Source organism: Lethenteron reissneri, chromosome 2 (assembly GCF_015708825.2).
Source record: "Lethenteron reissneri isolate LAM-NWPU_2019-01 chromosome 2, ASM1570882v1, whole genome shotgun sequence".
Lineage (NCBI taxonomy): Eukaryota > Metazoa > Chordata > Hyperoartia > Petromyzontiformes > Petromyzontidae > Lethenteron > Lethenteron reissneri.
Window position 1 is genome coordinate 4,365,468 of NC_083780.1, and position 72,089 is coordinate 4,437,556.

The 72,089-nt window shown below is 48.8% G+C and overlaps 2 protein-coding genes across 2 annotated transcripts in view; both read right to left on the bottom strand.

The window, feature by feature from the left end:
• Positions 1–5,536: 5,536 nt before the first annotated feature.
• On the bottom strand, positions 5,537–34,334 carry LOC133341549 (carboxypeptidase N subunit 2-like). The gene is made up of 7 exons (XM_061550218.1): positions 34,240–34,334; positions 32,925–33,033; positions 30,389–30,391; positions 23,929–24,103; positions 15,073–15,093; positions 11,359–11,453; positions 5,537–5,815 (listed from the first exon to the last, which is right to left on the bottom strand). Exons 1-7 carry the CDS (start codon positions 34,332–34,334, stop codon positions 5,537–5,539), a joined length of 777 nt encoding a protein of 258 aa, XP_061406202.1.
• A 4,370-nt stretch (positions 34,335–38,704) lies between these two features.
• The window catches only part of LOC133341565 (platelet glycoprotein V-like), a 44,170-nt gene continuing 10,785 nt past the window's right edge, over positions 38,705–72,089 (bottom strand). The window contains exons 2-4 of the mRNA XM_061550219.1: positions 65,668–65,950; positions 62,205–62,368; positions 38,705–38,910 (exon numbers count right to left, since the gene is read on the bottom strand). Coding sequence (XP_061406203.1) covers positions 38,705–38,910; positions 62,205–62,368; positions 65,668–65,950 — 653 coding nt within the window. The remainder of the gene's footprint in view (positions 38,911–62,204; positions 62,369–65,667; positions 65,951–72,089) is intronic.

Consider the following 72,089-nt stretch of genomic DNA (forward strand, 5'->3'; position numbering starts at 1 on the left):
ACTGAACATTACACACTACGGCTTCTATGGATTATAAAATAGAAAGACCAGGTGCTACAAGAAATAGAACAGGTTGTGATAATTAAGAACGCAGGTGGCCAGATGTCAAACATCTGGAGAGCAAGGCATTGTAGCAAGAGACGGCATTGTAGCAAGAGACGACATTGTAGCAAGAGACGACATTGTCGCAAGAGACGACATTGTCCCAAGAGACGACACTATAGAAAGAGACGACACTGTAGCAACAGACGACATTGTAGCAAGAGACGAAATTGTAGCAAGAGACGACACGTAGGAGCTATTGAAGGGCGGAGAGAGAGATAGAATAAGTATAACCCGTAAAAACAAAGTTTTTCACTCTAAATCCTTTATATGCGTGGCGGCTAGAGTTCTCTCGTCCTCTGGCTTGAGATGGCTGCCACCTATGGGTCAGATTATTGTCTGCCAGTATTAAGCAATTGGTAATTAAATATTTAATTTGCTTTCCCTAAACAGTGTAAAATTTAGGAAAAAAAATTTCACGAACATTAATTGTCTCGCACAACGAGTCTGTGTGCAAAATGTCAGCTCGATTGGATCACGGGAAGTGGGTTAAAAAACGACCGAAAGATTTGCACGGTCGTAAGCAAGCAAGCAAGCACGCAAGCACGCAAGCAAGCAAGCGAACTTAATATAAAGGATTTAATAATAAGTATAACCCGTAAAAACAAAGTTTTTCACTTTAAATCCTTTATATGCGTGGCAGCGAACTTAATATAAAGGATTTAAAAATATATTCGCCTGTGGAGGACGCGGGGATCGATCCCGCTACCTTTGGCATGGGAAGCGAGGGCGCTACCAACTGCGCTACTCCGCCACGGCCTGTGGAGGGGTTACGCTCTGGTCTCTTATACTGTGATGTTCAGCCAAAGCCATGAATGAGTTCTATTTGAATATATGTAAAATAATTTTTTTTTGCCTAAAAAGTGTAAAATTTTGGGAATTTTTTTTCACGAACATTAATTGTCTCGCACAACGAGTCTGTGTGGAAAATGTCATCTCGATTGGATCACGGGGAGTGGGTTAAAAAACGACCGAAAGATTTGCACGGTCGTAAGCAAGCAAGCAAGCACGCAAGCAAGCACGCAAGCAAGCAAGCACGCAAGCAAGCAAGCGAACTTAATATAAAGGATTTAAAAAGGGGAGCGTCGCCGACAGTTGCTGCTCTTGCCTGGGACGAAGACGAGTTGGTGGATACGCTAGAGCAGTACTCGACGGAGAGATGTGAACATCTACACATACGAAAATAAAGATCGTGCCTCAATCTTCATGAACATCTCGTCGGAGCTTTTTTACAAATGTACAGAAACAGAATAGACATAAACTGAAGATTCTGAATATTGTATGGTACCTGCATGTTGATCAAATACTTGGGGATACCTGCATATTGAAAACTAAATTTAAAATAATCTTGAAAAAATAACAATGCAAGTAATAACCCATGATCGTAATTCGCACACAAATAACCGCTAAATAAAATTTATCTAATTTGCTTGGCGATTTAAGTGTTGGAGCAGGCGAAGGCTGTGCAGGAGCCGCGTGGAGCCACACGTCCTACGCAGTCTTGGTGCTACGTGGGTTCTGGATTCCAAATAACGGACTGTGACGCCAACGGACTGAGTTCAGTTCCCTCTGGGATCACTGACAACACCCAGATCCTGAATTTGAAAAACAATCGCATAGAGAGACTCCCCGAGGGGGTGTTTGGCCCAGTGTGGTATCATCCCATCACTTCATTGAGAACTTGATCCCCGTGTTGCATGTTGCGGATAAATGAAGGACGCTTTATTGCTAAAAGAAATTGCTTGATGTTTCCGATAGCCTTGTGATATCGTTTGCACGTGAACTCGACTGATGTTTTATATAAACAGAGATTGTGCCTTCACAATGAATAATGAGGCAGGACTTGCTTTAATGTGGTAAATCATTATGAAGATTGGATGGACGTCGAAGACTAAATTCGCGATCCGATTCATAAATGCCGTCGCTCACGATATACGCTTGGATGTGCGTGTAACGAATCTGTTGTCGCGGTCGATAAAATACAAACTATTTTGTGGGGAAGTCAGCAGTGGTTGTCCTTTGGAGAGACTCGCCCCCGGTATAGGAACGTGGAATTTCCATCACTCACTCTGGGCTCTACGCATGGCTGTACAAATGAGCACCAACGCCTCAATGCTCATTTGAGCAGGAGATCACTTTGACTCAAAATGCAACGCATTTGTCTCGAACAATAACAAATGGTGGCGGTGCATACTGACGGTACCGCCATATTTACGTCTCGCCTGTGCCGACATCCGCACGACAAAGTCTACCCATGTGAGCAGTGGAAACACATCAGCCTTTCTCATTCAACTGCTAGATGAAGACCTCTCCACACCTTTTCGTAATGGGGCATTCATGAGCATACTTCATCCTGTTGGCACTGCATGTTTCTGAATGCGAGTGGGGAGCGCATCTCCATCGGAGCGGAGCAGTGCAGTACGAAGGGGGTGGTGGGTGGGTTTGGGGGTTCTGCTGCACTGCGCTCTGCTGCGAAACGCGGTGTCATTGCACAATGTGAGTCGCATCGCCTGTTTCGAGTGATCTGCCTATCGGGCACGCAGTATCGTGTCACTGTTACATCTCTGTACACGTTTTAATATAATCAGCAGCAGCAGTAGCCATAATCCACTGTTAGATGAAGCCCTCCACCAGCGGTCAGTATCCGTATATTGCACATGTCTATATGGGCATGTCTACATTCATATGAACTTGTCTATATTTTCATGACAGAGCTGCTTCTGATCGCTAACAGAAACTGCTACGTCCCTCTCGGACATTAGATTTTCTCTACCGATATCTCACTGCTCAGGGGAGTTTGTTTGCTAAACATTGGGAGACTGGGTTCATGCGGCAACTTCACATTCTCCACGAGTTTCAAGGCGGCCTACTGTGGGTCACGGGCTTCAATCATACATCAGTCAAACTGCCCTCTCTTTCTCCTCTGAAGAAGGGCCATTGCACGAAACGTTCGCATATCATATCTCACATATTGCACCGAATTAAACCAACCATCGTAGACACATTATGTTTATAGACATTTGCTGAAGACACGGTGACCATGTATATTTACTTTAAACACGCCATGGAAGACCCGAAGCATCACAAACTCGTGCTTTGACGGTGAGCGAGTGATGAGCGGTGTCGTGTTTTAAAATTAAATTTCATACGCAAGCATAAAATATAAAATAGTCTCAAGGTGATGTATGTGTCTATGACATAGGTTTCATTATCAGTCGCTGTTGCGCGGCCTCTGTGATTAGCCGACCCCAGCCATCTATCTGTACAACAACCCCTGGGACTGCGCCTGTTCACACGGCCTGCGTCTCAGCCGGCAAGTGGGTCGTGCCGAACTCGGGCAGTACCGCGACGAGTTTGTGATGTTCGTGAGACCCAAAAGAACCAATAGTTATTGTGTTTGTGTTTCCGGGCATGTAAAGATTAATAGATTGTAATTAATTCCTATATATCAGAATAAACTAATCTAAGAATGTGTATTAGAAACAGTCGTATTTTATTTCCTACTTATTTTCAAAAATGGTTATTTCGAGTAATGACGGGACAATATGAACAAGGAATACATAACTGTGTTATCTTGGATTGAATCGCGACAATTTGTTGAATTGCTGGAGGATGTTTGTGTGAATGTGCCTGCCCTGCATAAATGTACTTAGGCTGAGTCCCATGCTGACCAACACAAGTGTAAAGCTGTATGATTGAGTAAAAATACCTTAACATAACGGTAATGCTCTCTTCTCTTACATACATGAGTGAAGTTACTGCATAGACATTTCATTAAAACACATGCAAGTTTTGGTTAAGCGCCTAATAAAAATGAGCTAGACCAGGGGTCGGCAACCAAAATAACAAGAAGAGCCATTTCTTTCCAATTCGGGACAAAATTCAGTATTTCAAGAGCCGCAATGCATCTGAGTACATACTGTACATACGTACATATCGTCAAGAAGCAGCCCGTAAAGAGCCGCATGCGGCTCCGGAGCCGTAGGTTGCCGACCCCTGAGCTAGACCATAACTCAGCGGCTTTTGGATAATCATCGAACAAAAACGGTCACTGCATCGCGCGCTTTCAGATTCACGTGTGCGGTCGTCTGGAGCGTTCTTCCTTCCAATATGAGGAAGGTACTGTGTGCTATGCATTTGCAAATCCCCATTGAAAAGTCACTTCAAAAGAAGTGCTTTTTGTTGTAAGTTTGCTGTCCTTCCCCCACATATCCGATTAGCACGGTTGGCTACATACAGTGTGAAAGAAGTTCAACACTACATTGTAGTGTCAGCCATTCAGAGACAAGGCACCTTCTTTATTCTAACATTCACGGTCTCGTCCACCCACTCTCCACAGTCGCTTAGCCGAGCCTGTATACAACACTAGCCATCTATCACTGACGTCGCTGACTGAGACAGCCAACAACTATCCTGCAGCGCAATATCTATCGAAGACGGCAGCGACGACGGCGACGAGACGACAGCATTGACGAGACGAGTCCACTCCCAGAACCGGCAGCCTCGAGCTCCTGCTCTCAGCTCCTTTTATTCTACCAGCGTGGCCTGGCCCCGCCCTGACCGTGCCTCCCTTCTCGAACCTCCTAGCAGGTGACCTTTGCCCCAGTTCCTCCAGTCTTCCAACACACCCGTGCACACACTCACCAGAATGTGTACTGGCTGTCCACCACAGTTGCCTCTTCTGTTCACCAACCAGCGCTATTACAATACATCACCCTACCCCCTACCTTGTAAAAAATATACAGCAACGCAACTGGATGGACAGGCATACCATTCCCACAACCGAGGAACATCAACATTCCCACAAAAAATACAACAAACAAACAAAAAAACATAGTCGTGACACTTCCCGCGAATCGACAATCAGAACAGCTGCTCTACCCAATCATGCTCGGCGCACGGCACAGGCAAAAAAAACATTCCTCCGATATTGGCCCACAAAGTCGAAGCTTCATCATTACCCTGATTGCAATATTTCACCACTTTCCTTGGCACATAATTGCCAACTGGAGGAATTGACCTGAGTAAATATTGACTGAAGATGTACCGCAACTGAGTTATGTTGACTGATAACACTTCACTCTGTCATACAACAACAAACAACAAGAAGCAACAACAACCACCAATAACCAACCACTTACCGGACACCTGAACTGGAACCCACAAAGTGGCAGAGCCGGGGGCACCTGCTAATGACTGAAAGTTTTGTGCAGTAGCTAATCGTTAGCGACTGCACTGCACGTGCCGTGATCTGTGCAAGGTGGTAGCTCCAACACACAAGCTCCACTAATTCAAGCGTTACACAGTTTAAAGGAACAGGTTTCAGATGTTCTTAGGTTTTTTCGGTAAAGTCACGTAGGTAAAACATTAAAATTAATAAAAGTAAAATAACATAAAAATCACGACGTTTCGGAGGCAACACAAGCTTCCGTCTTCAGGTGGAACCGATGGGCATTGTCCATCCAGCTCTAGACACACACACGCCCAGCAAACTTCCCCTGGGAATACTCTTCAGTTGATTGTCGTGCAGACTCAGACCAGTGAGCAGGGTCAGTTTGTCAAACACCCCAGCGGGTAGAGCCGTCAGTTTGTTTTCATACAAACTCAGAATAGTTAGTTGAGTCAGTTTATCAAAAATTCCGACAGGCAGAGCCGACAGTTGGTTTGTATATAAATACAGCTTCTGTAGATTCACCAGGTGGTCAAACACCCCCTCGGGAACGACCATCAACCGATTCTCAGACAAATACAAGATGTGGAAATTCGACAATATGTGCTTGGATTAGAGTTCACTACACCAAGGCTGTCTGTTATATTCCACGAGCATTTGTTTTCTTAACTAAATATTCGAGCCGTTATGAATAAATTAAGATAATGCGTAATATATAAATAGGTTTTTACTTATATGTTGCTGTTTCCTCCACTTTATTGCAATTGTAATACCAACGCCAGTTCATGATATGAAGGAACAACTGGTAACTTTCAACCATCCCAATGGGTAGAGCCGTCGCTGGTTCCCAAAAAAATATCTACTTGGTACAAATGGAATCATACGATGAAACATACACGTTCGTTAGATTTCGGGTGAAATTGCTTTACAGCAATGACTTTTAGTGAGTTCATACTCAGTGTAGCAAAGCAACTCACTTTCGTCAATAAAACTACATTTTATATGGATTTCGAAGTATTGCATCTATATACATTAAAATCTACAGGTGCATCAATATGCTTCCATTTCCCCATGCAGGTGCGATATCGGTTTGCTATGTTTAAGTCTTCGTAACTTGTCTAGTGACTTCATGATGACATCAGACGGAATATGTTGCCACACTTAGCCATTCTAAGTTATTTCTTTGGCGATGTTCCATGTTCAGCGGTTGGCCACAATGGACGAAACACGGGGAGCCGATGGCAAGGGCTGGAATTGCTGAGCTGGTGGCAAGTTCCTGAAATTCCTGCATTACGTAGAGTGTGATTATCAAAGAGTCTGTGTGTGAGGACACTCACGGACATAGACAAAGGTTCACTATGACCAATTGATCCATGATCCACCACAACCCTCTATGACCATGCATCGTGTACACGGACTGCAGTGATTGTGGGTAAAACCTGGACCTGTGGAATGGTCTACAGTTGTGATTGTGCAGCTCTACTCGGGTCATTTGGTTCAGTTTGAGAAGGACACCCATGGGCAGAGCTGTCAACCGGTTCGGCATACAACTTTAGTTCCTTTAAACTGAACAGGAGATCGAATCCGCCATGGAGTAAAGACTGGTTCTCACACAGGCTCAGGTCGATCAGATGCATCACACTGTCAACCACCTTTGCAAACAGCTATGGGAATTTCACATTCCTATGCCGGGAAGTAGTATATTCAAGTTATATTCTTGACCGTGTCTAGTATAATTCTCGAATATCTTAACCGGAAATTGGCATCACCTCAGTCGACTCACCCATAACTGAGCACTGTACCTGCTATCGTGTGTAGGCATTGGCACTGGGGAAACAACGCTTGTGTGAGAAGGAGAGGCTGACACTCCTCTGTCGGGAGCTGGACCGGTACCGCCTGGATCTCTGTGGTATTCAGGAGGTCCGGTGGACCGACTCTGGCTCCTGCAGGGAGGGTTTCCACACATCTGTCATTTTTATTTTATTTTTCTACCTACGTGACTTTACCGAAAGAACCAAAGAGTATGGATTCCTCCAGTCACGAAAGCTTCAAATCAATATTGAACAGCCTCTACCGGGAGGGTTTACACACATTTGTCATTTTTATTTAATTTTTCTATCTACGTGACTTTACAGAAATAACCAAAGAGTATGGATTCCTGTAGTCACGAAAGCGACAAATCAAGATTGAACAGCCTCTATGGGGATGGTTTCCACATGTCTGCTATTTTTATTTTATTTTTCTGCCTACGTGGCTTTACCGATAGAACCAAAGGGTATGAACACAAATCCGCTCACAAGCTTGATATGTGAATAAAATATAGCCAGTGCTCCTTATAGTCGTATTTACATGCACCCTGTTAAAGTCTCAGAAAACAGAGGAGAGCGAGTGTCTGAGGTTCCTGCGTAGTGAGGAACTCGTGTCTCTCCCTGCTGGGCTGTTTGGCGGCCTGGTGAATCTGAAGCAGCTGTATCTGGGGGCGAACCAGCTGGGGGCTCTACCTGTTGTGGTGTTTGACAAACTGACCTAGCTCACTCATCTGAACGTCAATCAACGGAGAGCGTTCACAGGGGCGTGTTTAAAAAACGTATCTGCCTCTACCAGTCTAAGCAGATCATGGCCTTGAATATAAATGCTGATTACCTTCACTACGCATATGAAATTAATGCACTGTTCACATGTTTGAATTAATAAAGCATATTCTTGAGCTAACAAATTCAAATTATCTTTTATATTGCAATGTAGATTGACTGCCATCGTAAAAAAGTTCTTTATAACGTCTGTTACCTTGTCTGGTAACCCGTAGGTGTTGAGAATCACCTCCCCGTGCATCTGTCAAAAGCCTTTTTTCCCAAAAGTATTTTAAAGGAACAAACCATTCAAGAACACGCAGAGGACAAGTATAGGAATTGACACCAGTAGAGACACAATGCGAAGTACAAAGATTGTTACTGTTTTTTTTTTACCTGTCTATGCAATGTTTCAATAAACTCTACATCCCCAATGTCTACTTCCCTAACTCGGATACCCCTCTAGAGAATGGACAGGGGTGGGGGTGGGGATGGGGGGAGGAGAAATCAAACTGGAGGGGGGGGGGGGGGGCTTGACAACCCTTTTACAAATATAAGTATTTAACCAATATTCGTGTTTCATGCGCAGTGACTCTTTATGGTTGGGGAAAGTCAATCAATCCTTTTTGTCACTTCATATTTCTTATTCATACGTCATGGCGAGCAGTATCCACGGATTGACATTTGTAACTGTGGGAAAGATGGAACGCTAATATTTTCAAACGCACTCCAAATTGACAGACTTCACCTGTAAATATTACCATTTGGATCACGATCTGATCTCAATAATAGCCCTAAGTAGGATAAATTGATGCGGCTTCAAGCGGAATCCCTCCAACAATAATTTTATCGCACTTGTTTGGTGTTTAGTTTATTATATGAGTGCGTATTGTAGCGACTGACTCAGAGACAATAAGAGTAGGAGGCCCTCTGTTTATTAACAGCCTTAACAGTTCACACTTTAGCAACTACGGTTCCCAGTCAAGACAGCTGGCAGACTGCCTGACTGGCGACGCCGAGATGGTGAAGACGGAGACGGTGGTGAAGACTCCTGCAGCACGACGGGATTCCAACTCCAAACGACAGCCCCGAGGTCCCCTCTCAGGGCCCCTCTTATACTGTTAGCGTGACCTGGCTCCGCCCCGGCCACGCCCCCCTTCTGGACCATGCTAGCAGGTTCTCGATGTGGCCCCTGCCGTAACCTTTCCCCTACATCACTCTCTCTCTCTTGTCTATCACGTGACCTGCTGTCAGTCAGGGTTGCTGTAGCTGCAGATCCCCTTCCCTGCCAACAACCAGCGCTATGCTGCTAAGGGGCCGTCCATAAATGACGTCACGCCATTTTAGAGGATTTTTGACCCCCCCCCCTTTGTCACACGACGTCACACGACGTCACAAAGCTCTGCCCCGCCCCCCCCTAAAAAACACATGCTTCAAATCGCGTTAAGCTATTGTCATTGTAGTGCGTAGTTAATTTGGCGCTGCACTGATGTTGTAGGAGAAAACATTTATTAAAAGTTTATTTCATCAAGTAGAACGTGTTGTCTATATTTATTTAAAGTTGCGCATTTTTACGTGATGTCAAATTTCTCAACCCCCCCCCCCCCTTTGTCACACATCGTCACAAATGTCTGGCCCTCCCCCCCTAGGTGCGTGACGTCATTTATGGACGGCCTCTAAGTGAACGATTCTATGTCACTGCACATGTAACAACATTTCGCTTGATTATTAATTATTTTATTACCTGCAATGATGTAGTTTACATTGACAATCTTGAGGCTATTCATAGTATAATTTAAGTTGTAACAATGTGTTATTAGCACAACATCTTTTCCGTATTCAAGGTTTTAGCAACATCTAAAAGGAGACTAAAACAATGCAAATAAAACAATACAAACGAGAGCAGGTTGGAGTGTCTTTGTAAACCTGAACTTCACAATGAAACAATTCATTCCAATGTGCCTACAACAAGACACGTTGATCCGTGTGAACCACCTCCGATAGCAGATGGTTCAGAAGCACAACCGAGAAGTGCGCACAGAAGCACTCCGAGTTACATACTTGGAATGACATTGAGAGACAGAGTAACACGTGGATCAGAGAAAACACTTTAGCAAGTTACATCAAACCGATAAAGGTAAGCAGGCTTGGCCAGGCTATGGCACGAGAAGAGATGATGGATTAATCCACGATGGCCAATGCACATTGACCATGGTCGATAACAATAGCGGGGTGGCATTCAAGGTAGGGAACGCGCCCTGAAGTACGGATACCATGGAGATGGAGTAATGACAGTAAGCTCGTGCGCAGGTGCGAAGTTGTTTAATACATCGCATGGTTGTGACTACGGATTGTAGAGACCTTCATCCAGTAGTGGGATGATCATGGCGAGCATATTGGAATACAGATCTCTATTTTCAAGGGATACATCATGATCTTAATACATCATGAATAAATAATTACACTTATGATCCAAACCAATTACAGTAATTAAAATAAAGAAACAAATAGATTTCACAACAAAACTCCGAAACAATCAATTTATACCATTCATTTATAAATGCACTAAGCACTCAACATGTTTTGTGAACAATCTTTGCAGGGAAGTCTTCAGTAAGAGGCAACTCGAATAAAGGTTGGATCACACGCGACGCCGCTCACGTGTAAGGGGAGGCAGTTATGAGCCGCCTCTAAACTGTCGCCCGTCCCTCGCAGTGTTCGTGCTCAGGGACAACTGTGAACTGTGCAGAGAAAAGACTCGTGTCTGTGCCTGCGGGAATCCCCACCACCACGCGAGATCTGTATTTTTACACAAATCAGATCACGAAGCTCGAGCCCGGCGTGTTTGACAGTCTGACGGCAATGGTGGATGCACGAGACCCTGAGGCTCCTGCTATTGCCACGGCGATAGTGATTCGTTACGAATAATTACAACAAAACAAAGATCTCCCATATAGACTCATCACACTTTTGGGGCAAGTGCTGTGAGCCAGCATCTATGAAGACCAGCACGGTAGACGAGGGGGTGGGTAGCCAGCATCACGCTCCGCCACATTCGCCTCCCGAGTGGCGATGTTTACACACCACACCAGGTAACGCTTTGAGGCTGAGCCATGCAATTGCAGGGCTGCACCTTATTCTGTTAATTTATTACTCCTCGCTGGAGAGATTGACAACTGACGCGGGGCATTGAGCGCCGCCAGTGCAATCTCTTCAACCGGTTTAGGTCCAGACCGACATGAGTCAGTGTCGACAACTTCTCTGCGCATGCGGTAAACTCCGTAAATTTGTTACCACCGAGGAAAAGCTACCGTAGACTCACCAGCGGGGTCAGGTGCTGTATTCATTGGGTCTGAATGTGTTCCTGAAACCACAGCCTAAGTCGACTCCACGACGCCTTGTGTAACTTGACAAATAACTTGCTGATACCGCCTTGACAAACAGTGGTACACAAGCACAGGTAACAAAACAAACTCAACACCGTTCCTGGCAGTGCTGGTTCCGCTTGTAAAACGCGCCCCTGGGAATGCTCTTCAGCTGGTTGGTGTCCAGAACCAGATGAGTGAGCTGGGTCAGTTTGTCAAACACCCCCGCGGGGAAAGACGCGAGTTCTTCACTGAGCAGAAACCATTAACCATAGGCACTCACCTACTTAGTATGAAATGTATATTAATCAATACGTAGATACGTAATTAAAAAGAGGCATGATCAATCCACTGCAAGCCATCGTCACGACCATGCGATGTTTTAATACACCTAGCACCTGCACACGAGCTGCTGTCATTACTCCATCTCCATGGTGGATGTCCTTCAGGGGCGCGTTATCTCCCTTGCCTGATACTCCGCTATAGTCATGGACAATTGTCCATGAGCATTGGGAATCCATTCGCATTGATGCCTCTCACATCCTGATTCGGTTTCACAGAGATGTATTTACTCAAGCAAACTCAATTGCTGTTCACAAAGATCTGTTATCCAGAGAAAACACTTCCCTGTTATTTTATCTGACAGATATTTACAATCATAAACATCTATCAGGTAAAATTTTCTCAATTTAGATTGTCAGAATTATCCTTTTTAAAGGCACATATATTTAAATAAACGATGTCCAAAAAACAATGTAATGTCATCTTACGTGTAAATATTGTAGGGGTGTCAGGGGAAGGATTCCCACCAATAGGAGGGTTAGTGTGACGGTGACAGGAGAAGGGGAAGGGGTATTCAAGGAGACATAAGGGGAGAACGGGTGGGAAGAGGGGAGCTTTGGCGGGAACGAGATTGAGATGGCTGGGGACAGGTGGGGATGGGAGAAGAGGACTAAAGGACAAACCCCCTGCAACCTTGTGTCGGCTCCCCTTTACATCTGGTGGCAGCTGTGGGATTCACATTGGCTACTCGGAAGAATTCCCACGGAAGGGAGCCAACAGAAGAGGAAACAGGGGCCGGGGATCCTCTACGTGCAGGGCTACCAGGAGCAGCAGCAGGGGGCCCGTACCCCATGGAGGACCCCATGCAGGACCGCATGGCCCACGTGGAGAGGGCATTCCAGGAGCTACTGCAGCAGCTCCCTATGGGGGGCCCGCCGGCACCGGGACCCCCACTCCCACACGTACCACGGAGGAGGGGCCCCGGGACCCGGAGGCCGACCAGCCAGCCGGGCGGGAGCCACAACCAGCCTCATCACGCCAGCCACCGCCGCTGCTCCTGCCAAAACCACCAGGGCTAACCACCCAACGCGGGGAGCAGGTGGCAGGACGGGTGCACCGGCTCGGGCCCGTCGAGAAATTCGTGGCCGAAGGAGGGGATTGGGAGGCGTTTGTTCGCCGATTCGAGGCTGCCTTCCACGCTCTCGAGTGGTCAGATGAAGAGGTACTACGAGCGTTGCCATCTGTTCTGGACGACGATGCGCTCGCCTCTTACAACTCCCTTCCCTCACACAGCAAGATCACGCTACAGGCAGCCTACGAGGCGTTGGGGGAGATCTATTGCCCAGATGAGGGCGCCTTAAGACGGTTCCAGGACCGTCAGCGGGGGGCTAGAGAGTCCCCTTTAGCCTACAGGGGTGCACTGCTCGTGTTGGCTAGGAGGGCTTTCCCTCGCCTGGCTGACGAGGCGCTCGAGAACCTCGTGGTCGAGCACCTCATCGCCTACGCTTGCCGTGCCGGCGTTGTATTGCGCGTGGTGACGCCGGAGGAATGCACCTCGCTGTGGGCTGCCTGGATCCTGCAAGCCCATTAACAGGTCATGGGCCGGGCGCTACCCGTAGGCCAGGTGGTTGGCGCGGCGGGGGGGCGCAGCCGAGCCGTTACCGCGGCGCTACTGGGACCAGCGACACCAACCGCCGAACCTGCACCATCGCCGTAGGCTGCCTGGGGAGCAGCTGGGAATGGTCCCCCGACGTCTGAGCCGGAGCCATTGCTGCAGGAGGTCTACGCAGCAATCTGGGGACTGGCGGAGCAAAGAGACCAGGGGCGCGACCAGCCACCGCGCCACTGGCAGCTGCCTCTACAAACCGCGCCGAGCCACCCCGACGAAACACCCCATTCTGCCACTATTGTGGTCGAGAGGGGCATGTGGCGTGGGGGTGCCGCACAGAGCCGGAGGCAGTCAAAACCACCTGGAACCCCCCGCGGCCGAACGCCAACAGTAACCAGGCGAGTGATGCCGTCCTGCCCGGCCTCTCGGTCGGGCGGAAAAAATACACTCCCGACGCCGCGACCTCATCAGGATCCTCCTCGGGGTGGGCGCCGTCAGTGTCGGGCCCCGGGCTCCACTGTCCTGGTCGGTGGAAGGGGACCATGCCGTGGCCAGAGATCGCGTCGCGGCCTGCAATCGCATCGCGACCGGAAGTGGAACTGCGCCGGGGATCGCGCCGAGGCCGGGGACCGCGCCGGGGATCGCGCCGGGGCCGGGGACCGCGCCGGGGCCGGAAGTGGCGTCGCGGACGGACATGACGTCACGGCCGGAAGTGGTGTCGCGAACGGAAGTAGCGTCACGGCCGAAATTGATATCGAGGATGAAAGTGGCATCGCGTACGGAAGTAGCATCATGGCCGGAAGTGACGTCGTGGCCGGGGTTGGCGGTGCGGATGGGCGTGACGTCACAACCAGAAGTAACGTCACTATTTACCTTCGATGCCGGCGAGTCGCAGGTAGCACACACAATTGCCAGTGCGCCATGGAGCAGTTCCACGCAGCGCCTCACCATCGCTTTGTGGCGGAGAGAGACAGGGACCAGGGGGGCCACACCATAAAGGGGGCCAACGCCCCTTGACACAGGACGGAGAGGGGAGAAGGGATGGGCTCACGAAAAGGCCCACCCCCCAATCCCCACCTCCCACTACAAGGGGGGGCCGCCCATCACCACAATGGGGGCCTATCCTACGTCACCAAGGGGGAGCAATTCGCACCACATGGAGAGCCCAGCCTGCACCCAAGGGGGGAGCCCACACCATGTAACAAGGGCGCATTCACCCTGCTGCGACACACTCCAAAGGGGGGAACCCCATCTTCGGCCCGTTCACATCCATCCCCCGTCATCTCACCATGCACTGCAGGATAGTGAGCCGCCTGGTCAGTGGCCGGACTCAGCCACACAATGGAGGAAGCTGGCAAGGCGGGTGGTAGCGGCCACGTCTGGAACCTCGGTCCTGGTTGGTTGATACAGGTGCATTGGCCACAATCATCTCGAGCACCATGCATGAGATGTTGCCGGAGAAAAACCGGCCTTTAGTCCCCATTAATACGATGTTCATTGCAGCAAATGGAGGCAGCATGGGCTTCCTGGGCCAGGTTGAAGCCCCCATACAGATTGGGCAGCTTTCGGTAGCAGGACCCATCCTTGTCTCCACAATGTTGCCCGTATCCTGCCTGAGGCGGATGCCAATGAAAATCGATCTGACCAATGGGCGGGTAGAAGTCCAGGGAACTCATCTCCATTTCCTAAAGGTGGAGGGGGCCGGCCGGGGGGTACCCTACGTTCAGGCTCTGGTCAGTGAGTCTGTCTCCATTCCTGTCTCCATTCCCCCGGCAGCCCAGATGCTGATTCTGCTGCGATATCGGTCCTCCTTCATGACTGCCCGGCCAGACTCACCCATCCTGGTGACTCCGGCGTCAGCTGCCACAGATCGCCACGCAGTGGTGGGGGCCGAAACCATTGTCCAGAGGAACCAGCATCTGTTCATTCAGATGCTGAACACCTCCAACAGACAGCTACGGTGCAGGCGGGAACGGTTCTGGCCCACGTTAGTCCCTTGTCACTAGGAGCCCCCGGGATGGAGCCTGAACTTGTAGGAAGCATCAGCCAGTCTGAGGACAGGGGGGTCGACTCGTGGATGGACCAGCTGGCGGGGCCTGAGCCGGGATTGCCGCCCGACCAGAAACACCAGCTGCACTCGTTATTGCATGAGTCCTTGGACGTGTTCAGCTGGGGACCGTTCGACCTAGGACACACAAATCTGTTGCAGCACCGCATCAACATGGGAGACGCTGCACCCCTGCGCCAAAACACATATAGAATGAGCCCAATGGAAAAAGGGCACATCCAACAAGCAGTGCAGGAGATGCTGCGGTCCGACATAATTTCTCCATCCTCGAGTCCCTGGGGGGCACCAGTGGTCCTAGTCAAGAAGTCAGATGGGTCACTGAGATTCTGCATGGACTTCCGACACCTCAATGCCGTTACACTTGCCGACGCATATCCCCCACGACGTATTGACGACTCACTTGATGCATTGTCCGGGTTCTGGCAGGTCCCACTAGATGCGAACTCCCAGCCTAAAACAGCGTTCCGGACACCACAGGGCCTGTTCGAGTTCAACTGTCTGCCTATGGGCCTCCAGACTGCACCGGCGACGTTCCAATGCTTAATGGAGTTGTCCTTAGCAGGCCTCTAATGGCAAACGTGCCTCATCTACCTGGACGATGTCATTGGCTTCAGCCGATCATTCGAGGAACACATTGACCGATTACGTTAGGTATTCCTGCGGTTCCGGAACACGAACTTGAAGTTTAAGCCGTCGAAGTGCCACCTTATGCAGTCGTCGGTACGCTACTTGGGCCACGTCGTCAGTGAGTCTGGAGTGGCTACAGACCCGGAAAAGACGGCCTGCGTGAGGGCCTGGGCTGTTCCCACAACAGTTCCAGAGGTACGCAGGTTTGTGGGTTTCGTGTCCTACTACCGCCGGTTTGTACCCAACTTCTCAACCATTGCGAAGCCCTTGCACGTGTTGACGGTGAAGTACCAGAGGTTTTATTGGGGCCCTCTGGAGGAAGAGGCATTCCAGCAGCTGCGCTCGCGTCTGACAGATGCACCACCATTGGTCTTTTGGATTTTGGCCTCCCCTTTATCCTGGACAAGGACGCCAACGATGTGGGCATCAGCAGTGTCTTGTCGTAAGTCCAGCAGGGTCGGGAGGTGGTTATCGCCTACGGTAGTTGCGTGTTTTCATCAGCTGAGCAGCGCTGGTAGTCGTGGGATTGTGGGTCGCATAATTGCTACAATAAAAATAGGGGATATACGTATGGATGGCCCTGTGTTGATTTCCACGACTTTGTCCATGCTGTACTTATTGGGTGGGGATTTCTTGCGCAGGTTGCCCCTTAACATTCATCTGGATAAGGGCTGTATTGAGATGCCATCGGGGCAGCGTCTAAAATTATTGACAACACCTACGAAGTATACTGCGATCAATGCTGTTGTGCAGGCTATGGTTAGCCGCACGGTACGTGTTCCACCAGCCACGCAGATGCTTGTGCCATTAAGGCTGCATAAACAATTGCCCTTGGTGAACCCGGCGGAGGGAGTCTTATTGACCCCCTCGAATGCGGTGTCACAGACACCCTCTTTGGTGGAGGCATTGACTGTGGTGTCAGCAAATAGCGACCAATTTATTCAAGTTGTCAGTGTTGATTCGATGCATCACAATCTCTGTGGGACTGTAACGTGTGTAGCCACCACCAGTCGCGCCCCTAGAAACGCTCTGCAGCTGGATCATGTGCAGAGCCAACCACTGCAGATGTTGCCCGTCCAACGCAGTGTCCATGCCCAGGGACACCTGCATGTGGAGAAGCCTCGCGTCTGTGCCTGCCGGAATCTCCACCAACATGCAACCTCTGCGGTTGTACAGCAATCAGATGACAGAGCTCGGGAATCTGCAGCGGTTGGCTTTGAACAGCAATCAGTTGACGTCTCCCCGCTGGAGTGTTTGACAAACTTACCCAGCTCACATATCTCACTCTGCACACCAACCAGCTGAAGAGCATTCCCAGGGGCGTTAGAGAGTCTCACGAGGTTATAATGCAATTAATTAATCCATCATCAGCAAATATCTCAGCGTAGAGAGACAGACGCCAAAAATAAACGATCGTAAATAGCAATCACAAGCTGTTGTGTTTAACAAATGTTACACTGAGAAAATTCTCAAGAATAAAGTGGCAAAGTTGAATAATTTGGAGCCATTCCTGTAATAATAACAATAGTGCTGCTTACATAACGGATGTCAGCAATGATGTCAGTAAAAACTACATTTTTACTGCTTGAACAGAAATTCTACACAATGCATCGATTATCTTCTAAATAAATCAGCTATCATGTACAGCACTTCAGTGATAACAACGCTGGTGATATTGAATCTACATCTCCTATAGATATACAAACTCAAATCTACATTTCACCAGACGAGATACTTTTGAAATCCATTTCTTTTATTGGAGACCTTGTAAGAAAAACATGCAAATGAATAACCATCAATCAATGTATAATGAACGAACCAATATAACCACTTAAACACGTCAACACTAAGCACTGTAAAAAAATGTTGGATAAGAACATTGTTACGAAGAGATTCAGGAAGAGGAAACTCGTGTCAATGTTGGACAACACACGACGCCGCTCGCGTGCAAGGGGAGGCCGTTGTGAGTCGCCTCTAAACCGTCGCCCGTCCCTCGCAGTGTTCGTGCTCAGGGACAACTGTGGACTGCCGGAACAAACGCTTATCGTCTGTGCCTGCGGGAATCCCCACCGAAAGGCAGAACTTGTGGTTGAATGGCAATCAGATCACGAAGCTCGAGCCCGGCGTGTTTGACAGTCTGACGGCACTGGTGGAGGCACGAGACCCTGAGGCTCCTGCTATTGCGACGGCGATAGTGATTCGTTACGAATAATTACAACAAAACAAAGATCCCCCATATAGACTCATCACACTTTTGGGGCAAGTGCTGTGAGCCAGCATCTATGAAGACCAGCACGGTAGACGAGGAGGTGGGTAGCCAGCATCACGCTCCGCCACATTCGCCTCCCGAGTGGCGATGATCTCTCCGTGGTCGCGTCGAGTTTTTTTCTCCAGGTCCTCGGGTTTTTGTCCCTCCACATTTAAAAACACACGTTTAGATTAATTAGTTGCTATACATTTCCACATAAGCAACTTCGTTAAGCTCTTATTTGTGGCCAGGTTGCTTCGGAAAAAAGAGTTACATAGCTCATTGAGTTTTACCTATAAAAAGAATTTGCGTATGAAAAAGATTGAGTAAAAAAACAGAAACATTCGAATTTTACGTCCAACAGGTAAATCTAGTCTGTTATATCTGTTGTGCGGGCCTGAATCCGATGTCTTTGAGTATCACAACGCCGCTACAACTCCACTGTCCAATCTCGACAGCCGTCCCACTCACCACGGTGATTCAGTGCCAGGCACCCGAGCCACTGTCTGTTCGCATGAATCATGTCTGTCCCGTATTTTTATTCCGTGCTGTATGTACCGCCTGTATCATGTGAAAAGACTGTCCTGAACACCGTGCGGGTCGCTGTACTGCACCGCACAGACCATGAGCACGGCATGGAGCGAGGTGCCGAGATGTGAGGTGAACACGACGCCGCTTACGCGACTTAGGGACCCGTGTTGATCTCCACTGCCGTGTGAAGAGCGACGCTTTCTTGTAAAGGCTGCTCTACAGCAAGAAACGGAGGCTGCTGATCTTCGATTCGTGCTCAGTGATCAACTAACAGCTCTCCCCCCTGGAGTGTTTCGCTCAGTGGAATGAATTCCAAAATGCGCTTGTCCAATGCAGCCTCTTCGAGTCCCGAGACTCTGTCTTCAGTAGAATGCTACTACAATGGGATGTGTGGCAAATTTTTGTTTGAGGAGAGTTTTGCGTTTGTGTTATTGCTCTTGTTGTACTGTTCTGTGGTGTTGGATGGTTGTTTTGTTAGGGTGTTGTTTTTTCATGTATTGTGTGGATGTTGTGCTATTTTATGACGTTGTTCTGTTGTTTCTGCACTGACCAAGTCCGCACATCACGCGTGAGTTTCTAAAAACGCTTAATATCACCTCTAATTATTCACACAATTCACTCCATACAATGTTCACTGATGCGCACCTCACTGCTCAGTGACACTGCAGATTAACTCGTAGCACAAGAGGGCACCTTGACGAGGATGATGCTAACGATGACCGTGGAAGTCAATAACGTGGTAGCTTTGGAAACTGAACGCTACTCGTGCTGAGCGTCGTCTCTTTTCCGGTGCCCAGAAATATAGCAGCGACCGTTCATGGCAGCGCTGGCTCCGTTTGTCAAACGCGCCCCTGGGAACGCTCTTCAGCTGGTTGTTGTACAGAACCAAATGAGTGAGTTGGGTCAGTTTGTCAAACACCCCAGCGGGGAGAGACGCGAGTTCCTCATTGCGCAGAAACCTCAGACACTCGCTGTCCACTATTTTATGACTATTGCTGCGTCAATGTAACAACGACTACAAACAGCGTTGGTTGCATTTTACTCACCGATCAAGCTTGTGAACGGCTTGGTGTTGTTCGAAACATCAAATGCATCATTCCAAGCCCTTTGTCTATCCACTGCTGGTCTGATTTCAAATATGGTGGCCGTTATACTGATATTGGTTGGAGCGTCATCATTACTGTTGTTGCAACATTTTGACAATTTCTTCGCAAGGCAGATGTGGAAATTCCACACTCCTATGTCGGGAGCCAGTACATTCAAGATCGATTAATGAACCGACCACGGGCCATCCCTGCCATAAACCATCACTGATTCGACTGATCCCAAGCCGTATCGATGTCCGTTGTGTCTACTCCTCACCTGTTTGATGTCACGCTCTGCCAAGTCAGCGCAGATGCTATCTCACGTCAAGCTGGGCACGCGTGACTTGTATTGCAGTGTTAACAGAATGCAGTGTAAAGTAATCGCTGGGAGGGTTCTCTATGGAATACATTTTATCTTGGTTATGTATGCTTGACTTATTTCGCCTTTGATTCTTCTGGACGACCCTCGGTCCAATACTTCATAATTATTATTTGGTTTATTTTTATCCAAGATTTCATTCTTTGGTTCTTTCGGTCAAGTCGTGTAGATGGAAGGATAATAATAATAATATTTAATGTGAATAACATTAGTATTAAAATAATGAATGAGAAATAATAATAACTAATGTAGATTTTAGCCTGGTTTTAATCGGAGTGAGTGTGTGGGTCTATGGTGTTCACTTATTCTTGTCGCTATGTTTTGAACTTTTCCCTTAACTAAAATAGCCTACAAAAACGTGTCTGTTTGGTTTTCGCTGCCCTGGACAAGCTGGCCGCCTGTTTGGTGGTGGTCATTGAAGTTGTCATGAGATCTCCCCAGAATCTCATTAGAGAACTCCCGACATCTTCTCTTTGGTTCTGTTTTTTTTTAATTACCATTTTATGGTTTACTGTACCTCCGGCTCTCTGGTCCCGAGTGACAAAGGCGGCTGCTCGTGAGGGGGGTGAGGGTGGTTGTTACATTTTTGTTTGTGCCTCATGCTACATCCCGATTGATTATTAAGGAAAAAATATTGGCAGAATTACTCTTAATATTGATAATGGAAAAAGGCCTATATATACAACATGTTATCATAGCAGGTACCACCACAGTCAGTATACACTGCTGTAATCATAGCAGGTACCACCACAGTCAGTATGCACTGCTGTAATCATAGCAGGTACCACCACAGTCAGTATACACTGCTGTAATCATAGCAGGTACCACCACAGTCAGTATGCACTGCTGTAATCACAGCAGGTACCACCACAGTCAGTATGTACTGCTGTAATCATAGCAGGTACCACAACAGTCAGTATACACTGCTGTAATCATAGCAGGTACCACCACAGTCAGTATACACTGCTGTAATCATAGCAGGTACCACCACAGTCAGTATGTACTGCTGTAATCATAGCAGGTACCACCACAGTCAGTATGTACTGCTGTAATCATAGCAGGTACCACCACAGTCAGTATACACTGCTGTAATCATAGCAGGTACCACCACAGTCAGTATACACTGCTGTAATCATACCAGGTACCACCACAGTCAGTATGCACTGCTGTAATCATAGCAGGTACCACCACAGTCAGTATGTACTGCTGTAATCATAGCAGGTACCACCACAGTGTGTACTGCTGTAATCATAGCAGGTACCACCACAGTCAGTATGCACTGCTGTAATCATAGCAGGTACCACCACAGACAGTATGCACTGCTGTAATCATAGCAGGTACCACCACAGTCAGTATGTACTGCTGTAATCATAGCAGGTACCACCACAGTCAGTATGCACTGCTGTAATCACAGCAGGTAACACCACAGTCAGTATGCACTGCTGCTATCATAGCAGGTACTACCACAGTCGCTATGCACTACTCTAGTGATAGCAGCTGCCACCACAGCCGGTATGCACTGCTTTAGTGCTGGCAGGTCCCACCACAGTCGGTATGCCACCACAGATACCACCCTGATGGCGTTCTTTGTTTCGTGCCAAAGTTACCCATTTGCTACCAACCTGCTCCACCATTAAGTTCCCTCTTACTATACATGGACTGCTAAAAAAAATGGAAGAGACGTGCTGCTAACGGTGAATCTGATGCCTTACGAAGACTCTACACAGTTAATTCCAATAAACAGGAGTGCTACTTTCTCCGAATGCTTCTCAGTCTTGTCAAAGGGCCCAAATCTTTCCAAGACCTCAAAACAGTGAAGGGGTTGTCTGTCAAACATACAGAGAAGCTTGCAATTTTCGTAGAATTCTTGATGATGATCAGCATCTTGATTAAGCTATGATAGAAGTGTCTGTTAGTCCCCTTCCCAACTGATATTGCTCTTATGCATACATCTTCAAGTTTGCAGCCCATCTAACCCCATGGGACTCTGCCAAAAATACAAAGAGGCCATGAGTGAGGACATCCTCCACAGAGCTCAACGAGAAAATTCAAACCTCGACGTCAACTTTTCTGATGCCATCTTCAACCAGGCCCTCATTCTCCTTGAGGACAAACTAAACTCCATTGGTGGAAAAGACCTCATGTCTATGGGACTACCAACAGCCTACGGCAGGGTCGGCAACCAAATTAACAAGAAGAGCCATTTCTTTCCAATTCGGTACAAAATTCAGTATTTCAAGAGCCGCAATGCATCTGAGTACATACTGTACATACGTACATATCGTCAAGAAGCAGCCCGTAAAGAGCCGCATGCAGCTCCGGAGCCGTAGGTTGCCGACCCCTGGCCTACGGGGACAACCTGCATGCCCTTGCTCAACAGATCCTACGTGAAATATCATACGATGGATTACAGCTTCTTAAATGTATTGAGAAAATTTTACCACAGCTGATGGATGCACAAAGAGAAGCCTACGCGAAATTTTGGAAGACATTAATACTAAAAAGAGTCATTTCTTTCCTCGAAGCACTTTTGCGGTACTGAAAACACTTTTTTTCTAAATTTAAAGTTATCGTGATTGCAAGGATCTATACTCTTTGGTTCTTTCGGTAAAGTCACGTAGGTATAAAATAAATTAATTAAATAAATCACGACGTTTTGGGCGCAACACAAGCGTCCGTCATCAGGTGGGAACAACCACAGCAAGACTTTCCTGAAAAAACCAAAGAGTATGAACACCTTTGTTCTCAACCTGCTCCTCGCTAAAGTTTGCCAGAGGGAGAAAATTGCTCGAGCTGTGGCATCATCGGGAATTGGTGTCTAAGTCAATGTGTGTGTGAGTCGATGTGTGTGTTTGAGTCCATATGTGTGTGCGTGTAGGTTTACGTGTATGTGGGTCAATATCTGTGTGTGGGTGTAAGTCTATGTGTGTGTGTCTTTTTTGCCCAGGCAACGCCAGGTACTTCCCGCTAGTTAAATATAAAATAGTCTCTGAGTGATACATGTGTCTATGACGCACGCGTGGGGTTCATCATCAGTCACTGTTACGCGGCTTCTGTGATTGGCGCAAGTCGACCCCAGCCATCTTTCTGTACAACAACCCATGGAACTGCGCCTGTTCACGCAGCCTGCGTCTCAGCTGGTGAGTGACTCGAGCCGAACTCGGGCAACGTCGCCTCGATTGGTGACACCCAATGCCCTCACTCGTTCAGTATCGTGAAGAGATGGTGATGATCATGAGGATGATTCATAATAATTATATGTTAAATGCAATACTCCTCAAGTTATCGTCCAACATTCCAAATAAAATTAATCTGAATCTCTTGAACTAAACTTTACTAATGCAGGCAGTGATTAGTAAACTCTGTTTTGATTTCGAATTTGGTGGCCATTACACTGACACTGGTCCCCAGGGTTCTAGCTTCGTCATTACTCTTCTTGCAATGTCCCGGAACTGTCGTCAGCACACAATGGCCAACTCGAACAATTGACCTGAGTAAATATTTAACCAAGCTGTACTGTAAACGGTGCACTTTGACTGATAGTGCTTCACTCTGCCATTAAGAACAGCAACCTACAATAACCAACAACAACAATAAACAATAACCAACCACCAACCCGACACCTGAACTGGAATCGACAAAGTGGCCTGGCGGGTCACACCTGCTGGTGGATACAAGTTTTGTGCAGTAGCCGATCGTTAGCGACTGCACTGCACAAACCGTGGTCCGTGCAAGGGGATAACTCCCACACACATCCTCTACCCATTCATGCGTCAAGCAGTGCAGAAGAAGAGGTTTCAGATAGGCATTATACATCCAGCTCTAGAGACGCACATGCCCAGCAAACTTCCCCTGGGAATGCACTTCAGATGATTGTCTCGCAGACTCAGACCAGTGAGCAGGGTCAGTTTGTCAAACACCCCAGCGGGTAGAGCCGTCAGTTTGTTTTCATACAAACTCAGAATAGTTAGTTGTGTCAGTTTGTCAAACACCCCGGCAGGGAGAGCCGACAGTTGGTTCGCGCTCAAATACAGCTTTTGCAGACTCATGAGGCGGTCAAACACCCCCTGGGGAAAGACCAACAGCCACTTCCCAGACAAATATAAAATGTGGAAATGTACCAGCATATGCCTGGCTTGGGGTTCTATATATCTCAACTTCTGGTGCCATTTCGGCTCCCGCCTTGTTCGAATTTGGCGCCATTTCCCCAACGGGTGCACCACGGGAGTTGGGCGCCAGTTTGGCCACGACGCAGCCATCGAACGCCATTACCACTGCGACTCCGCAAACCGCTGCCATTGACGCTGCGACTCCGCACATCGCCGCCGGTGCCCCTGCGACTTTGCACACTGCTGCTGTTGCCGCCGGGACTTTGCACACTGCCGCTGTTGCCGCCACAACTCCGCACACCGCCGCTGTTGGCGCCGCGACTCCGCAGCCGGGCGCTGGAGCTGATGCAGCTCAGCAACCCGGCGTCGCTGCTGCTTCCATTGTGACGCCGTCGGATGGGCCCATGTTCATGTCGGGCGGCCAGCAGCTACGTCGGTTGCCACCAGTCCGCCCATTCATCGCTGCTTCGATGCGGCATACGCATCAGTGGGTTGGCCAATGGAAGAGGCTCTGCAGGCACTCCCTACATGCCTGGATGACAGGAAACCGCTGGCACTCCGGCGGATAGGGCGTCGCTTCTGGCGGCAACCTAACAGATGGCTGCGGTGTTCGAACCACCGTCGAACGCGCGCCTGAAATTTTTGCTGCGGCAGCGGGAGGAGGGGGAGCCACCATTTGCCTTCTGCTTCTCCCTGCTGGTGCTGGCACAGGCTGCCTACCCCGGCCTGGAAGGCAAGGCACTGGACTCGCTAGCCTTGGAACGATTGCTCTCCCTGGTGTGTGAGCTCGGGATCACTTTGTCCATCGCCGAGGAACGCCAAATTACATCACTAAAGGTGGCACAAAACATGCAGGCTCACCTCGCCTTGCGACAGTCGCCCGGTGTGGTGGCATGAGCGGGGGTCCCAGTGCTTGCGGGGGTGGCCGCACCTCATGGGGAGGACTCCCTCGTGGCCCTGGTGGTGGCCGATAGCCGCGGGAGGGGTGCCGGAGATCGCCGGCCGGAGCAGCAATGGTGGGCAGGACCTCCTCGCCCCTAAGGCTCTGCAAACGTGGCCTCCTTCCGATATGGTAAGCAGGGCCACATCGAGCGGGGCTGCCGCAACGCTCCCGGGTCCTTCAACAAGGCCTCTCCGCCTTTCCTCGGCTCTACGTCAGCATCGGCTACTGAGTCCCAGGCGGGTCGCGACGCATCAATAACACGGCCGCTCCCCTTACCTCACGCATCTAGCAGGGTTGGGGTCCATCATCGCAGGGTCATCGCTGGGGGGTTGGGTTCATCCTCTGCACGCTCGTTGCCATCCGCCGGGTGGCCTAGGCAGATCCGCCAATGGGATGCGCTCGCGTATCGAGTTGTGGCGGCCGCTGCCGGGTCCTCGGCGGTGGTTGGGTACGTGCAGGGGGTCTAAATGCGGGTTTTGGTGGACACAGGGGCGTCCGCCACTATTATATCCGAGTGCATTTTTCAGTTGTTGCTACACAACGTTGGTCTGTTACGGCCGATTCAAGGGGGTTGTGTTGCTGCAAATGGCGACAGTTTTGGTATTTTGGGCACATTGTGGCATCGGTCAGGAATGGCAAAATCTATTTGGTGGGGCCCATTCAAGTTTCCAGGACCTTGGCAGTGCCATTCCTCTTGGGAACTGACTTCTTGGCCAAGATGCCCATTTGCATTCTCGTGGACAAGGGTTGTGTGGAAATGCTGTTGGGGCATCAGTTACACTTCCTCCAGTCTCCCACTATTTTGTCCCCCCTGGCCACCAGTCTACGGGCCTTAAATAAGGCGTCCGTGACCGTTCCACCGGGGTTACAAATCCTGCTACCCCTCAGGCTGTGCAGACCCCTGAAATTGGACTCACCAGAGATGGGCTTCCTTTTGTCTCCCTTTAATTACTTTACAAGAACACCCGGGTTGTTACGAGCCTTAACGGCCGTGTTGGAGGGCCAGGACCTCTTTTTGCAGGTCCTTAATTCGGGGCCCTCGCTGATTGTGGTTCTGGCCGGCGCCATTTTGGCACACGCAACCCCGGGCCCTCCACCGGCTGGAGGGGTTGTGGCGAGCGTGATGCACGAGGGGAAGACTGACGCATCGTGGATCAATGCGCTGTGTAATGAGAAAGTCTGGTTATCCTCCGAGGAGTGCCAGCAGCTCAGCAAACTAATCGAGAAGTTTAGTCAGAGTAAATTCAATTTTGGTCGCACCACTCTTTTGGAACATCACATAGACACCTATTCGGCTAAATTCACACCGCTTCAGCCCGGCAGAAAAAGAGCATGTCCGCTTGGCCGTCGACGAGATGTTGGCAGTGGACATTATCTCCCCATCCACTAGCTCTTGGGGTGCCCCCATTGCGCTAGTCAAGAAACGGGACGGGAGTCTCTGGTTCTGCATCGATTTCTGTAAATTAAGCAAGATCTCGGTGGCTGCTGCATATCCATTGCCTCGCATGGATGATTCCCTGGATGCCCTCTCAGGTGCGCAGTTCTTTTTGACCCTAGACTTGCTCTCAGGCTTCTGGAAATTGCCACTAGACGAGGCCTCTAGACCCAAGACAGCGTTCCACACACGCCAGGGGCTGTTCCAATTCAATCGGTTTTCTATGGGTCTCCATTCGTCCCCAGCCACCTTCCAGCATCTCATGTAGATGGTCTTGGCGGGGCTACAATGGGAGTCTTATTTGATTTACTTGGACGACGTTATTGTTTTCAGCAGTACGTTTGACGAGCACTTGCAACGCCTTGAATCAGTGTTCGTCAAAGTGCGTGCTGCGGGCTTGAAATTGAAGCCCCAGAAATGTAATTTGTTACAACCATTGGTGAAGTATTTGGGACATATTGTGAGTGTGTCAGGTGTCGCCATGGATCCGGAAAAGACAGCTTGTGTCCGGATGTGGCTGACTCCCACATCTGTCGCTGAGGTGCGTAGCTTTGTTGGCTTCACATCGTATTATCGTCGATTTGTGCGCGATTTTGCGATGATAGTGAAGCCACTGCACGCACTCTCTGCCAAATGCCCAAAGTTTTGCTGGGGGCGCAGACAAGGATGCCGCCTTTGTTACGCTTCGCACATCCTTAGCCGATGCGGCGCCCTTGGGGTACCCAGATTTTACAAAACCCGTCCTTTTCGACACCGATGCCAGCGACATGGGCATTGGGGCAGTCCTGGCTCAGGTGGTCGATGGGGTTGAAAGGGTTGTGGCCTATGGCAGCCGTGTTTTTTCCCCAGCTGAACAGCGGAATTTTGTGACCCGGAGGGAGCTGCTGGCCATAGTTTTTTTTGTGCAACTATATTGGCCCTATTTGTATGGTAGATGGTTCACCGTCCGGACTGACCATGCGACCTGCAATATTTGCTGCGGATCGATCAGCCCTTGGGTCAACTGTCCTGCTGGCTCGAGGTGCTGCAGGAATACCCTTTTGACGTCATCCACAGGAAGAGGGCACAGCATGGTAATGCTGATGGGCTGTCCAGGTTGCCTACGGAGGGTGGTTGCGCTTGTGCACTGGGTTCAAGTTGCTGCAGGACCCTAGTGGACGCCGTGGCCCTTGGTTGAAGCGGTCCCCCCTCCAGGTGTGGCGTTGCCCATTGATTTTGGCCTGGAACTCCCCCTAGAGGTATGGTCCAAGTTGCAGGTGGAGGATTCCTCTCTGCTGAGGCTACAATGCCGTGTTGGGCCAAATGACCAAGGCTCAGCTACGTCGGTTGCTCCGGTGATCGCTGTGCATAACAGCCTCCTCATGCGTTGGGATGCCCAATTGGAACGTTATTGTGTTGTTGCACCCACTGCCCTGTGAGGTAAATCGACCCGGGCATTTCACGATAAACTTATGCACCTTGGCTACAATAAGACCTTGTTGACCCTTAAACGGGACTACTACTGACCGGGTGTAGAAGGTGATGTGGCACTAATATTGAAAGGTTGCCACGACTGTGCGTGGAAGAAGGCCCCAGTTGGCCAGGATCGGGCTCCGCTGCAGTCAATCCGGGTTTCTGGTGTCAATGAGCTCATGGCACTCAACATTTTGGGCCCATTTCCAGCATCCAAACGGGGCCATAGGTACCTTATGGTGGGAGTCGAATACCTCACACGTTGGCCTATGTCATGGCCTCTGGTGGACCAATCGGCCTCTTCCATCACCAAGGCATTCGAACAAGGGTACATTCTGGACAAAGGTACCCCTGAACAACTGTTAACGGCCCAAGGGCAGAAGTTTTCTTCCCGGTTGCTCAAGGAGGTCTGCGACCTCCTTGGCACCAAGAAAATCCCCACCTCGCCCTACCACCCTCAGTCCGACGAGATGGTAGAGCGGTTGAACCGCACCCTCACGTCCATGCTGTGCCACCATGTGAATATGTCCCAATCAGACTGGGACCTGTTCATTCCGGGGATTCTGGCCGCATATTGGTTGGCTCCTCATGCCTCAACGAGGTTCTCGCCTTTTTATATAATGTATGGAAGGGAACCAGAGCCCCCGATGCACATCCAAATGGATGTAGGGACTTCCAAAAGGGGTCGTCAGTGCCCGCTACAATGAGGGTCGCACTTGACCGGCTGCATGAGAGACAGCAGGCGGCTGTGAACAATTCGACCAATCGGCAGGTGGCTAACGAGTGCCTGCCCAAACATCAAGCTGCCGGCCTTCCATGAGAAACAGGCCAAAAGGCATAGCTACACTGCCCCTAAGTACCAGTTGACACGTCTCCTAAATTGCATCGCCCTTGGCAGGGCCCTGTTGAGGTCGTGGAAATCCGTCGGCCGCAATGTGTTTGGATTTGGTTCGGTCGCCGGCACTGGATAGTACACCCGTCCCGGCTCAAACGATATGTGCCACCTAGCCTCGTGGATTCATCTCACTTCCTGAGTGGCCGGTGATTGATGCATCCGACAAGCCAGGCCGCACAGATCGTGATGGCAAAAGCGATGTCCGGCCTTTGTGTGCGCCTGCAGAGCCCTCACCAGTAACACCTGCGGCGACGCCTCGTCCATTGGAGGTCCCGGCAAAGGGGCCTGTCACCTGCTGGCGTGCCACCTGTGCCGGCAACCAACGCCGCATGGGGGAGCGGGCCTGCAGCACATATGCGCTCGAGGGGCATGCGGCTCCGGTGAAAGCCAGTGTGGCCGTTTTCATCGGCCTCCAGCCTTCGTCGCCCAGTCCTAAGTTGTCCCGTGTGATGAAGGCCTTCAAACTTTATTCTGTATTTATACCGTGCTGCCATAATGTTGGGTTCATAGTTTGCAGAGGGTCCCGCCTCAACACACACATCACATGGTTTTTATTGGTGTTCTGTTGATGTCTCCCTGTCCGGGTTGCCGGGCTCTGCTTTTGTAGTGGTTACAGCCAGGTCGGCTGATTTTTTTTCACGGGGGGGGTAATGTAGAGGAGTAGTTCGGGGATGTTACATCACGTGCACCTTCCGGTGTGATGACGTCATATGATGTGACAGTATGCGCGCCTTCCGGTACAATGACGTCATGGGAAGTGACGTCATGCATGTGGGGCGGGGCGATGACGTAATGTCTCCTCAGGGTGCTTAAAGTGGAGCTCGTGACGAGAGCGGGGTCATTATAGGAGCCCGGGAAAGTGAATGGTGGAAGAGTTAACCAGGAGTAGGGCTCATGGAGTCTGGAGAGAAATCGGCGACAGTGATAGGAGTGGCTGCTCTCCTCGGTCGATCGGTGTTGGCTGATCCTCCGGCCGATGCAGAGGAGAGAGCCCGGGAGCTAGCTGAGCTACAGAACAGACAGTGTGGGTCCGGGTGAAGGACCGAGCATAGGACCCCTACCCCTGGGGAATAGTTTGTAATCTCTTAATGATACCGGCGTAAGCCCTTAATAAACCACTGGCGTAAGCCCTTACAGAAGATCGCCCTCCGAGTTGTATTTTGCACCTTAACACTAATATACAGTTGGTAGATGCAGGTACCACCACAGTCAGTATGCACTGCGGTAATCATAGCAGGTACCACCACAGTCGGTATGCACTGCTGTAATCATAGCAGGTACCACCGCAGTCAGTATGAACTGCTATAATCATAGCAGGTACCACCACAGTCGGTATGCACTGCTGTAATCATAGCAGGTACCACCTTAGTCAGTATGCACTGCTGTAATCATAGCAGGTACCACCACAGTATGCACTTCTGTAATCATAGCAGGATACCACCACACTCAGTACGCACTGCTGTTAGATTTTTAAGAGTAGTTTTGAAATATTTTTAAGACCCGAGCAATGCCGGGTACTTCCTGCTAGTTTATAAAAAAAAAACAACAACAACGTTCATTACTCGATCACCGTCACAGTCCGAGTTTGCAATGCTTCCGGTCTTCCAATGCGTGTTTACAGGAAATATTAATTAAGTCACTGTTAGGGGCCGTCTATATATGACGTCACGCACATGGGGGGGGGGGGGAGGGGGGTCAAACATTTGTAATGATGTGTGACGAGGGGGGTTTGAGAAATATGACGTCACATCAAAATGCGCAACTTTAAATAAATACTAGCTGTACTACCCGGCTTCGCCCGGGACTTGTATCCACCACGCCCGGCCGCCTTTGTCTCCCCAGTGGCGATGTTAATACGCCACACCAGTTACTCGTTTTTAGGCTGAGTCCCTCCCTCACCACTCTCCCTCCCTCACCGCTCTCCCTCCCTCACCGCTCTCCCTCCCTCACCGCTCTCCCTTCCTCACCACTCTCCCTCCCTCACCGCTCTCCCTCCCTCACCGCTCTCCCTCCCTCACCGCTCTCCCTCCCTCACCACTCTGTAGAGGACGTGAAACTTTGATGAATTTTCCTCAAGAGTCGCGTGGTGGGTGTCGAGGCCTAGCACCGTGCAGAGCCTCCGGCCTCGCCTGATTTTTCCACCCGGCTGATGCTGGGTACGGGTGCCGTTCCCCCCCCCCCCCCCCCGCAGTACAATAATACAGTGTAATCGCTATAATTTAATAATCTACCGACCCTATAATAGTAATTGCACACATTGTGGTGGGGGGGGAGTGAAGAGGACGTGAAACTTTGATGAATTTACCTCAGAGTGGCGTGTTAATGCGTGCGCCTATTTTTAACGGGAATTTAAAATGGCGTCCACCCCGCGACGAAGGCGTCGCTACCCGTTGGCAGGGGCAACCGCCGTCCAATGAAAGCGGCGAAGGCGTCGCTACCCGTTGCCAGGGGCAACCGCCGTCCAATGAAACTGCAGCCCGCGGCGAAGGCGTCGCTACCCGTTGCCAGGGGCAACCGCCGTCCAATGAAAGCGGCGAAGGCGTCGCTACCCGTTGCCAGGGGCAACCGCCGTCCAATGAAACTGCGTATGGTCCGGCGACACACAGACACACACACAGACAGACAGATTCGCGATTTTATATATATAGATAAACATCACGTTCTACTTAATAAAATATAATTATTATAACAACAGTAATTTGTATTAATTTTCATTATTAACTATTTGATTAATTAAATTTACTAAGGTCACCTTTTATTTATTCCATGAAGGAGCATTTTGCTTCCCCATGGGAGAATGGAGAAGCATACATTTTGTAAAAATTTGGAATGATTGTCATTAAGCATTTTGATTTTAATGATTTTACAAGGGCTTTTCATTCTGTGGAATAAATATGTGATTGTTATAATTGTATTCTCCATTTTGCTTCGTTCTACTACAAAGTTTCAAGTATTTTTTATAGTTATAATTATGAGAGAATTTCAATATAATATTCTAAACATCTGCAGTTTTAGTTACACGTTGATTATTTTCAAGTGAATTTTATGCTAAATTTCAGCTTTCCAACGCCTCCTTTCAAATATTTGTTTTCTCCTACAACATCAGAGTGCAGCACCACATTAAATACGCACTACAATGACAATAGTTTAAAGTGATTTGAAGCATGTTTTATTAATCGGCAAAAATCGCATAACGTCATTTATGGACAGCCCCTTACTTCAGCGAGGTCTAAATACATAATGTCTATAAGATGGTCGGTTTAATGCAATGCTGTTTAATGTGTATGATATGCTAACGCTTCGTGCAATGGCCCTTCTTCAGAGCAGAGAGAGAGGGCAGTTTCACTGATGTATGGTTGAACTTCGCGCTTCACAGTTGGGCCCTTTAAACCCTTGGATAATTTGAAGTTGCCGTATTAACCCAGTCACCCATTGGGTAGCAAACAAACTCCCTCGAGCAGTGAGATATCGATATAGAAACCTCTCATGTCCGATAGGGACCCAGCGGCTTCTGTTAGCGATCAAAAGCAGCCCTCTCATGTAAATATAGACACGTACATATGAATGTAAACATGTCCATATAGACATGTGTACTATACGGATACTACCCGCTTGGGCAGGGCTTCATCTAGCAGTGGATTGATCATGGCTACTGCTGATGATGATGATGATTTTAAAACGTGTACAGAGAATTAACAGTGACACTACATCGCGTGCCCGACAGGCAGAACAAACAAGGCAGGCGATGCGACTGACAGTGCGCAATTAAACAAAAAGGGCAGGCGATACAGACTGAGCATATGAGGCGTACAACATACAACACACGCGCCACAGTGGCAACAACGACGACTACAACAACCACAAACGCCACAGCAGCAGCAGTCGTGCGTAGCGGCTGGAGAGTGAAGAGCACGCAGACGTAAGTGTGAAACGTCCCTGCGGATCACTATTGTGCAATTTCACTCAAACCTTTGTTTAACACCATTATTCAACAAAGAGAGCGAGTATTCAACTAAGCAAGGGTCCGAGACCCAACTTGGTCAAACACCCCCACGGGGAGACTCTGTATCCGATTGTTTTGCAATTGCAGGATATGGGTGTCGACAGGGATCTCAGCGGGAACTGAACTCAGTTCTCTAGTGTAACAGTCAAAATAATGGAGCCTATTCACAGGACCCACGTAGCACGAACACTGCAAGGGTCGTGCGGCTCCGCGTGGCACCAGCACAGACTTCGCCTCCTTCAAAACTCAAATCATCAAGGAAATTAGATGATTTTCACTTAGCAGTTATTTGCGTGTGATTTATTATCATGGGTTATTATTTAAACACTTGCATTGTTATTTTTTCAATATATTAATATGCAAGTATCTCCAAGTATTTGATCAACATTCAGGTACCACACAATATTCAGAATATTCAGTTTATGTCTATTCTGTTTCTGTACATATGTGCAGTGACACAGCGCTGTCCAGCAGCAGAAACTGCAGTGGACAGTTAGCGCACACGCTGTTGATTATTTACACGGGTGCGCCAGCAGGGCGGAGGAACTGGGGCAGGGAATCACGAGCGACCTCTTTGAGAAGCCCCTGGAACCTGCTAGTGGTGCCAGGCCAAGCCGAGTAGGATAAAAACAGCAGAGAGCAAGAGTTATGTGCTGTCAGATCTGGGATTGGACTCATCTCGTCGTCGCTGTCAGCTTCGCTGCCTTCATCGCTGATGCCTTCACGCGATTATTGCATGCCTGGATAGTTCTTGGCTGTCCTGGTCGACGCCGTCAGTTTAACGCGGTTAGACTTGTGTTTAGGCTGGGCTGTACGACATCAGGAAACTACGGGGTGAAATTGTCAAGCTGAGAGTGATAAGGTGCCTCCGACAAATACCTCGTCTCTGACTTGTGCTACACTACATCTGGTGTCAGAAGTGGGGTACCCAAGTAACTAAGAAGAGGGACCCACAAATAGTGTCATCAGTACGAGGACGGCAAAACGGCCATCCCTTCGACAATCCCGGGACCCGGGACCCCGTTTATGAAGCCAGCTGGCTGCGGAGCAGCCGGAGAGCCGCCACGGATCAGCGCGACATCCGCTACACATCGACGGGAGGGCGGCTACGCATCTGCGGCAGAAGCGGCCACGCATTGGCGGGAGAGCGGCTAAGCATGTGTGGAGAAAACGGCTGCACATCGAAAGGAGAGCGGCGCAATTTTTCTGCGGTCGCGTGCCAACCACGTGGCATCGTGGAGGTTCGCCGTGGCGGGAGAGGTGAGGGACATCATGGAGGATGCGCCGCGGTAAGTGGCGCAGAGAGGAGGAGCCCAGACCAGAGAGCGGAGGAGCCCAGACCAGAGATCATACATATGATGGGCACCATTTTTCCCCTGGAGAATCTGCCATGGCCAGCAGCCGCCATTTTGAGGTGAGCGTGTGAACGTGCGGAAAGTCGGCGGTGCTGCAAGAGGCCATTTTTAGCATGCCACGGGAGGCCCTCACCAGGTTCCTCCAGAGGGAGCAAAGGGTGCCTGAGATGCCCTTACATGTTCCAGGAGGCGCTACTGGTGCTGGGATGGGAGACATACCCACATTTGGGTGAGAGGGCGCTCGACTTCCAGGTAGCAGAAAGGCTGAGGGCGCTGGCACAGGAGTTGAAGATCGCCCTACCATCTGCCACTGGCGAAGAGATCTTGTCCTTGATGGTTTCCCAAAAAGTTCAAGCCTACGAGGACCACCAGTAGTGGTCAAAGGTGGAGGCTGGACCATGGGGGATTGAGGACGTGATGGCTGCATTGGGTGGTCGGGGGACGTACGGGAGAAGGTCCCCGCGGGCAGAATGGCGGCCGGGGCAGTCCCTTCTGCCCTGGGAACCCATGGCCAAGTGTTTCATGTGTGGTCGGTCGAGCCACATCACGATAGAGTGCCAGGGAGGTGGCAAGGTGCCAGATGTGCCACCAATGCCCTCCCACCCGCCAGCAACATCTTCTCAGGCCCCACCAAATCCAGGTCTCCAAGGCCTACCGAGGATGCCATGTGCGAAGCGCCGGGGACCGGATACGGACAGGTGGGGTAAATATTCAGGCAGGGGCCGCGCCCTTTAGGCCACTGTGTTTGTTTTTTCCCCTTCACCTCTCCATTTATCGGAGTCCCAAAGGTGCAAAAACCTGCTAAGGCGGGAGTGACCTGTGTCACAGACTGGCTCACACAAGCTACGTCCCAATGTAAACGGGAAATCTCCCTTGCACAGTAGAATTCGCATTGTGTGGGGTGTGTTGTCGGTTCACGGGAGGCGCCGAGTTGTATCAGGTGTGCTGTCAGGTTGCAGTGAGCACCACGTTGTGCTGGGGGCTGTGTGTTGTTGGTTCGCGGAATGCACCGCGGTTGTGTTGTGACTGTATGTTATGTTTTTTTTCGGTGTTAGGGGTGTTGCTCGGATTCGGGGATTGCTCTACCTGTCCACCGGTTGCAGCTGTTGTTTTGTCAGCCGCGACAGCTGTTTTTTATTAGAGAGGGGGGAGGGGTGATGTGGTAATACAGCACCAACTGCTGTTCAGCAGCAGCAACTGCGGTGGGCAATTACCGCACACGCCATTGGGAATATACAGGGGTGTGCCTGCAGGGCAGAGGAACTGGGGCATAGGTCATCGAGAAGCTTCTGGAACGTGCTAGTGGGTTTGAGAAGGAAGGCACAGCCAGGGCTGAGCCACGCCACGCTGAGTAGGATATAAGCATCGGAGAGAGAGGTCCACGCTGTCAGTTCTGGGATTGGATTCGTCTCGTCATCACGGTTGTCTTCGCTGCCTTTGTTCGATTATTGCGCGGCCGGAGAATTGTTGGCTTTCCTGGTCAACGCCATCAGTGTAACGCGGTTAGGGTTGTGTTTAGGTTGGGCTGTACGAAATCAGGAAGCTACGAGGCAAACCTGTCGAACTAAGAGTGATAATAAAGAAGGTGCCTCCTGCAACTACCTCGTGCTACACTACATATGTATAGAAGCTCCGATGAGACGTTCATGAAGATTGAGGTACGATCATTGGCATGCTATTTTAATTCAGTAATAACACATTGTACAACAATATAATAATAACGGTGTTTTGTATGTTTTTAGAGTGCATGGAAAAATAAGTAATGTTGCTTTCAAATCCTAAGAACTGGGTTAGTACGGAAGATAATAAACACATAGATTGAGAGGTATTGTTCGATTGAAAACAGACATGATCATGTACCTCTGTGGTAATAACTTTAACCATTTTAAACATTCACACCGAGAGGGGGGATCTATTCAGTCAAAATGTTGGTGTTTATTTTCATCAGCCTGTTATACGGTGGTGACTACGATCGTCCGGTCCTTAACTAGGTGCAAAGAACGCTGACTGGTGATGGCGTTGCTTCTACCGATGCATTGTCGCGTGGGTGCCAATCACGAGAACAGCAAGGGTCAGCGTGTTGTTGTCGACAGCGAGAGACACAAACAACTTGGACTCGTGGTGGAGAAGTAAAAGCAGTCCGGTGTTGACAGTGACACACACATCTACATTTGTCGACGTAGTGGAGAAATGTTTTGCTGTGATTCCCTTTGATGTTAAATACTGTACTGAAAACTGCCATCTCCTTCGGTGTCCAATATGTCATGAATACAAAAATAAGCAACACTGCCTCACTACGGATTATCCCAGTAAACATCACTCCCCGAATGTGACAGTTAAAGAATGGCGGATGTAAGCGGATATCACAGAGCTACCTCTTAGATCCATTTAAGTTCCTTGAAGTCCACACACAGTCGAGAGCATCACTTCCCACTTCCTTTGCATATGAGAGTAATGTCCATCGCATGACAGTCAAATCGATAATTTAGTTGTCAGAGCCGGAATTTAGACAAATAAATGTGTCTATAGTGTATGAACACCTGTGCTCCCCACTGAGCCAACTTGCTGCGTTTTTGACACCGATATACCGTTAACAGATCAGCTCCACGGAAGGTCCTGGTGTCAAGGATAAGAGCCCACATTCAATGTGCCATCACTATGCAGTCCAGCAGATGTTCTTGGTTGGTGCCGGCATGCACCTGTAATAAACCTTCTTGAGACGGCTTCCAGAATCAGTCCTCTTTATTTGCAACTTCCACAGTTACACTTCACACACACTCCCCGTTGCTGACAGACAACGGAGAGAGGGCAGACTTCCCGCCAAGTCCCCACCGTGCACGTGGCACCCAGAGCCCCCGTACGTACGCGCGTGACTCCTGCTCTTCTCATTCCCAAGTCTGCTCACGACTGCTCTCTCTCTTAATCCCTTCGTCACGTGGTACCCCCCAGCCAATCCTCCATAGACAGCGTTGACCGTTCCCGATGGTTCCATGTCAATCCCGGGACCACGCCTCTGATCCGGCTCCCCATTAGCTGAGGCCCCGATTGGCCAGGCCAATCACCCCTGCTAACATGCCGTGATCACGCCTAGGCCATGCTCCCTGGCTCATCCCTTATTGGCTACAAAGCAGGACCGGCAAGCCAATACGTGTACAGTAGTGTAAAATTATACGTGTACAGTGTTTCTTTCAATGTATATTCTAGCATTCAGCTATCCATGCTTTAAGCAATTATTAGTCTACAAAAAATACTATTAATATACGTTATTATCCAGTGTAAACGAATTGTCAATTTTCCATGCAATTGCACGCACCACATTTTTTTTCTTCTCCACAAAATCATATCCTTGCTTATTACTCTACACGTTTGAGGATTTTATGCAGACACGGCATTAGTATGGTCTCGAGTTTTTCAGGATAATTGTTCAGAAACCATACACGACTTTGATAACGATCTGCCAGCGCTTGTCCGTCGGTGAGTAATCATCAGTTTCGTGTATAGCGTTAAATATAAGCGACGGCAAACGCAGTCAGCATTTAAACACGACACGCTATTTTTAACAGAGCTTGTGGGTGCCGGCATCCACCCCACCGCGATCGCTGCGCAGGTGGGGCGCGACGTCCGCCCCCTCCACTCCCTCCTCCACCGCGTTGATCTGCTCCCGTCGAGCCCCTGCTGACCGGGTAAACGGCCCCCCCACGCTAGCGCCCTCTCTGAGGAACATAGCTAAATTGCTTGCTGACCGCCGCACGGGGTTACTCCACACATGCCCGCATACACCACCACTCTTCAACACACCAGTGTGCTGTACTAGTGACGAATTGGCATGTTCTGTTGACGTGACAACCCTTACTAGTTGGCTGTGTTGGATGGTGGAAGGTTTCAACGACACATTTATATATTTAGGCGATCTAACCCAAACACCTCTATTATGGATGATATTGGTCGCGAAAGCCTGCGTGTTAAACTTAAATACTTCTGTTTGTTTAAGGGCTGTCGAGCTCCACCCACCCCCTCCATTTCATTTCCCGTTCCACCCCACCCTTGTCCATTCCCTAGAGGGGTATCCGAGTTAAGGAAGTAGATACTAGGGATGTAAAGTTTAATTCAACACATGGCATAGACAGGTGGTTCAAAATATAGAACGTCAGTAACAATCATTGTACTTTGCATTGTATCTATACTAGTGCCAATTTCATACATGTCCTCTGTGCGTACTTGAATAGTTTGTTTCATTGAAATACTTTTGGCAAAAAAAGCCTTTCGACCGTGTGCACAGGGAGTTTATTCAAAACACCTCCAGTTTACCAAGACAATATAATGGACCTTGCAATGGCAGTCAATCTTCGGTGCAATATGAAAGACAACAGTGTGATTTGGTTCCATATTGTTAGACAACGATAGGCGGGACAAATAAAAACATGTGTAGATTAAAGTAACTTCATAGGCGTAGTACAGGTACATCAGTATTGATGTTCAAGGCCATGACAAGCTTAGAGTGCGGGAGCAGTGGCAGCTGCGTCTGTGAAACGCGCCCCTGGGAACGCTCTTCAGTTCATTGACGTTCAGAGCCAGATAAGTGAGCTGGGTCAGTTTGTCAAACACACCAACGGGTAGAGCCGTCAGCTTGTTCCCCTCCAGATGCAGCTTCTGCAGATTCCCCAAGTGGTCAAACACCCCGGGCGAGGAGGGCTTGTGCCCGGTAGTTGCTTTGGGCAGAGAGCTCATGACGATTAAAGACAACGGCTGATTATCCAGTCCATGTACACAGTGGACAGGCTTACTCTTAGATTAGAATTGCGTTTGGAGACTTCAACACATTCCTGCGGAGGGAGCTGGTAGGAACGTTGGGTTGCTCGGTCAATGGCCAGGGTCAACGGCGGCGTGGTGTATTCCGCAAATATGCCCGACTGTGAGGGCGGGCACAAGCCGGCGTGAGTAGGTTAAACGTTGAGTTTTATAAGGGCACCACGGGGTGAACAGCCCCTCTCCACCCAGCCCCACCCCTCCCACCCCCCACCCAACCCCACCCTCCCCACCCAGCCCCACCCTCCCCACCCTCCCCTCCCCACCCAGCCCCTCTCCACCCTCCCCACCCAGCCCCTCCCCACCCTCCCCACCCAGCCCTTCCCCACCCTCCCCTCTCCACCCAGCCCCACCCCTACCATTTTTGGATGCACGACGGACGGACGAACACAATTATCCCCTGTGGGCTGGTGTAACCAGGAGGTTCCTACCAGTATAAGGTTTTGGATTACTCAAAGAGAATAGAGAAGTTTAACACGTAGGCTTTCGCGACCAATATTATCCATAGTAGAGTTTTTTTGCGTTAGATCGCGTAAATATATAAATGTGTCGTTAAAACCCACCACCACACGACACAGCCAACTAGTAATGGTTTTCACGTAAACAGAACTTGCTAATTCGTCACTAATACAGCACACCGGTGTGTTGGAGAGCCAAGCCACAACATTTACAACCTGAGAACGACGTTTCGCCAGCAATTACAACTAGCTTCATCAGGCGACCGCCAGATTTGTGGAGAAGTCTAACTGTTTTGTTCCTTATATAGAGGCGTGGATGTGGTGACCACACTTCTGCACTTTTGCGCAAAGTGTGGAGAGGGGATTAATGAGTCAACGTGCATTATGTATGTGCATTATGTGAGCTCTTTGATCGTGTCCTTCTTGTCCATTGTGTGTATTAAAATAGCCGTACCAACGGTAATCCCTATTGCAATATGGTGCCCTTCATAGGCATGCATTTTAATAATGTATTATTTTATTATTCGCTTCCACACAGCCCTATGGTAGGCGATTTCGTTATACTGTTGCCTACTAAGCAAAACAAACTGCTGTTGAGATGGAAAGTTCCATATAAGGTCATCGGAAAAGTGGGAATGGCAGATTACAGGGTAGAGGTCAACGGGACTGAATGCCTGCACCATGCCAACATCCTAAAGAAATATATTAAGAGAGAAACGCCCCGTTTTGAAGCCTGAAATGGAGGTGAAGGGATGTGGCATCACCCACTTGGAGGTAGTGATGGGGGGGTGGGTAATATATGTGTAGGGGTGTCAGGGGAAGGATTCCCACCAATAGGTGGGCTAGTGGGAGGGGTGATCGAGGAGATATAAGGAGAGAACGGGCGGGAAGAAGGGGCCTTTGGCGGGAACGATATTAGGACGGCTGGGGACAGGTGTGGATGGAAGGAAAGGAATAAAGGACGAGACCCCTGCAATCTGGTGTCGGCTCCCCCTTTACATATGCTTGGCTGAAAATGGGGCGGTTGGCGAGGAAGCAGGAATTGGTCTGGTACCATCACCACGGGATCTAGTGAGAGGTGGGGGGACGTCAGTGTTGGTACTAACCTAAGGCCCCAACAACAGTAACAAGTGTGGAACCTCTTGCAAAGGTATAATGGGGTACTAACAAGTAGACCAGGCAGTACAGAACTAGCTACCTTCCGCATCATGCTGACAGATAACACTCCTTTAAGACAGAACCCATACCCTGTACCAATCGCATTGAAGGATCACATTGATCGTGAAGTGAAGGCAATGCTTGACATGGGGGTGGTTGAGGAGTCAGACTCTCAGTATTCCAGCCCTGTTGTCTGCGTGGGGAAGAAGGATGGCACAGTGCGATTCTGTGTGGATTATCCACGCTTGAATATAATCACGGTGGCAGATGCTGAGCCCATCCCAACCATGGAGGCGTTGTTCACGCAACTGGGGGGATCTCGATACTTTTCAAAGCTTGACCTTACAAAAGGGTACTGGCAAAGGACAATTGGCACAATACAGCATTTGCCACTCATGATGGGTTGTATCATTTTACGAAAAGGCCCTTCAGTCTGGTAAATGACGGCTGCTAACAGGCATTCTCCAGGCTGTAACCTACATAGATTATATACTCATCCACACGGCAACTTGGAAAGAACACCTGGAGGTACTGGAAGCAGTGCTAGAGCGGTTGAAGAACAGCCAATTGACGGCCTAACTGACAAAGTGTGAAGTTGCTAAGAGGGCTATTGCTTGCCTTGGACATCGGGTGGGTGAAGGGATCATTCAGCCTCAGTAGGCTAAAGTCCAAAAGATTACAGAAACCAAAGTTCCGAGCACGAAAAAAGAACTGCGTTCTTTTTTAAGATTGGTTAGGTTTTACTGCAAGTTCATCGCAAACTTTGCTGAATTGGCTAAACCTTTGACAGATAAAACTCACAAGGGAGAACCAAACCACGTAACGTGGAGTGAGGAGGTAAAGCAGAGTTTTGAGGGGCTACGAAAGGCCTTGACCCACAAACCAATTATATAGCTGACAGATGTAGGCAAAGCATTTGTGCTCCGCACAGACGCATCGGAAAACGGGCAAGGTGCAGTACTATTCCAGGAATGTGAGGGAGAGTTGTTTACAGTACTCTATGCAAGTCTAAAACTACTAGCCAGGGAGCGCAACTATTCCATAATTGAGTGGGAGTGCCTAGCTCTAGTATGGGCGGTACACAAGTTGCGAATGTATCTGTATGGAAGGGAGTTCATATTAGAGACTGATCACAAACCCCTCTTGTACCTGAATTGGGCTACAATGGGGAATGGCAGGGTGATGCATTGCGCCTTGTCACTTCAGCCATATAATTACAGGGTGAAAGTTCTGAAAGGATGTGGGAATGTAGGGGCGAATGTCCTGAGTCGAAGCGAGACTGGGTCCCCACCTGTTTAAGTATGCTTCAGCGTGCTACGCAAGGGAGAGTTGAGGGAGCCTCAACAAAGTTTCGTTCATGAAGCTATCCATATATACAGATACAGACACAATTTAAATCGAGAGGATGGGTACAAACTCAGCAATCATTAAAAAGACGTCATCAACCAGTTTAAGTCATAACTGGCTGTGTTGTTTCCATCCTGCCACCTTCCGATGTAAAACATAAATATTTTTTCCCCGTGGCCTCGGCTCTATTGATTTTACATTAACAGGTTGATTTTCTCGCGCCAACGTGGCTACCTCTGGACGCCGACCTCGATGTGGTGGTGGCTCTGCGATCTTACATTAACATGCTAATCTCTCACATTAACATTTCAGTTTAATTTATTAGGTATAACCCTGTGAGCCATGCGGCTCTTGACTCGGGTACAAACGCAAAAAAACAAAAACATGAACAAGAAACATCTTAAAGTGACTATACGCAACAGGACAATCCTGGGAAAAACAGCAAAGTCTTCCAGAAAAAACGCCGTATATCAACGCTGTGTGCAAAAATCCCAGTGGGATGCAAGTCAAACAATAACAACCATAAGACAATGTAGATTAAAGTTATCAGGTTAACTCTGTACTACAACCAACAAACATGGCTAAACCAAAACGTTTTCAAAATCACCAAAATAAAGCTATAAAAACAATGTAACTATGATCATAGGAACTGTGATTCAAATTTAACAATAAACGAGATACAAAACATGTACGACCAAACTTTGCAGCTATAGTTGGCTGCATGAGTCACTCTATAACAGCAGGAGTATCAGTAGCAGAATACAAAAAATTAAATACACCTTTTGCAGTGGTCATCCGGAATGATACATTTGATTTCAGGCCATTCTGAATAGCAGTGGCTGCTAGGGGTGTACAACTCTTCTAGAGCAGTTTTGAGTGAAGATCTCACAGATAGTGATCCAAGTTGCAGTTTATTGGCGATAGCATTCAATACCCTGGGGGCATCAATAGAAAGGCCCTTTGTCCAGTATTTGTGTAGAGGTGGTAAGTACTGGGGTGAAGCGAGCCATCGCGTAGCCGGTGTCTACATCACGTTCCGCACATGGGTGGCTACACCGACGTCCGCATTAGCCCCGCCCCTCGGGGGCAGAGGGCTATATAGGGCGGTGCGCGTGAGCACTCGGGGAGTCGTTGAAGCCAGTGAAGAATGAAGACGGAGCAAGCTAGATAGGACCCTGGGACCCCTGGCCCCGCTGCCCTTATCAGGGCCGGGACTCTGTGTGGCTCAGTGGTGAGACCCTGGGTACTCGCGGCCCGACGTCCTTATCAGGGGTGGGTTTGATGGGCCAGTAGTTGAGACCCGTACCCTGGCTAGGTCAGGTCAAATAGCCTCCTCTAGGAAGTACATAGCCGGAGGACCTGAGAGCGTACCTGGTGTCAGGCACACGTAGCCGTAGGTTGTGTTCCTAGGCTGTATAGATGACTGTTTCTGTAGGGTGTTATAAATAAATATGTGCTGCCTCCGTCAACTCGTCTCCTGCAGTATTTACACCGTTACAATTGGTGTCAGAAGTGAAACTGTCTTCACGTAATAGATACCAGGAAGACTATTCGTACTCACGAGCATGGCCAGGATGACGACCAGGAGGGGACGAGTCAGCAGGCTTCGGACGGGGAATCAGAGGTGGTGCCGACGCTGCAGCACCAGTCGCGGATTTCTGACACACCGCTGCAGCTGGGGGATGGGCTCCAGGATGATCACTCCCGCCTGGCTGAGTTGCTGCTCGCCGCTGCCTCCATATTGGCGGAGATTACTGCATCTGGAGGAGGGAGGGCTGGTGCCCGTGAAGAAAATTGGCGCCAAACGCCGGCTCGTGCCAGCACCGCGCCGCAACGCAAGGATTGGCGCCAAAATCAGCCTCCCACCACGGACACTGAAATTGGCGCCATTCTTCCGCCTAGTTCGTTGACTGGCAGAAACCGAGAGCACCACGTGAGGGAGGAGTTCCAGTCACCGCCTCCCACGTCATCGGTACGCGACAGATGTCGCCATGACCAACTCATGGAAGGGGCCGCCATTTCCCTGTGCGACGGCGCTGCGCGGGAACATCACCAACCGGGAGAGGGGCAGGCGTTCCAACAGCGACTGCCTGCGTTTACGGCCTTTCAAGCTGAGGGAGGCGACTGGGGAGCCTTTCAATGAAGGTTCCTCGCTCACCAAGAGATGTCGGGGTGGACCGATGCCGAGGCACTGCGCGCGCTACCAGCGACTCTGGATGATGATGCTCTGGCCACCTTCAGGTCGACTCCAAGGGCTGACTGCTCCACACTCCATGCTGCGCTTCGCCTCATGGCCAGGGTCTATGGACCGCCGTCTGCTTGTCGCCACCACTTCTAAGCTCGCCGTAAAGGAGAGACGGAAACCCCTCTCGCCTACCGCACTGCACTTCTGGCTCTCACTGACGCCGCTTTTCCTCGCATGGATGAAGAAGGCAAGGACTCGATGGTCACGGAGCAGCTTTTGGCATTGGCGCAGGACTTGGGTGTTCCTATTAACGCGGCAGATGAGGTAGATATATGCTTGTTGCGGGTTGCTACGAGCATTCATGCGCACGAAGTTCTTAAACGAAAAGGGCCTGTCGTTGTCTTGCGCATCAGCCTCAGTTTCTGCATCATCCTCGGCGCCCAGCGAACCCCAAGGCGCTCTATCACAGGAGGAGGTCTTCGCCATGGCACGGTCGGGGGACTGGAGGTCTGGAGGTCGTTCGCCCCTGCGAACGCCCCGCAAGCTGGAGCAACCGAAACCAGCGACGGCTCTCGTCACGTGTTACAACTGCGGCCTTCAAGGCCACGCTGCATCTGGGTGCCGGGCTCCACGTCAACGCGCCACAGGACCTCGGCTGGACGACGCCCAAGGTCCCAAGTCGGCCCAACAGTCCCTGGCAAGTCGGGGCACTACACATGCTCGGCCCACTCACACGTTACACACGAGTCGCCGTGCCGCGCCTGATAGGCCGCGGGATTCGGGTGCCGGTTCAGTGCGGGAAGGGGGGTTCATACAGGAGCTCGGACCAGGCTAATGGTCTGAGCTGGCCCATAGGGTAGTGGCTGCGTCAGCCGGTTCGTCCGTGGTTACTGGCTCGATTGAGGGTGTTGAGGTTCGGGTTTTGGTTGACACGGGGGCGTCGGCAACGATCATTTCCGACCTTATTTACAATATTCTTCCCGTTCAATGTCGACCCTTACTCCCGGTAGACGTTCCATGTTATGCGGCGAATGGAGGATCCTTGGGTATTGTGGGTCAGATCCAGGCGGGTATTTGCATTGGGGATATTAAATTGTCGGGACCTGTCTTGGTCTCATCGTCTCTGGCGGTCCCATGTTTATTGGGAACGGATTTTCTAGCTAAAATGCCGATCAAGATCCTCATTGATCAGGGTTGCATCGAGCTCCCCTCGGGCCGCCGCATAGCATTTTTGTCCTTCCCTAGCAATTTTAGGCACGGCCTGTGCGATGGTGCAGGCGATGGAAACCCAGACGGTACGCGTACCCCCGGGGTCACAGATGTTAGTGCCCCTACGCTTGCGGAAATCTTTTGGGGTGGGTACGACGGAGTATGGTGTATTGTTACGTCCGTCTAACGCAGCTGTCAGGGGTTTGGATTTGGCGGTGGCTCAGACGGTGGTGCGAGGAGACAGAGACCCCTTCGTTGTGGTTTTAAATGCGGGGTCACGGGCAGCTGTGATTCCACAGGGTACTGTGCTTGCTCATGCAGCACCGGTGCCCGTGGGAGAGCCGCTGATAGCGCATGTTGATACTGCTCCGGCTCCGCATCTTGAATCGGGGGGTGATCAGGGGTGGTTGGATTCACTGTGTTTTGGATCCAATGACCTGTTTAGTTCACAACTGGCGGCATTACGCGCCCTGTTGCTCGAATTTTCGGACGTTTTCAGCAAGCACAAATATGATATTGGTTGCACTGACCTATTACGTCACCACATTGACACGGGTGACGCTGCTCCCATTCGGAAAAATCCCTTCCGGCTGAGCCCAGCCAAGAAGGAACATGTGCAATTAGCTGTTAATGAAATAACTGTCTGCCGACATAATTTCGCCCTCATCCAGTCCATGAGGGGCTCCCATCGTGCTTGTGAAAAAACACGATGGGTCCCTGCGGTTTTGCATTGATTTCCATCGCCTTAATAAGATCTATGTGGCTGACGCATATCCGCTCCCCAGGATGGACGAATCCTTGGATGCTTTAGCGGGGGCACGGTATTTTTCCACATTGGACCTGCTATCGGGATTCTGGCAATTGCCCCTTGACGAGGTATCGAAACCCAAGACCGCGTTTTGGACACCTGTGGGCCTATTTCAGTTCAATCGGTTGCCCATGGGACTCCATTCAGCTCCCGCAACGTACCAGAGGTTAATGGAATTGGTTTTGTCTGGCCTTCAATGGGATACCTGTTTAATTTACCTGGATGACGTCATCGTCTTCAGTAGAACGTTCGAGGAGCACCTCCAACGTTTGAAGGCAGTGTTCCTCAGGATGCAATCCGCCAAAATGAAGTTTAAGCCGCAAAAATTCCACTTACTCCAGGAATCGGTAAGGTACTTAGGGCACATCGTCGGCCGTTCGGGTATCTCCACTGATCCCGCTAAGACACATTGTGTCAGTTCTTGGCCGACGCCCACTTCGGTCAGCGAGGTCCGTAGTTTTATTGGGTTTGCCTCCTATTACCGGCGTTTCGTCGAACAGTTTGCCACCATAGCCAAACCCCTGCACGCTTTGATGGCAAAAGTTGTGAAGTTTCGCTGGGGGCCGGAGGAGGAAGCCACTTTTCGCTCCCTTCGGGACGCCTTGGTGAGTGCTCCGCCCTTGTGTTACCCTGATTTCACCGAGCCGTTTTTGCTTGACACGGATGCCAGTAACACAGGCATTGGTGGAGTACTCTCGCAGGTGAACGGGGGTGTCGAACGCGTTGTCGCATACGGTAGCAGGGTTTTGTTGCCGGCGGAACAGAGGTACTGCGTGACCCGTCGCGAGTTACTGGCTATTGTGGTTTTTATCCAACAGCTTTGACCGTATCTCTACGGCCGACACTTCACTGTCCGTACGGACCACGCGGCGCTTCAATACGCGCTTCGCATTGCCCAGCCATCGGGCCAGTTGTCCCGATGGTTGGAGGTCCTCCAGGACTATCAATTCACGACTACTTACCGTAAGGGTGTACGCCATACCAACGCGGATGCCCTGTCGCGGTTGTCACCACGTACGGAATGTGCGTGTTTTTTGGGATCGGGACGTTGCAAACCCCAGACTGTCGTCCCACCAGCAGTGCTGGCCGCCATGGCTGATGCACTGCGACCCGAGATTCCTTTCTCTCCGACGGGTGGGGATTCTTTGCTCACATTGTCCCTCGTTGAGTGGGGCCGCCTCCAAATGGTCGACGCGTCCCTGCTCGAGCTGCGTCACAAGGCGAATGGTTCCAATGAGGGTGCAGTCATAGGTAGTTAAACAGGGCCTCCTTATGAATTGGGACGGTACGTCCCTACGCCATAGGTTTGTTGTGCCATCTGCTGTGTGGGGTAGGGTTGTTCTGGCCGCCCATGAACGACTGTTACATTTGGGATTTCACAAAACCCTTGCTCTGCTCCAGCGTGATTACTATTGGCCGGGTATGGCGAGGGATGTGTTCACCATTCTCAAAGGGTGTGTGCAGTGCGCCCAACGGAAACCGCCTCCCATTGCGGCTAACCCGCCATTGCAATCTATTCAGGTCTCGCGCATCAATTAACTTGTTGCACTTGATATTTTGGGGCCCTTCCCGGTGACACCTAGGGGTAACAAGTACCTGCTGGTTGGCGTGGAATATTTCACTCGATGGCCCATGGCTTGGCCACTTGCCAACCAGTCGGCAGCGGCCGTTGCCGAGGCCTTTGTCCAGGGCTATGTCTTGGACAAAGGTTCACCGGAACGGTTGCTGACCGACCAGGGGAACATTTTTTCGGGCGTTTTATTACAGGAGGTGTGCGACCTTTTGGGCACTAAAAAGGTGCGTACCTCCCCGTACCACCCACAGACTGATGGGATGGTGGAGCGGCTCCACAGGACGATTACGTCCATGTTGTGCCATCAGGTGTGCGAAGCTCAAGTGGACTGGGACTTACAGATTCCAGGTGTCCTCGCCGCTTACAGGATGGCTCCCCACGCGGCAACAGGGTTTTCTCCCTTCTATCTTATGTATGGCCGGGACGCTGATACACCCGTGGATGCCCAGTTGGGGATTTCCAAACCCCGTCCTAAGTCTAAATTGGCTGATCACATAAAATGTAACATTTCTAAATTGACCGAGGCACGGGAAGCAGCGACGCTGAACTCGAGATCTCGCCAGATGGCGAACGAGCGGTTGCGGGCACAGTGGACACACACGCATGAGTGGAAACCGGGCGATAAGGCCTGGTTGCACTGCCCGCAGGTGCCATTGGCAACATCCCTGAAACTACTGAGGCCATGGCGAGGACCGGTCGAGGTTGTGCGGGTTGCGCGCCCCCAATGTATTTGGATTAAGTGGGGGAAGCGTTGTTGGTATGTTCACCCCTCCCGACTGAAACCTTTCACGGTGCCACATGCCTTCCCTTCATGTCAGAATGGCCGAGCATGTGATGTGTCCGTTGACTCGGGGAATGGGATGCCGCCGCCTGATCCTCACATGTCTCTGACTGACCCGCTCCCAGGTGTCTCGGAATTGACGGCCTCCGAACGCCAGCAGCCAGATTCCCGGAGCACGTGCGGATCCGGGGAACCCGGTCCGAGCCTTCCAGGACTACCTGGGCCGCCTGTCGGACAAGCATGTCCTGTTCCGTATGATGGACCGGCCAAGCGGACTCGCGCTAAATTGCGCCACTTCTCGTGACACGCGGCCGGATCCGCCAGGTTGCCGTGTCGGAGCAGCCCCCCCTTTGACTGACTGGATGTCCCGTTTCTATGGGGCGTGTGGGCTCGCGGGCACGGGTCACGGGACGCCGTAACGTCGTTTTTTTATGTATATATATATTTTTTTTCTTCAACATTGTAAATACGTTATTGTTGTTGAGTGTTGGAGGGTTGGATTATTTATTGGGGCGTTCGTGTGTTGTTGTTGTATTGTTGTTGTTGTTAATTGTTGTGTTATTGTTGTTACGGGGCACACACAGGGTTCTGCTTTTTGGATGTATTCTTTATTGCATAGGGGGGTTTTTCAGCCGGGCCGGCTGCGAGCTATGCGGAGGGGGGTGATGTAGAGGTGGTACGTACCGGGGTGAAGCGAGCCATCGCGTAGCCGGTGTCTACATCACGGTCCGCACATGGGTGGCTACACCGACGTCCGCATTAGCCCCGCCCCTCGGGGGCAGAGGGCTATATAGGGCGGTGCGTGTGAGCACTCGGGGAGTCGTTGAAGCCAGTGAAGAATGAAGACGGAGCAAGCTAGATAGGACCCTGGGACCCCTGGCCCCGCTGCCCTTATCAGGGCCGGGACTCTGTGTGGCTCAGTGGTGAGACACTGGGTACTCGCGGCCCGACGTCCTTATCAGGGCCAGGTTTGATGGGCCAGTGGTTGAGACCCGTACCCTGGCTAGGTCGGGTCAAATAGCCTCCTCTAGGAAGTACATAGCCGGAGGACCTGAGAGCGTAGCCGGTGTCAGGCACGCGTAGCCGTAGCTGTGTTCCTAGGCTGTATAGATGACTGTTTCTGTAGGGTGTTATAAATAAATACGTGCTGCCTCCATCAACTCGTCTCCTGCAGTATTTACACCGTTGCATTTGTAAAGCAATAAGGAATGTGAAGCTGGTAAATGAGCGAGGGCCTTAGGTCACATTTGTTCTTCGAAACAGTGAGGAGATTCAGCAGGTAGTCTGCTGATGTTTTTGTAAGTACATCGTGAATAAATAAGATCTGATGCACAAGCCGTCGATCATTAAGATAAGTTAAGTTTGACCCAATGTTGAGATCGCAGTGGTTGGTCCTATATGGGCAGTTCAATGCAAATCTTAAGGTCGAGTGGTAAATTGAGTCAAGCTTCTTCAGTAAAGTACTGGGGGCTGATTTATATACGATGTCACAGTAATAAAGTAGAGGCAGTATGGTAGCTTTTGTCAATTCCAAGCAGAACATAGGGAGGAAGCAGTGCTTGTGTTGATGCAGAAAGTCTATTTTTTATTTTTACCAATATAATCAATGTGATCTTGAAAATTAAGTTTTGAATCAAAGATGACCCAAGATACTTATAGATCTTGACTTGCTCTATTTGATGATACTTTAAGGAATATAATTGTGGAAAATAACTTCCTGCTAAAGTTCTGGTGAGAAGCATAGCACCTTGGTTTTAGAGGTATTCGGGACTAGTTTAAGAGGAACTAGCTGGTGTTGTAGTTTGTTGAAATCACTCTGGAGCTTAGCAATCACGTCATCCGGAGATGTCGGCTCTCCCGCGGCAGGGAGAGCCGACAGTTGATTTTCATGCAACAACAGCTTCTGCAGATTCACCAGCGGTCAAACACCCCTTCGAACGACCATCAGCAGAATTCGGGACAAATACAAGATGTGGAAATTCACCAGCATGTCCCTGGATTGGGGTACACTACAGCCAGAATAACAGTCTCATATTTCACGAACATTATCTTTCTTATATACACACGAGTAGTTATTAGCAAATTAAGACTATGCGAAATGGAAATATCTTTATAGTGGTTGTGGTTTTCCTCCAGTATACTGCAATTGTCATATCAATGTCAGTTCATGATAGGAAGGATTAATTGGTTATTCTCAAACACCCCAGCCGAATGAGCCAACGCTGGTTCCCAAGCGAATATCAACTTGGTACAAATGGAATCATACGGTGAAAGATACACGTTCTTTATAGGGTCTGTGTATTGGATTTTAGTGAGTTTACCCTCAATATAACAAAACAATTTACTTTCGTCAATAACACTGCCGTTAATATATAAGTATGCACACATTGCTTGTGCATATATGCATACGTGTGTAGGTAAGTGTACATATGTATATTAGTACACCCCTCCTTATGCCTGGATTTTTTGCATGGCTGTGCATACATGTGCTTATGCTATCTACGTACACTTTGTGTGTGTATAATGTGGCTCGATGGACGAGGAGACACCCGAACAATGTCACCAGCTGACGACCGTTCCCAAGGGCGCCTTCGACAGCCTCACGAAGCTGAAATACATTTGGCTGCACAGTGACCCCTGGGACTGGTCCTGACGCGTCGCAGAAACGCCGAGGTGCTAGCCCTGCACTCACTGCATTGCTGCTCCATAGAGCCACACGTGACTTACACACACACACACAAGAGATGGAGCGATTATCACGTGAAGTCGATCAATCGTCTGAAATGTATTATCAGAATTTTTTTCGTAACAAACTACTTAACCAGACAATGCCTCTCCCTTGGATCTGACTCTCCAATCCACGTAACTTAAAAGTATTTTTTGCACAACCCATCGGCCTCACTGCCTTCTGAGAGTGCTTAATTCCGACAGCATTGATTCGTTGCAAGCAAAACTTTGAACCGGTTTCGACATTGTGTGGCTCAACAGCGGAGTCAACCACACACTAATGGTTATTGTTTGTTATAATTACGGACGGTAATCATTATTATTAATTACAGTCATGAACCCTACTATGGATGATGTTGAATATGACAAGGGTGTAGTTGTTTATGCTTATTGTAGATCATGGCATTAGTGACGATTGAGTCCATAGTCTGCTCCTGCAGAGTACATGTTAGCAAAGTGGATGTTTAATACAGTGGTCTCATATCCAGTCGCGGTAGATGTAACCATGATGACATTCACCATTTTTAATCCTCCTGCTTCTGTGCTCCCAGCGCTGAGCGCGTTGCCCGACTTCGGCTCGAGCCGCTGGCTGAGACGCAGGCCATGTGAACAAGCGCAGTCCCAGGGGTTGTTGGACAGATAGATGGCGGGGGTCGGCTCGCGCAAATCACAGAGGTCGAGCAACAGCGACTGATGATGAACCCTATGCTTGCGTCATAGACACATATATAACTCAGAAACTATTTTATCTTTCATTCTTGCGTTTAAAATCGATATATATATAAAAGTTGTGTGTGGGTTAGTGGCGGGGTTTGTGTGTGGGTTTGTGGCTGGGTTTGTGTGTGGCCGCGCGCTTGGCTCTCCAACGGTGGTGTTTACATAAAAAAACAAATTAGCCAGGTACCACGCCGTAAGCACCGCAGTGAGGAAGCTATTCATTTTTCACATCCGTCAACTTAGTTTAATTAGCGATTTAGTGAGATTTCTGCGCGCTTGTTATTTATGTATTAGTCGTGCATGACCATACCAACTCAGGCGCCTTTGGTGGGGAAGACGGCCCATGTCAAGTTGCACGCCTTCGGTGGGATTGAGGGGGAAATTTTCTTTCGCGTTAAAAATCTTGTAAAAAATACACTAAATGCTGAGGTAAATTCTTCACAGTCTCATGTCCCCCCCACCCCGATGAGTGCAGTAATTACTACCATATAGTCGGTAGATGCTGCCACTATAGGCCATAGATATTACTGCAGAACGGCTGGGGACATCATGCCTGGGGGAGGAGGTTCAGGGGTAGCAGCCCAGCACCAGCCCGCCAAGGTGCCACCTCGGCCGGCTGGACAATCTAGGCGAGGCCGGAGGCTGTGCACGGGACTAGGCCTCACCACGCCACTCTGTCAGGTGAGTACTTTGTGCTATAGAGTAGACAAATACTACTATAGAGTCAGCATGTACTACTGTAGTGATAGCAGTTATCACAACAGTCGGTATGCACTGCTATAATCATAACAGGTACCACCGCAGTCAGTATGCACTGCTGTAATCATAGCAAGTACCACCACAGTATGCACTGCTGTAATCATAGCAGGTACCACCACAGTCAGTACGCACTGCTGTTAGATTTTTAAGAGTAGTTTTAAAATATTTTTAAGACCCGGGCAACGCTGGGTACGTCCCGCTAGTTTATAATTTTAAAAAACAACACCGTTCATGACTCGCTCACCGTCACAGTCCGAGTTTGCAATGCTTCGGGTCTTCCAAAGCATGTTTACAGGAAATATTAATAAAGTCACTGTTACTTCAGCGAGGTCTATAAACATAATATATATATGATGGTCGGTTTAATGCAATGCTGTATAATGTGTATGATATGCTAACGTTTCATGCAATGGTCCTTCTTCAGAGCAGAGAGAGGGCAGTTTGATGTATGGTTGAAGCCCGCGCTCCACAGTAGGGCCCTTTAAACCCTTGGATAATCTGAAGTTGCCGTATTAACCCAGTCTCCCATTGGGTAGCAAACAAACTCCCCCGAGCAGGGAGATATCGATATAGAAAGATCTCATGCCCAATAGGAACCCAGCAGCCCTCTCATGTAAATATAGACACGTACATATGAATGTAGACATGTCCATATAGACATGTGTACTATACGGATACTAACCGCTTGGGCAGAGCTCATCTAGCAGTGGATTGATTATGGCTACTGCTGATGATGATAATGATTTTAAAACGTGTACAGAGATCTAACATTACATCGCGATGCGACTCACAGTGCGCAATTACACAAAAAGGGCAGGCAATACAGACCGAGCATACAAAGCGTACAGCATACAACACATGCGCTACAGTGGCAACAACGACGACCATTACAACAACAACCACACGCCACAACAGCAACTACTACCACTGCAACAACAACCACAAAGACCAAAGCAGCAGAAGTCGTGTGTAGCACATGGAGAGTGAAGAGCACGCAGGCGTAAGTGTGGAACGTGCCTGCGGATCACTATTGTGCAATTTCAATCAACTATTGTGCAATTTCAATCAACTTCCACCGCTATTCAACAAAGAAAGCGAGTATTTAACTAAGCAAGGGTCTGAGATCCCACTGGGTCAAACAACCCCACGGGGAGACTCTGTATCCGATTGTTTTGCAATTGCAGAATCTGAGTGTTGACAGGGATCGCAGTGGGAACTGAACTCAGTTCTTTAGTGTAACAAGCAAAATAATGGAGCCTATTCACATCATTCACGTAACACGAACACTGCGAGGGACGTGCGGCTCCGCATGGCTCCAGCACAGACCTCGCCTCCTTCAAAACTCAAATAATCAAGGAAACTAGATAATTTTAATTTAGCAGTTATTTGCGTGTGATTTATGATCATGGGTTATTATTTCAACACTTGCATTGTTTTTTTAAAATATATTAACATGCAAGTATCTCCAAGTATTTGATCAATATTCAGGTACCACACAATATTCAGAATATTCAGTTTATGTCTATTCTGTTTCTGTACATGTGTAGTGACACAGCACTGTCCAGCAGCAGAAACTGCAGTGGACAGTTAGCGCACACGCCGTTCATTATTTACACGGGTGTGCCGGCAGGGCAGAGGAACTGGGGCAGTGGGTCACGAGTGACTTCTTTGAGAAGCCCCTGGAACCTGCTAGTGGTGCCAGGCCAAGCCGAGTAGGATATAAGCAGCGGAGAGCAGGAGCTCCGTGCTGTCAGATCTGGGATTGGACTCATCTCGTCGTCGCTCTCATCTTCGCTGCCTTCATCGCTAATGCCTTGACTCGATTATTAGTTCTTGGCTGTCCCGGTCGATGCCGTCAGTTTAACGCAGTTAGGCTTGTGTTTAGGCTGGGCAGTACGACATCAGGAAGCTACAGGATGAACTTGTCAAGCTGACAGTGATAAGGTGCCTACTACAACTACCTCGTCTCTGGCTTGTGCTACACTACATCTGGTGTCAGAAGTGGGGTACCCAAGTAACTAAGAAGCGGGACCCACAAATAGTGTAACCTTTACAAGGACGGCGGGAAGGTAATTTTTTCGACAACCCTGGGATCCGGGACCCCAGTTACAAAGCCCGTTGGCTGCGGAGCATCCAGAGAGCCGCCATGAATCAGCGCAACATCCACTATGCATCGACGGGAGGGCAGCTATACATCTGCGGCACAAGCGGCCACGCATCGGTGGGAGAGCGGCTACGCATGTGTGGAGGAAGCGGCTGCGCATCGACAGGAGAGATTTTTCTGCGGTTGCGTACCAACCACTTGGCATCGTCGAGGTCCGCCATGGCGGGAGAGGTGAGGGACGTCATGGAGGATGCTCCATTTTTAGCCTTCCACGGGAGGCCCTCACCAGGTTCTTCGAGAGGGAGCGAAGGGTGGCCAAGATGCCCTTACACTTTCCGGGAGGCGCTGCTGGTGCTGGGACAGGAGACATATCCACATTTGGGTGAAAGGGCACTCGACTTCCGGGTGGCAGAAAGGCTGAGGGCGCTGGCACGGGAGTTGAAGCCATGGCCAAGTGTTTCATGTGTGGCCGATCGGGCCACATCACGATAGAGTGCCAGGGAGTCGGCAAGGTGCCAGAAGTGTCACCAACACCCTCCCACCTGCCAGCAACATCTTCTCATGCCCCCCCCCCCTGGATCCAGGCCTCCAAGGCGTACTGAGAACTCCATGTGAGAATAGTGCTTTGGACCGGAACCGGACAGGTGAGATAAATTTTCAGGGAGGGGCCACGGCCTTTAGGCCACTGTGTTTGTTTTTTCCCCTTCACCTCTCCATTTCTCGGAGTCCCAAAGATGCAAAACCCTGCTAAGGCGGGAGTAGCCTGTGTCATGGATTGGCTCACACAAGCTACGTCCCAAAGGAAATGGGAAATCTCTCTTGCACGGTGGCATCCGGGGGGAGAGGGGGCGCCGCATTGTGCGGGGTGTGTTGTCGGTTCACGGGAGGTGCCGCATTGTGTCAGGTGTGCTGTCAGGTTGCAGTGAGCACCACGTTGTGCTGGGGGCTGTGTGTTTTTGGTTCCTGGGATGCACCGTGGTTGTGTTGTGACTGTATGTTATGTTTTTTTTCGGTGTTAGGTGTGTTGCTCGGGTTCGGGGGTTGCTCTGCCTGTCCACCAGTTGCAGCTGCTGTTTTGTCAGCCGCGACAGCTGTTTTTTTTTTGTTTACGGGGGGGGGGGGGTAATGTAGTGACACAGCGACAACTGCTGTCCAGCAGCAGCAGCAGCTTCGGTGGGCAGTTAGCACACATGCCATTGAGAATTTACAAGGGTGTGCCGGCAGGGCGGAGGAACTGGGGCAGAGGTCACGAGAGACATCATCGAGAAGCCCCTGGAATGCGCTAGTGGGTTTGAGAAGGAAGGCTCAGCCAGGGCCGAGCCAGGCCGCGCTGAGTAGGATATAAGCTGCAGAGAGAGAGGTCGTCTTCGCCGCCTTTGTTCGATTATTGCGTGACCGGATAGTTGTTGGCCGTCCAACAACTTGGTCCAACATGGATTGAATTCGGATGTGCCTGCGCTGGTTAGGCATTGCCTCACCAACACTTATTTTACCTGGAATGGCCCCTTCTACAAACAGAATGAGGATACCCCTATGGGCTCCCCCTTGTCACCAGTGATAGCCAACATGTTCATGGAAAAGTTTGAATCAGACGCCATCCAAACATCCACCCTGCATCCTTCCCTGTGGAAAAAGTATGTGGATGACACTTTCGTCATTTAGCCACATGGCCTCCCAGCATTGAACCACTTCTTGGACCACATCAATTCCAGACATCCATCCATCAGATTCACCATGGAAGTGGAGAAAGATGGCAAACTACCATTCTTAGATATTCTGCTTGAGAGGAGACCTGACGGATCCTTGGGACATTCTGTCTACAGGAAAGCCACCCACACAGATTCCTACATGAAACCGGATTCCCACCACCACCCATCTCAAAAGAATTCTCTTATCAAAACGCTATACCACAGAGCTCATGGCATTTCTGACCAACACCACCTGGCCAGTGAATTGAGACATGTACATCGGGCCCTCAGGATGAACGGATACTCTGAACGCACCATCCGCCAAGCTGTTTCTCCCACCATACAGAAACAGCCACTTGAAACTCCGATCAAAACTGTCACGTTACCATACATAGCAGGCGTGACCAAAAAGATCTCCAAAATTCTAAACAAACATAAGATCCAAGTCCGATTCAGTACAGTACATAAAATCCGTGATCTAATTCCATCTGTGAAGGATGTCATCCCTGACTTGCAATACCCTGGAGTCTATAAACTGAGTTGCAGCTGTGGTGACTGTTACATTGGGGAAACAAAACGTCATGTCTTTGATCGTGTCTGCGAGCACAAGTCAGATTTGAAACACGGCAAAATTGAGTCTTCCACCATTGCCGAACATTGCTACAATGCGGTGGGCTCTCATGAGATTGTTTTCTCCGAGACTAAAGTGCTCTGCAAACCCACTGGCTACCATCAAAGGTTTGTACACGAAGCCATTCAGATATACAAACACAGACATAATTTCAACCGTGATGATGGGTACAAACTTAGTAATCATTGGAAAGATGTTATCAACCATGCAAGATTTAATTACACATTGTTGGACCATCTTATCGGACAGGCACTATTTTTACTTTACCGAGTGTTAACATCCCTAACGTTTAACAGTACTCTCTCTATTGTCAGCCAACATTGGTATAAACATGGGCATTTTTTTCCTTTCCTTTTATGTACATCCACAGTGACTTGCGCATAAACACGTCCTTGACCTCGACCACGAGTACCCCGTCCCTCTGTTAGCCCCGCCCCCCCCTCCCGATACTTTCCATTCATTGGCTACCACATTCTGATAAGCCCCTCCTCCCCTCCTCCCTTAACTGGTACTTAAGAGCCTACATCTTGAATCCCTCCCTCACTTGATGCAGCTAATCTTGCTGTGACGGTCCCACCTGATGACGGAGACTGGTATTGCCTCCGAAACGTGGTTATTTTCATTGTTTTATTTTTATTAATTTTTATTTCAATTTTTACCTACGTGACTTTACCGAAAGAACTAAGAGTATAAAAAACGGTGTCTCTGAGAGCTACATTACACTTGTATTTATTAAAATAAACAACTCCTGCATTATCATCATTGTCACGGAGCAATCTCAGTGTATATATAACCTTAGTAAATGTTATTTATAAACGACATCACAAGGCTATCAATAACATGAAGCAATTCCCATTTGTAACACAGCATCCTTTATTTAACCGCACCAGTTCTCAATGGAGCGAGGGGGTGAGGCCCCACTGGGTCAAACACCCCCTGTGTGAGTCTCTCGATGCGATTTTCCTCCAAATCCAGCCACTGGGTGTTGTCAGAGATCCCAGAGGGAACTGAACTCAGTCCCTTTCCTACACAGTTTGTCCTTTGGAGTCCATAAACCACACCGCATGAACACTGCGAGGGGCACGCGACTCCGCGCGCTCCCAGCTCTGAGCGAGACCCAAAGACTCCTGCACAGACCTCGCCTCCTCCAATACTCAATCATCGCTACTCCGCCAGCACCATCACCACGAATGATAATACTAATAGTATAACTATTTTTGAAACCACTACTACTACGTAACCATTATGAAACAATATTGCTAACACAATGACATCGTTAGAAATGTATGAAATACTTCCAGAGTTACTGCCACCACTACTGTCGGCAAGAACAGAAGACCCCTTCTGTAACTTGATACCGATGAACTGATTGATCAGTTAAGATCGATTCCTACGCGCCAAATAAACGCATCGAATCGTGTGTGTCATGAATCTCTACTGTTTCGTTTGTTGAAGAAGGAAAGTATACACATTGGAAGATAGCAGTACAGTACGTGTGTATGTTTGTTGGAATTATTTCGCACCGTACATAGCCAACCGTGATAATTAAATGTGCGGGGGAAGGACAACAAACTAAACACAGAAAGCAGTTATAAATGAATACGTTTTTAATCTAGATTTGAAAGTGCATAGCTCCAGTGTCGATTGCTGATTCTGGTTGCCAGAATCAGCAGTCGTACTCAGGACAGTGGTGTTTGACGGTTAATTATCTGTGCCTTGGGCAGCCACGTGACTCTTACTTTCAGCTGTGTGATTTACAGTACTTGAGGATGATGAATGCAGTGCGCCATCACCTGGAAAGGAGTGGATCGTGTCTCGCGAGAGAGAGATAATCGTCAATGATACACAGAAGAAGTTATGTTCGAGACAAAACATCCTTGCGGAACGCCAGAGTTAATGGGGACAATGTCCGATTGGCTGCCACCTTTTAACGAATGTATATTACGACGCAATGCCCGATCCACAAATACGAAGGAGACATCTCGGTGATACAATCCGCTACTCCTTACGCGGTTATCTAGCTTGACCACCTGCATGTGAATTTGTAGTTGTTGCTCCGCATCTACATCAGCCGTATCAAAGAAGGAGAAGTGAATGGGTGTGGGATAGTCCAGTTCAGATAGCCCTGGCCTGTGGACAACCTTGTGCGAATGGCATTATAGAAAGGAAGAACAACTTATTTAAAAAAGAAACGCACATGAGTGCAGATAATATGCCGCAACAAAGTTGTGCACAAGGAACTCCCTCTATACAGTGAGGGAAAAAAGTATTTGATCCCCTGCTGATTTTGTACGTTTGCCCACTGACAAAGAAATTATCAGTCTATAATTTTAATGGTAGGTTTACTTGAACAGTGAGAGACAGAATAACATCAACAACAAAATCCAGAAAAACGCATGTCAAAAATGTTATAAATTGATTTGCATTTTTATGAGGGAAATAAGTATTTGACCGCCTCTAAATCAGAAAGAGTTTTAGGTCCCATGTGTCTTTTATACCGGTTAACGAGCTACGATTAGGAGCACACTCTTAAAGGGAGGGCTCCTAATATCAGCTTGTTACCTGTATAAAAGACACCTGTTCACAGAAGCAATCAATCAGATTTGAAACTCTCCACCATGGCCAAGACCAAAGAGCTCTCCAAGGATGTCAGGGACAATATTTTAGACCTACACAAGGCTGGAATGGGCTAAAAGACCATCGCCAAGCAGCTTGGTGAGAAGGTGACAACAGTTGGTGCGATTATTCGCAAATGGAAGAAACACAGCAGAACTGTCAATCTCCCTCGGCCTGGGGCTCCATGCAAGACCTCACCTCGTGGAGTTGCAATGATCATGAGAACGGTGAGGAATCAGCCCAGAACTACACGGGAGGATCTTGTCAATGATCTCAAGGCAGCTGGGACCATAGTCACCAAGAAAACAGTTGGTAACACACTACGCCGTGAAGGACTGAAATCCTGCAGCACCCGCAAGGTCCCCCTGCTCAAGAAAGCACATATACATACCCGTCTGAAGTTTGCCAATGAACATCTGAATGATTCGGAGGACAACTGGGTGAAAGTGTTGTGGTCAGATGAGACCAAAATGGAGCTCTTTGGCATCAACTCAACTTGCCGTGTTTGGAGGAGGTGGGATGCTGCCTATGACCCCAAGAACACCATCCTCACCGTCAAACATGGAGGTGGAACATTATGCTTTGGGGGTGTTTTCTGCTAAGGGGACAGGACAACTTCACCGCATCAAAGGGACGATGGACGGGGCCATGTACCGTCAAATGTTGGGTGAGAACCTCCTTCCCTCAGCCAGGGCATTGAAAATGGGTCGTGGATGGGTATTCCAGCATGACAATGCCCCAAAACACACGGCCAAGGCAACAAAGGAGTGGCTCAAGAAGAAGCACATTAAGGTCCTGGAGTGGCCTAGCCAGTCTCCAGACCTTAATCCCATAAAAAATATGTGGAGGGAACTGAAGGTACGAGTTGCCAAACGTCAGCCTCGAAACCTTAATGACTTGGAGAAGATCTGCAAAGAGGAGTGGGACAAAATCCCTCCTGAGATGTGTGCAAACCTGGTGGCCAACTACAAGAAGCGTCTGACCTCTGTGATTGCCAACAAGGGTTTTGCCACCAAGTACTAAGTCATGTTTTGCAGAGGGGTAAAATACTTATTTCCCTCATTAAAATGCAAATCAATTTATAACATTTTTAACATGCGTTTTTCAGGATTTTGTTGTTATTCTGTCTCTCACTGTTCAAATAAACCTACCATTAAAATTATAGACTGATCATTTCTTTGTCAGTGGGCAAACGTACAAAATCAGAAGGGGATCAAATACTTTTTTCCCTCACTGTAGCGGGTCTTGATGGAAGTAACTGGAATCACTTTAACTACGCATATATCTAGATAGTTATACCTGAGGATCGGTCTGCTTAAGCTTAGGTATAACTCACCGTCTACGTACCCACCGACCTACCCATAACATGTGATACAATGGGCCGGTGCAGGTGTGCCGGTTCATTCTGTAGAGTCTCGGCAGCGGGTTGGAGCCTGAACTCCCTGCCTGCCTCCTCGCCTGCTTGAAAATGTGTGGTCACGTGGAGCGCGTGAAAGTGAAGTTTCATGGACAGAGTCGAGCAACGTCGCGCACCTCATATTAGCACGGTTGGCTACGTACCGTGCGACACCTGCTGAGCCGAGTCACCAAGCCAAGGTGTTGACATTTATCTGGCTCATTTCCACACGTGAATCACAGCTGTTGAACCTGTTTTTTTTCTTCTAGTTTACCTGTTTTAAACTGAACTTTGCGCCGCTCCCGAATAATGTAGGGTAATGTTGAGCTAAGAATTGTGACTGTATCCTCCAAACAAGTGCCGTCCGTGAAGATTCACCAGATAATCAAACACCCCAACGGGCAGAGCCGTCGGCTCATTGGCTTTGGAGCGGCGACTGTTTGAGATTCGCCGGATCCTGTCGCGACGATCGGGTCAGATGGTCAAACACCCGCTCAGTGGGGCGGGTCGAACCCGGCTGTTCGGTTTCACTCAGGCTCGCCGGAGACCGCGTGGCTTCTTCACAGGCCGTAGAGCCCCACGTGTGCGTCCCTGCCTCTGTACAGCGAGGGGCACACACGCGTGCGTTCCTACGCAATGTGTTCAGGCGAAATGATCTGCGCTCGCACGGGACGTCCCGTGTGGGATGAGTCGAGTGCGAATGCGGCATTGTCAGCCTCTTGCAAAACATGAAGTCATAACCATTTTCTCAATGTGCGATGCACGGTAGACTGATAGTTTCAGTAGAAGTACAACATTATCTGTTTTTGTGATCATCTTCCTACCCGTCAACTGTTAATAATTGTTATTTATAATAACTTGTAACATTTTATCATCAGTCTTTTTGGGGACTGGTATGAATGTGTAATGATAAAAGCTTTCTAAATCATCATCAGTGTCATAATTCATCATCAGCACGAGCATTTAGATCGTCAGCAGCAGCTGATTCCATGCTCAACAGTCATGCTTTGTGTCAGGGACGCTCTTCAGCTGGTTTCCGTGCAGAGCCAACCGCTTCAGCTTGGTGAGTTTGTCAATGCCAGTGGGCAGCTGTGTGAACTTGTTGCAGCACAAATCCAGAGCCACTATATTCATGAGGCGGTTAAACAGTCCCTCGGTTAGAAAGGTCAGTTGGTTGCTGTAGAGCAGGGGTCCTCAAACTGCGGCCCGCCGAGGACATTTATCCGGCCCATGGTCACTAATTGGGCTGCGCTTGTGAGCACTAATTGGGCTGCGCTGGTGAGCACTAATTGGGCTGCGCTGGTGAGCACTCATTGAGCTGCGGTGGTGGGCACTGATTGGGCTGCGGTGGCGAGCACTGATTTGGCTGCGCTGGTGAGCACTGATTGAGCTGCGGCGGTGGGCACTGATTGAGCTGCGGCGGTGGGCACTCATTGGGCTGCGCTGGTGAATGGTTTAATGGGCCAATTGACTGGACTTGCCCCCCAGACCTAAGGCTGCCAGCCCTCCCCTGGCTGTGCTTGACTGGCTCTCCCTCCCTCAGCTCCCTCACTTGCCCCTCGGCTCCACTCCCAGTGATATTCCTGTGTGCTGGGGATGTACTGCGATCTGTGAACAAAACTGCAGGTGTAATTAACTTTTTAATGGCACCACCCGCACCAGTGTGAGCCTGGGGTAAAAGCGGAGTTCCCCCAATCAGACTGCATTGATGGGCAGTACAGTCTGTATGTCTCTGTGTGGGCAAAGTTATTGCTGGTATATTGTTTTTGTAGCGCTGTATATATATTGGTATTTTACTAATAGCAATTTTGACTCCCTAGGAAACAATGATGTCAAGAAAGAGAAAAATTGACTCGGAGTGTAGGATATTCAAAGAACAGTGGACTTATGATTACTTTTTCATGCAGTACAAGGAAATAGCTGTGTGTCTGATATGCCAGAATATAGTGTCTGTGTTCAAAGAATACAATTTACGTCGACACTATGAAACTCAACATAAAGATAAATATGATTTCGATTTAAAGCTTTCGTGACTGCAGGGATTCATCTTCTTGGTTCTTTCGGTAAAGTCACGTAGAAGGGAAGTAATAAAATAATAAAAATAAAACATAATAAAACAATTCTCACGACGTTTCGGCCACAACGCAAGCAGCCGTCCTCAGGTGAAAAAACCAGGTCCGTCGAGGCGACAGAGTCTGAATGAAACAGCACACGAGCTTGGAGCATATATATAAGCTGGGCGCCTTGACAAAGGAATTTTCATATCAAGATGAATTTAGCATATTTATGGGAAATGCAGGAATGTGATTAGTACTACATATGCATGTGCATTATGCAGGATTAACAGCATCAAAGGGAGCTGCAGGTACTGCTGCTGCTGCAGTTGCTGCTGCTGCTCTGCAGTTTCTGCTGCTGCTGCAGTTTCTGCTGCTGCTGCAGTTTCTGCTGCTGCTGCAGTTTCTGCTGCTGCTGCAGTTTCTGCTGCTGCTGCAGTTTCTGCTGCTGCTGCAGTTTCTGCTGCTGCTGCAGTTGCTGCTGCTGCAGTTGCTGCTGCTACTGCAGTTGCTGGCTTATCCATTTTAATATAACACTATGTATTATTTTACCTACCCTAATGTGTATCACACTGCTATATATTTACTATATAATTACGACACCATACATTACTCTGCACACTGCACCATGCCAGTGAGTGGAACGCGGTCTGAAAGTCACCGTAAACGTGAACCCAATCAGTTAAGATCCGAAATGGTTTATTACATCCTTCCAATGATTGCTAAGCCAGAATCCATCTTCTCGGTTAAAATTGTCTCTGTGTTTGTATATGTGGATCGCCTCATGAACGAATCTCTCATCTGGCTATCATGAGAGATTCGTTCATGAGGCGATCCACATATACAAACACAGAGACAATTTTAACCGAGAAGATGGATTCTGGCTTAGCAATCATTGGAAGGACGTAATAAACCATTTCGGATCTTAACTGATTGGGTTCACGTTTACGGTGACTTTCAGACCGCGTTCCACTCACTGGCATGGTGCAGTGTGCAGAGTAATGTATGGTGTCGTAATTATATAGTAAATATATAGCAGTGTGATACACATTAGGGTGGGTAAAATAATATCTATGAAAAAGTTTGCCAAACTGAATGGTTTGGAGCTGAACTGGGCTAAACTAGCCAGTGTGACAACTGATGGTGCTCCTAGCATGGTGGGGTCTAAGAAAAGAGTAATTGCTCGCATTAACCAAGAGATGGACAAACATAACCATTCTCATCCAATAGCCATACACTGCCTCATCCACCAACAAGCGCTGTGTAGTAAATCACTGAAGTGGGACTCTGTTATGAAAATTGTGGTATCTTGTGTTAACTTCATTAGAGCTCATGCACTAAACCACAGACAATTTCAGGAATTTCTGTCCGAACTAAATGTTGACTATGAAGATGTTCTGTACCACACAGAAGTCCGTTGGCTGAGTCGAGGGAGAGTTTTGAAACGTTTCTATGACTTATTTCCACAGATTACAGCTTTTCTTCTTTCAAAAAACAAAGAAGTACCAGAGCTCAATGATGCAGAATGGAAATGGCACCTTGCCTTTCTGACAGATGTAACAGATCTACTCAACAGTTTCAATGTGCAACTTCAAGGAAAGGGGAAGCTCATCTGTGATATGCAATCACATGTCAAAGCATTTGAAGTAAAATTAGGCATCCTCATCAAACAAGTTAAGGAGGAAAACTTCTGCCATCTCCCCACAACTCAAAATCTGTTAGCGGAAAAACCATTGGTTGCAATTCCCAAACAAAACATGTGTGGATTCACTGGAAAAATTGCAAAAGGAGTTCCAATTTAGATTTAAAGAGCTTCATCTCTATGAACAGGACATACAGCTTTTCCGTAACCTATTTTCTATTGACATTGAAAATGTGGATACAATTTACCAAATGGAACTGGCTGAACTGCAGAATTGTGACTCTCTGAAAGACGCATTCAAGTCAAGCAGCCTTCATAATTTATATGCATCTCTCCCCTCTGAGACATATCCTCATCTCAGGAACCATGCACTCAAAATGGCAACCATCTTTGGCAGCACTTATGTCTGTGAACAGACTTTTTCCAGAATGAAACATTTGAAATTTCCAACCAGATCTAGACTAACGGATGCACACTTGCATCACTTGTTACGACTAGCAGTGACAAATATGGAACCGGACATTGACCATCTCATTAGCCAAAAGCAGGCCCATAGTTCCCATTGAAATACTGGCAAGTTTGTTGATTTAACTTTACTTGTTCTTCATTTTAAATATTGTATTTGTTCCCGTTTTGTTTCTTCACTTCAAAATAGGATATATGCAGTATGCATAGGAATTTGTTCATGGTTTATTTTAACTATAGTCCGGCCCTCCAACGGTCTGAGGGACAGTGAATTGGCCCCCTGTTTATAAAGTTTGAGGACCCCTGCTGTAGAGCTTAAGATCCTTCAGATTCGTCAGTTTGTCAAACATTCCGGCGGGTATGAACGACAGTCGGTTCTGATACAAAAACAGCTGTTGCAGATTGATCAGTCGGTCAAACACCCCCTCGGGTAGAGCTGTCAGCTGGTTGGTATGAAGGCTGAGATAAGTCAGTTGCGTTAAACTGTCAAACACCCCAGCGGGGAGAGCTGTGAGTTCATCACTGAGCACGATTCTGATCTGCGGATCAGCAGCCGCCTCCTCTTGCTGTAGAGCAGCCTCTACAAGAGAGCGTCGCTCTTCACACGGCAGTGGAGTTCAACACGGGTCCCTAGGTCGCGTTAGCGGCGTCGTGTTCACCTCACATCTCGGCACCTCGCTCCATGCCGCGCCCGCTGTCTGTGCGGTGCAGTACAGCGACCCGGACGGTGTTCAGAGCTCGCCTCGCATTCCCTCTGGAACATTTTTTCTCGATCAGTAGAATTAATTCTGGAATTCCCCTGTCCATGGGAGCCTCATCGAGTACCGAGTCTGTCTTCAGGATGATGCTGCACCAATAGGACGTTTGCCTAATTTCTGTTTGTTGAGAATGTTGCGCTCCTGGTGCTGCGTGTGTAGTCGCTCTTGTTGCGCTGTGCTGTTGTATAGTTTTGTTTTGACATTGCAATTTTTTTGCTTTGCGTTGCTGTGTGGTTGTTGTTGTGATTGTTATTATTGTTGTTGTTGCTGCACTACCACAAACCCGCACGGCACATGCGAGTTTTTGTTCAAGATCAATATCAGCTCTCATTATTCACACAATTCACTCATTATTCACTAATATGCAATGACACTGCAGACCAACTTGTAGCACAAGAGGGCACGATGACAACGATGATGATGACGATGGTTGTGGATGTCAATAACGCGGTAGCTTTACAAACTGAATGCTACTGATGACGAGTGTCATCTCTATCCCGTTGCCCAGCGACACAGCAGTGACCGTTCCTGACTGTGTTGGATCCGTTTGTCCAACGGGCACCTGGGAATGCTCTTCAGTTGATTGTTGTACAGAACCAGCTGCTGAAGATTCACCAGGCTAATCACATCACGAAGCTCGAGCCTGGGGTGTTTGACAGTCTGACGGCACTGGAGGAGACACGAGTTAATGCATCTCTGTGAAAGCGAATCGAAGTGAATGTAAGAGGTCTCTGTGAGAGGCATCAAAGCGAATGGATCACGTGGTAATTAGTAACGCGGTTTTGTATGAAATGAACTCAAGTGGATTTATTTGACACTTCTTTAAATGAAAGGGAATTAAGGTCTCCTAATCTCACAGGTGTTTATGCAAGTAGATTACATTAATTTTATCTAGCAGGTCTTGATGGAAGTAACTGGAATCACTTTAACTGTCAGGTTTCATGTAAAGTGAGTCGGAGTTGTTTGAGATCAGAAGTGTCTGTGATAGCAAATTGAGGTTTTGTCACCTGCCGTGCCGGCATGGAAGAGATTGCAAGTGGTCTGGTTAATAACTTCATGTGAAAGGATTTTTATCATTATCATATAACCGTGCGAGTGGTGAGAGTTCACTTTGAAAGAACCGGTCACTATCATCATCCTAAGCCATGAGTAGCCGTTAGGGTGTTTAACAGTCTGACCCAGTTGTCTATTTTGGATCTTAATAGCAACCAGCTGCAGGCTCTTCCCGCTGGGTTGTTTGACCGCCTGGGGAATCTGCAGCAGTTGGATCTGAGCAACAACCAGCTGAAGAGCGTTCTCAGAGGCGCGACTGCCGGTCGCTAGAGTCGACGCTTCGACTTTCTACACTCAAGTAAACTCGCATTCTCAGCCCACCCTCTGTATGAGTTAACAAATCACCGCCAACTCGACGAAGCTGTAATTTGAACAGCAAATGTTTCCATATTCCTGGGTTCACCAACATCTATAAGAATCCAAAAAAATGCGAATAAAAGGCGAACGAAAGCGACTGAGAAATGCGCACAGTAGCACTGCGAGTTGCAAGCTTGGATAGATTGAGAGGCAGAGACAACGCAACGATCAGAGAAGAAACGCTTGTGAATGGTATTTAACGGTTTACAAAAGTAAGCTGGCTTGGCTAGGATATGGCACGAGAAGGGATGATGGTCGATAACAACAGCGGAGTAGCACCCAAAGGAGGGAACGTGCCCTGAAGGGCGTTCACTTTTAGAGATGGAGTAATGACAGCAGCTCGTGTGGAGGTGCGAGGTAGATTACTACATTGCATGGTCGTGAATACGGCTCGCAGTGGATTGATCATGGCTGTGTATGATTACATAAACACATATTGATAAATATACATTTCATATTAAGTCAGTGATAGCCACTTGTAATGTATACTTCTATTCGCAAGAGAGACCTTAGAAAGATATTAATTCGTTATTCTATAGATTTACTAATAAGTTAACTACTAGACGCAAATACAACACAACTGAAAACAAACCTCAAAAGTGGTCAGTATTTACGGCATGTAGATGTTCAAACGAAGCAGTCTTTAAAGTATTAGGGGGAAAACATTTTCACGGAGATCTTCAAGAACAGGCAACTCGTGTAAATGTTGGACCACACGCGATGTCTCTCGCGTGCAAGGGGAGGCCGTTGTGAGCCGCCTCTAAACCGTCGCCCGTCCCTCGCAGTGTTCGTGCGATCAGACAATTGTGTACTGCCATAGCAGAAGCCTCGCGTCTGTGCCTGCGGGAATCCCCACCGACAGGAAGGGCCTGTGGTTGTATGATAATCAGATCACGAAGCTCGAGCCCGGGGTGTTTGACAGACTGACGGCACTGGAGGAGACGCGAGACCCTGAGGCTCCTGCTAAAGCCGCTGTGAACTTGCACCGAACTTGACTCCTCTACCGAAGGGCTGGTCCATGGTCCATCTTCCTCCATCTGATGCGAGTTGAAATCACAGTAAATACATAATTTGGTAGCTGTGTTGGCAGTGGCGCAAAGGCAAAATTAACAAGAACACGTGTATTCGTCAATCACCCTTCAGAGATCAGGGGAAGTGAGCAGAGAGCAAGCAAAGTGTTGAGCTGATATATGGTCTCAGTCCAAGAACGAATGACTTAACACAAATATGGTGTTTATGGTGGAGCCTGTTCATTCTACAGTGTGTATGGTGTTCATGGTACAGTGTTTAGGGTGTTCATGGTTAAGCATGTAGATTGTTCATGGTGCAGCGTGTAGGGTGTTCATAATGCAGAATGTATGTTGTTCTTGGTAAAGCATGTAGAGTGTTCTTTCTGCAGCGTATAGGGTGTTCATCGTGCAGCATATAGGGTGTTCATTTTGCAGCATGTAAGGTGTTCATGGTTAAGCGTGTAGAGTGTTCCATCTGCAGCGTGTATGGTGTACATAGTGCAGCGTATAGGGTGTTCATGGTGCAGCGTGTAAGGTGATTATGGTTAAGCATGTAATGTTTTCATAGTGCAGTGTGTAGGGTGGTCATGGTGCAGTGTGTAGGGTGTTCATGGTTAAGCGTGTAGAATGTTCATCGTCCAACGTGTAGGGTGTGCATAGTGCAGAGTAGTTGGTGTTCATGGTGCAGCGAGTATTGTGTTCAGTGTGCAGCATGCACTGTGTTCATATCGCAGCAAGTAGGGTGTTCATAGCGCACTGTGGAGGGTTTTCATTGTGCAGGGTGTTGATGCGTCAGCCTGTAGAGAGTATATGTATGTATTTTGAACTTATTTCACACTGTACGTAGCTAGCCATGCAAATAATCGTAGGTGCTGGACAAGGACAACACACTAAACACAAAAGGCAATTCAAAAAAATTAGTGTTCAAACTAGATTTAAAAGTTCGTATCTGCGATGGCTTCCTAATATCGGAAGGAATAACGTTCCAGACGGTCGCAGAAGCGCACCTGAAAGCGTACAATCCAGTGACCGTCTTTGCTCGATAGCTAGCCAAAATCCACTGCGAGGAAGACCAGAGTTCGTGTGATGGTTTATGATCCTTTGAGATCAGAAAGGTATTGTGGTTCAGTTGTGGCAAGCACTTTATGTGTAATGAGCGCGACCTAATAATGTATTCGCTAGGCAACCAAAAGCCAATCTAGCTTGGTGAGGCCTGGACGGTCGGATCGTGCAGTTCCCATCACGACACGTGCCAAAACGTTGTACACGCTGCAGCTTTGTAATTATGTTTTTTGTTAGACGTCCCGTACAATAGTGAGTGGCAATAATCAAGCCTTGTCGATACTTTGCTACACGCCACTGTGTTAGCCCCTGGCCACGCCCCCTTTCTAGAACCTACCCACGGGTTCCCCGTGTGCCCCTTCCGTGACCTTTCCCCTAGATCCCTCTCTGGTGTATCACCTCGCCTGCTGTAATCAGGGCTGCTATAAGCTGCAGATCCCCTTCCCCGCCAGCAGCCAGCGCTATGCTACATGACAAATTCTATGTCACTACACATAGACCTGGTTGCCTCGTTAATGGGTGGTTGAAAACCAACAGATGCGTCAAAGACCACGGTGGTCGCAAGCCGACTCATTGACGTGCAGAGCATAGAACGATCTGCGAGACTCAATCGTGAGTCAGTTGACAGATCTGCAGGTGGCTCTGTAAGTGAGTTGTCTCAAAACCATTTTTTTCCAAAGATGCTGCAGCCTCCTCCTCGTCTGCTTCGCAACGATCACCTCCGGTGACAGATAATTATTGCACACATTCTCTGTTCTATTTGTGCTTGTTCGGATAGGCCCCAGTTCATCAACAAAGTGGTGATGTAATTTTCTAAATGAGCTGCAAATGAATCGAGTGTGGATGCAGGATTTAGACACGCAGATGACGGCCGGATATTTTGATTGAAACCATCGTGGTCCAGTAAGAGGCTGATGATTGGATGGTAAACATGCAATAATTCACTCCACTAGCCATTAGATTAATTGTCACGATTCAATTAAATAGTCTACTATTATTTTGGCCGTGTTTTTCCATCTCCCTTGCACTGTGGTGCTTTGTTCCGTCTCAATTGCAATGATTTACTTGTTGAGGAAAAGGATACTATTGTAGTGCGTTCAACTGAGTCACAGACGTTATATTTGGGAGCAACACTATTTATGCACATAACAGTACGTAACATAACACAACCTAAGCTCGGGTCTCGAATGCCCATCTAACCACACTACGGCAGAACTAGACACGGTTCGCTATCCCGGTCCGGACCGCGTGGCTTGAGGCTTCTTCTCCCTGACGTGGATCTTCGAACACCAGCACTTGAAGAACCCCGAGCTCCTCGCAGAGCTCTCATTATATGCTCCTGGGCTGGGGCTGGCTCCGCCCTCAGCCCCACCCACCTTCCAGGCTTCTCAAGCTCCTCGAATGTTCCCGAGAGCCCCTCGGAACCACGTGACCCCCCTCGGCCCCCGTCCACCGGTGCCCCCCCTCCCTCCAGTATCGTCCGGTCACGTGACAATAGGTCAGGCAGAGTGTCTTGCCCCAGAGTAAACCTGGCTGGCTGACGCTCCCTCACTGGGAGCCGGCACCGCGCACTGCTAGCAGTGCCTCCGCACTAACCAGCGCTCACCCAACCGTTGGTACTGCAGCCCGTAACCCGGGCTGCGCGTAATCACAACTTCTTGGTCGTGATTTCGCAAGCCCGGCACCATACAGTGACAAGTACAGTCACTACACTATTACCAATAACGATATAATTGGTTTACTAAAACGAATACAAATACTTTCACAAAGAGCATACTGCATCTAAGATCGCCGATCGCTTCAGGTTGGCTACGTCAGACAAAGACCACGTGTATGATCTTTACAATTCAGTGTAAATGCCAAAAATTCCAACAGCCACAGTAAAAACAACGCGGCTAAGAACCTCAGAGTAGCAGGATTTCAAATTGAAACCGTGACTAAAACTGCCACGTAAGGAGGGGAGATTGCTCATTTGAATCCATTCCACCACCATCCTCGTAACTTGTTCAACTATGGGTACGATACCGCACTCTGTCCGCCAGAGGGCGCACCATTCGTTGCATTGAGCCTCGGGTAAAGTGCAGTGACATGCGGCTTTTTAGATTGGGGGCTCCCTTGGGCTGCTGTCTCTCTCAACATAAAACACATTGTTTGTGTAACTGCAACTGACAGTGATGTACAAGCACAAACAACAGCAAAAAAAAATCAACATGTTCATCAACAACACTGTGGGCTTTTAAAGAAAATATAACGGGTAGTGTTTTGGATCACGGCCCTTCATTGCACATATTTATATATTTTTTTTAATATGTGCTTTGAATAAACATCGCCTCATTATAGTGTTACATCCTAACCTACTCCTTGTTTTGTTTTCCTCAATTACATTTAAAGGTTAAACCCGCTCATTGAGATGTATTATCTGAGGGGAGAACCCGACTTACCAGCTCTGAAATCTCCCTTCCGTTAATCCGACCATGAGTTCCAAGGGTGGTGATAT

What these genes read in the sequence shown, in the direction of transcription:
- LOC133341549 (XM_061550218.1), bottom strand. Translation starts at nt 34,334, where the DNA reads ATGGCCTCTTGCAGCACCGCCGACTTTCCGCACGTTCACACGCTCACC. An exon ending in CAAACTGACCCTGCTCACTG is followed by an intron (nt 15,094 to 23,928) that starts GTCTGAGTCTGC and finishes CCTAGTGACAAG; the next exon opens with GGACTAACGTGGGCCAGAAC. An exon ending in GACTAACGTGGGCCAGAACC is followed by an intron (nt 11,454 to 15,072) that starts GTTCCCGCCTGC and finishes TGCTCAGTGAAG; the next exon opens with AACTCGCGTCTTTCCCCGCG.